Below are 72,089 nucleotides of genomic sequence, written 5' to 3' on the forward strand. Positions count from 1 at the left end.
CCAGTCCTGCAAGCTCCATTCATGGTAAATGCCCTATACAGGTGTCTCATTTTTACAATCTTTTATATTTACTGTACCCTTTCTATGTTCAGATATGTTTAGAGACACAAATAATCACCGTTGTGTTACAATTGCCTACAGTATTCAATACAGTCACATGCTGTACAGCCTCTTGCTCCTTGTAGTCTAGAAGCAAGAGGCTCTACCATGTGGCCAGGTGTGTAGTAGGCTGCGCCATCTTGGTTTGTCTAAGTGCATTCTATGATATTCACATAATGACACAATTGCCTAAGGATGCATTTCTGAGAATGAATCCCCATCGTTAAGCAACACATGACTGTAATAAGTAAACTGGAAGATAGAAATTATCCAAAATGAACAACAGAAATAAAACAGACTAAAATAGAACAACAACAATGAAACAGGAAAAAAATGAACAGGGCCTCCCGAACCTGTAGGACTATAACAACAACAATAAATCTAATATCACATTATCAAAGTCCCAGAAGGGGAGAAGAAAAAGGGTAGGGCTGAAAAACCCTTCACAACTCATTTTTTTATTGCTTCATATCATCAAAGTTTGCTTATATTTGCACCTACATTTGAGAGCTTCTGTTTGTTATTTTTTCTTCCATTTCAAGTCATCCACCTGGGATCACTTTACTTTACTTCGGTCTGAATTATAATCTCTCTTAGTTTGCATATGTGAAAATATATTTACTTTTCCTTCCTTCTGAAAACATACTTTGCCCTCCTCCATCTGCTTAGGATTGATTTTATTTGTTCTGGAGAATTTTGATCATACCTTTCAAAATATTGCCTCTTACCTTGTCTCTTTCCTCCCCATCTTTAGTATAGTTGGAATTCTCAGTCCTTCCTTTTCTCCTTCCCCTCTTTCATATTTGCCATCCCTTAGTATTTTTGTGTTGTATTCTGTTTAACATACTCAGAATTATCTTCCACTTCAATAATTTTCCCTTCACCTTTATTTACTCTATTTCATCCAATTAGTTATTTTAAAAATATGCACTGTGTGCGTGCATGTGTGTGTGTATGTGTTTCTAGAAGTTCTATTTATTTCTTTTTTATGTGACCCTTTTTAAACGTTCACTTGCTTTACACCGTACCCATATTTTCAAACTTGCATTTCTTTAAACATATTAAACAGGTTTATTTTGTATTCTGAATCTGATAATTCTGATATCAGAATTCCCGTGGGCATGTTTATTAGTCAATTCTCACATTGCTATAAAGAACTACCAGAGACTGGGCAGTTTATAAAGAAATGAGCTTTAATTGACTCACAGTTCTGCAGCCTGTACAGGAAGCATGGTTAGGGAGGCCTCAGGAAACTTATAGTCACAGAGGGTGGGTGAAGGGGAAGCAAGAACCTTCCTCACATGGTGACAGGAGAGAGAAAGAGTGAAGGGTGAAGTGCCACACACTTTTAAAGCACCGGATCTCGTGAGAACTCACTATCACAAGAACAGCAAGGAGAAAATGTGGCCCCATGATCCAATCACCTCCCACCAGGTCCCTCTCCCAACAACAGGAATTACAATTCAACAAGAGATTTAGGTGGGGACACAGAGCCAAACCATATCAGCATGAATCTGCTATTATTTCTTCCATCTTCCATTCATGGTTCATTTTCTCAATTGCCACTTGTGATGTTTGATTGCAAGTTTTAATATTTTTGGAACTGCATCTTTTCATTATTATCTGAGCTTTAAATTAACGATGATTCCTTTAAAAAGGACCTGGGCATGCTCCTGTGGCAACACAGGGAGCACCACCCTGCACTACTTGACATTAAATTATCAGCTTGAGGTTACTTTGGGTGATCAAAAGTGTGAAATTGGGCTACAAATCTGCTTGAAGTCTGGCTTGTAATAATGTGTTATCAGGAGAGATATGTTTCCTGCACTCTGCCCTAAGTAAATTATCCTCCCCCAGGGGAGAGTAGCAATAGTGGGAAGAAGTCAGCTGGAGGAGGGTGGGGACAGGCTTACTCTTAGTGAAAGTATATCCTGATGTTGAGCATGCAGCCCGTTAGCTGCAGCCATATGTAGGAGTCTTTCATTGGCTTTCTTTGCAGGGGAGAATCCTGCTCCTTGATTCCTACCCCCTTAACCATTTGCCCTATGAAGCCACAGAAACTGAACTCCTAGCCACCGTCACCAGATTTGCCAATGCCCTCGAGAGAAATGGCTTTAGTGATGCTCTGTTCCACTCCCTTGATTTCCACTTCCACTGAAGTTTGTACTTATCAGTTGTTTTTCTGTTGCTTTTTATTGTTTTTTCTTTATTTACAGACCAAAGAATATATAATTTAAAGATTTAAAAAGTATGTAATTCTGCACCGTTCAAAAAGATGTTCATTCACTGTATCTATTCACCTTGCAGTTGCAAATGTGAGCTCTGGCCTTTCTCTGTCCCTCACATACACCAAGCTCATCCCCCATCCCCCATTCAGGCTCATGGGACACTCCTTGTCCAATTCCTGTATGCCTGATGATACCTGGTCTTACATGTCTCAGCTCACATCCTCCTTTCTCAGAGCAGTCTTTCTGACCTATTAAAAACTAACCATGACATCGGAAAGCCTATTTTCCTGTTTTTTTTCCCCTTATCCATAGCATTTCTCGTTGTCCGAAATTAACTTGTGGAGATATGTTACAGCCTCTTTTTGTGTGTCTTCAGCCACTAGAATCAAAACTCTACAAGAGCAGGGAACTTGTGCCTTTTATTGACTGCTTTTGTGGTGCCAAAGCATATGCCAGCTGTCAATATGTGTTTGCTGAATGAATGAATGAAAGGATGAATAACTGAGACTCTGGGAGGACTTAAGAACTCTTGATGGAAGGAAGCCATACTCTCTCCTATGTCTCATTCCATGTTTGCTTTCATCTGGGGAAATTTAAATGTTCAGCTGGTGAAATATAAGAATCGGTCTCTGTGCATTCTCACAGGCATGCTTGTTCATTTTCTTCTCTACTTCCACTGTGCACATTTCACATTGGTGGAACATTATGAATAACCCACGCTGACAGTTGATGACTTCAGCTCACCTTCTATTGCCCTGCTTCTGGCCCTAATAGCTACACATATAGAACCTTAGGGCCAGAAAGTGCCTTTGGGTCTTCTAGGTTGCAAATTCTTTTGAACACCTATTGATGAGCTGCACCATTTCTCCAGAAAAGAAAATGTGGGTGTGGCATGCGCTGTAATAATAAAATACCTTTCTGGTGAAATTGACCCGATCCAAACTGGCTTCAATACAAAGCAATTGTTGGGGTCAATATCTGAAATGTCTGTGGAAGAGCTGGCTTCAGGGGCAACTTTAACTTCATGGGGTTACAATCCCACTTTACCCCCAGCCACAGCAGTTCTTTTCACAGTGTGGCCCTTGGCCGTATCAGGGCCTTCCCATATAATTCTAGGAGGTAGCTCCAGTCTCCTTCCACTGACACTCAGTTTTAGCCCAGCAGGCAAGAGCAAGTCTCTTCTAGTAATGCTCCTAAATTCCTGTCATTCACTGGGATTGGACTGGCTGAGGCCTGCGTCACTGCGGAACCAACCATTATAACGTGGGATTCTGCCTGGCTCACATCCAGCCATCCCTGCAGTGCGGGGGTGCCCAGAACTCAGGAGAAAGCCACACCCACAACTCACACACATGGTGGGGGAGTAAAAGTTAGGTTGAAGATTTTTCATGTAAATACAATTCAGAGACAAAGATATTCAAAAGCATTTGATACAAGCAAGGGAGCCTGGTGACTAGAAGAAACTGGAGAAACAGAACTGAACTCGTCCCCACGGTCAGAGATTAAAACCTGGCTGGGGGATGGTGGTTATCTCAGGATATAAAACTTAAGGGGGTTGGGAGTTGTTTATTCAACAAAGATGTGTTGAGCAGGTCGCCCATGCCAGTCACAGTGTCAGGATGCTGGGGTGAGTTCTGGACCATCCATTTCAGTGAGGAACAGAGACAATGTGAATCCATATCTAAATGAGATCATTTCAGGCCAATTAAGTGTATTAAAGGCATTAAGAGAGGGTGTTACAGAGAATGGCAGAGGTGATGGGGAGCTTCTTTAACTGGAGTAGTCAAGGAGGGTTTCTTAGAGGAGGTGGCATTTGAGCAGTGCCTGAGTGAGCAGGACGAACCCAGGTAAAGTGTAGAGGGCAGAGAGTTCCAACTAACGGCAGCAGATGAGTCCAGAAGCCTGATCCAGGATACGTTTAGTGTGTCTGAGAACTGAAGGAATACCTGTACTGGCTAGAGTGCAGCAGGCGGGACAGAGGGGGCATGGCCCAATCTTGCATATGGATGGATTACACTGAGGAGTCTGGGTTTTGCTCCCAATGCTACATGGAGCCATTGTAGTATTTTAATTAAGCAGGGGGTTTATGTTTTCAAATGATCTATCGAGAAACAATGTATAGCTTGAACTGGAGAGAAACAAATTGGAATCTGGGCCACAGGTGAGGAGATGGGCAGAGGTGGACACTTGTTTGAAAAAGCTGAAGATGGAGCTGCCAGGACGTGCCATTGGGTGGGATATGAGCAGTGGCGGAGAGAGAGGCTTTTGGCTTAAGCAACTGGTGGATGGTGTGTTTTTACTGAGATGGAGGACTTGTGGGGCGAATCTGGAAGCATGCTAGTCTAGGAGGGAGGAGTCAGTAGAATCCATTACCTTCCAAGAAATTGCCAGGACAGGAGATGACCCACAAGCCAAGCCAGCAGAGACAGCACTGAGACGGGTGGAGTGAGTCTTGTCGGTTAATGCAGCGTCAACATTCCGTATTCGGCTTCAACTTCGCAATACATTCGTTCATTTTAAAGGGACATTTTAACCCTGAGTTACCACTTGATCAGGTTTGGATCTCTCTAGAGAAAAGCTGGGCATCTTTTCTGGACACTTCTCAGCTCTCTCTTGTTGTAAGAACTAAGTAGCCAAACTCTCCCTGACTGGGACTGCAAAGATGTAAATGCCGCAGCCGTGAGACTCACCTCCATCAGGCCGAAGCTTTGGGAGCCTGGAGGCTGGAGCAAGGCCATGCAAGGCGTCCTCTGAACCTGTGATTCTAACATGCTCTGGGAACAGATTCAAGGGACATGTCCAGGCCTCTCTGCAAGGGAATGGCAGGGTGAGCTAATTCAGAGGCACCTCTGCCACCCCCATGGATGGCTCTATTGACAGAGCCAAAGATTTTTTGGACAAAAGTGAAAGAAACTCACTCAAAGTAGTTGAAGAAATAAAAGGGTGTATTTATTGAAAAGATGAAGGAGAATCTTACCAAAGCCAAGGACAGGGTGTGCCCTGGACAAGGGCAGGGTGGGAGCAAGCGAGATGTTCTGCTGACAAGAAGGTCCCACGGTTTCTGGTCAATTTTGCTGGAAGTCCTGCTCCATGTCTCTGTCCCTGTCTCTTCATCTCTCCATCCCTTGCTGTGAGTCTGAGTGCTTATCTCTGTCCTTTTGTGGTTTGAGTGTGTCAGGGGGTGCACACCTACCACCATTTCTCTGGATGCCTCCATAGGTGTTTCTGTTCCTCTGCTTCAGTGTTCATCTCCTGTCTCCTTCTCCTCCTTTCTCTATGCTCTCTTTCCACGTAACTGGTGACGGCTGAGCCAACATGGCAGCCTCTGGCCTAAGAAGTAAAATTATTTCCAGGTTAAGCCCCTTGCAGAGGCTAACTCCAACCTGATTGGACGAGTGAGAGTCAGTCATCCACAGTGGTCCAATCAGCAATTGCTAATGGGAGGGCCGATGCCATCCTCCCATGATTGCAAGGGGCAGGCCTGTGTTTGGAACGGGAAGGAATTCCTCGTAGACGGGATGGTTGTGAGCGGGACAGAAACTCCACCACAAGGGTTCTGGGGGTACTACAGGGACTAAAGGAAGCAGTGTGATCAGTGTGAAAGCAGCAAGGCCATGATTTATTTCTTGGGCGTGTAGTTTTCTCCCGAGGCCTCTGCTTGGTTATTTTACCCAGCATCGGTGCCAAAGGAGATTTCCCCAAAGGGAAAAGTACTGCAGTGCTCGACGCATTACAGTCCTTTCCCGTTTGCAAGCTCTCCCACACATTCCTTCTTCTGTTCCCAAATCACAGGAGACGACGAGAAAGAGAACAGACCACCTGTCCAGATAATTTGCCTTTGGAGTCTGCAGGGCTGGTGAAGGCATCCTGAGATGGGGGAGGCCCCTGGGGACCTCCACAGTCAGGGCTCCCACCTCCTCTCCCACACCGCTCTGCCTCATGCCCTGGGTTGCCTGTCTGACTGTCTCAAGACTGGGGGTTCTCCGGTGAGCAGATGGCTGCTTAGCGTAAGTAGAACAACATATTTTTAAAATAATATTTAACAGAAGGGAAGAAGGAGGCCTTACCGCAGTCAAACCACCCTTCCTAGCTTGAATCCAATGCATCCTCCCATAGTGTAAAGGCCGCCCCCACACTCTCTCGTGACAACCGTGGGGTGTGAGGTGCGGGGTATGTTGCTTAATTCAAAGACAGGAAAGCAGCTTGGGTGCATCTTTAGAAGCGTGAGCACCCCCAGTATCCACTCTCGGTATTTCTCCAGATCCTCCTTCGTCAGGCACCTTTCCCTGCCTGTCCATTTACTTTTATTATTAAATTTTCCATCATTCTACTCTTTGGACCCTTTCCTTTATATGGTCTTTTATTCTCTCTAAGTTTGAGGCTTATTCTTCAGCTACTAAGTTCCTTACACATGATATTATTTATTTCTCACTCTGCGTGTCAGCCCCTCCTCTCCCGCATTCAGAATCTTTCCCCGTTGACTTCTTTGTCACTCCAGGCTCTAGGTAGAGGAAGTGGCTGAATTTCCAAATGAATTGTTTCCATGATAAAAAGGGAGGACCTCTCCACACATTTTGCATTTCTGTTCACATTTTTTTAAAACAAAGAAGAAAGAAAATAAAGACAACTCACCAAATTTCAGCCACTTACTTAATTTGTGTTTTCTTTAAGCAAATCACATTCATATTCTAAAATAAGTGATGTCAAAAAGAGATTATATACCATTACCTTAAGTGGCAAAGCAGTTAGTATCCCTTTGCCATGAGGAGAAAGTAAATGTAAAACTAAATACAGTGGACAAGAGCTATTGATACGATGAAATCCCAGCTCCATGAGGTGACTTGAAGAAGCCTCTGAGCCTGAAGCCCCTAGGCTCCTGGTTAAAAGGAAGAATTATCCAGTGCTAAAAAGTAATGGAAGCCTCACAGACACCAGGCTGGAACTTTCTTCTTGTAATCGCAGTCCTTTCTCTGTGTGATTGATTTGATATTTCACACCTCGTCTGTGTACAGGGAAGGCCTTCTCTGGCTTGTCTTCTCCCTCTGAGACCAGCTGGGAACCGACCCTGAATCATGGATGTTTGTTGCTGGAAAGGTCTTCAGCTGCCCCCTAATCCCTTCATTTCACACTCGGAGTAACTAGGGCTCAGAGAGGTTAAGTGTCTTTTTGGCGGTCTCACAGCTTGTTAGTGTTGGAGGCCGCTTGCAGGTGAGGAGCGGGTTTCTCAACCCTGACTTCCCCATGTGCAAATGACAATGGCTTAGGCTTCAGGAGTGTAGGGACTCTTTGGGGCACCATGTTAGCGTCTCATTTTTCAAAAGGCTAGACTTTCAGTGCTGTCTGTCATTTTCAGCAAAGGTGAGAGCTGCATTTGCATAAAACCAGGTCTCCGATTCTGCATTTTGACCCACAGGGGCAAGACTGAGCCTCCATCTGGAGGTGCAGCTACCACTAGGCTCCAGTTTCAAGGTTTTCTGAGATTTCCTGAGCGCTTCCAACCAGTTTATCATCTCATTTAATGAGGAAGAAGGAACAATTCAAAACTATCACATCCCCATTATTCAAAGTCTCTCTAGCCTGGACTGGTGCAGCTCAGGACCCTAGTAACCTGATGATATTGGATATGAAAACCCCAGCAATTTGTAAACTGTCAAGCTTAATAAAAGGTCTTTGTGCTAATGGGATTGTATTGACTCGAGCATTATCAGAAGAAGAGGTTGATGGAATGCTAGGACGAAACGAAGACATGACACACATTTTGGGTGCATCTCCCAGGCCCTGTAAATTTGGGTATTGAATTGGAAGCGTAGCAGTTCATTGGCCATGACCACAGCTCACCGTGGCCACGCCCAGCTCTGCTCACTGTGCACAGCAAGGAGAAATTTGAGATTTGTTGTCCCGATACAGGCAGGAAGCATGAGCGTGTACGGTGTGTGTTCTTCCCACACCCGTGTCCCTGGACCCTTGCCAGGTCCCCTTTCTCTCCTATTCCCTCCCACGTGAAGCACCAGTGGCCAGCTCTATTTTGCGCCAGATGCAGACCCAATGCTATGAGGACACTCTGCTCAGCGAAAGGTCGCTCAGGGCTCAGGAGGCCACGTGTAGGAGCCAGTAAAAAGGGCGAATGTGCATTTGCCTTCCTCCTTCTCCTTTTCAAACAGCTCCCTAACCACCCAGCAGGCCTGGCTCTGCTTTCACACAGGAAAAGTCCATTCTGGCTTTCCAAGGCCCTCAGGCAGCCACAGCCCTACGTGGCCTCATTCCAGCAGGAAGTGTCAAAGGAATTCTGCCCTGGGACATCTCACTTCTTTCCTGATAATGGGCCAGCACTGTCCTTCCTCCCCTTTGCAGGTCTGAGGGGCAGACACCATGCCGTGGTGACAGCGTGATCCCTTGATGGAAAGGCCACCAGAACCACTGGTAGTGCAGCTGGACACTGCGGAGCCCTGGGACCACACCCGCTGCCTCCCTCCAGACTCCTTAGGTGAATAAATGAAGCTCACTTGGGTGAAGACTTTTGATTAACGAAGCAAGATTCTTGTTGCTCATAGTCCCAAGCATAGCAAGCTGAGATGCTGTGCAGACCTCAGACCAGCGCAACCATCCACGTGGCATGTGCTGTCTTCATGGCTCACATCTCAGCTGTGGCTCACATCTTCATGGCTCACATCTCGTGGCCCCACAACTTGTGCCGTCGTGTTGCACATGAGTGCTGAGTTGAGCAAATAGCATCTTCTGCCTCAGTGGTCCCTGTCCCCCAGTGAGACATGGCTGTGCTTTGTTTCCCACTCACCATTGGTTTTGGACCTAGAAATCAGTTTCTGAAATGCCACATCCTGGTGCAGATGGGTAAAAACATGCACAGGAAAATCAAGCTACTGAAGGTCTGAGTACACCTGGCAACGTGCACAGATTTCGCTGTCCCTCTGGGCCCATCTCCTCCAATAGGACAAGGAGAGCCTCCCACACCTGATGCTGGGGCGTGGCCTTTGGACAGCACCTTCCTGGTCTCTAGGATTGAGAGTCCATGTATCAGTCAGGCAGGAAGATGGGGTCAGAAGGCTGTGGCAACTTGAGAGAGATCTGCCAGGTTTCTGTGAAGATGGCTCTGCTGGCTCCACATTTAGGAAGGACAGGATGGGAAGGGCCTCTGTGAAAAACAGAACTGGACAGACTCACGGTTTCCTAGTGGAGTTTGCAGTGTTGATGAGAACTAAGAACCGGCTCAACAGTTCCCTCTCTTAAAAACTTTCTTTTCTTACTAATATTTCAGAAATGTTGGTACCAAAAAGCCTATAATTTCATCAGAAAATATTAAGAAATGTTAACAACATGTAAGTCAGGAGAGAGAGCTATCTTTCCATATGAAAGCTCTCCGTGAGGGACAGTAAGAACACTGATCTCTTCCAGTTTCTTCTTGTATATGTCACACATTAAGCCTCATGGGGCCCCAGGTGGCAGCAAGACTCCTGACAACAGGGTAAAGATCCTCACCTCTTGTTGGTTGGCCCAGAGTCTTAACAATGTTGGTTAAAAAATGTAGGGTTAGGCCGGGTGCAGTGGCTCATGCCTATAATCCCAGCACTTTGGGAGGCCAAGGCAGGCAGATTACAAGGTCAGGAGATCAAGACCACCCTGTTCAACATGGTGAAACCCCCGTCTCTAATAAAATAAAAAAATTAGCTGGGAGTGGTGGCGCGTGCCTGTAATCCCAGCTACTCGGGAGGCTGAAGCAGGGGAATCACTTGAACCCAGGAGGTGGAGGTTGCAGTGAGCTGGGATTGTGCCACTGCACTCCAGCCTGGCAACAGAGCAAGATTCTGTCTCAAAAAAAAAAAAAATGTAGAGTTTAGAAATTAATTTGTATTATAGAAAGAGTTTTCATTGTGTGTGGATTTGACCAAGGATTAAATTCTGTACCCCTTTTCATATCACAGGTCTATGCCGTGTGCCTGGCTTTTTCCAACCACTCCGAATTGATCATTTCCTAATGACCACATGGCTCAGAAACTCACAGCACATCCTTCTAGGGGCCTCTTTCTCCCAAGTCCTCCCAGGGACTTGGCAGCTTCATCTCTAAGGCCTGCAGAGGCTGTGGCTATGGCTGTCCATTGTTCTCGCTCCTTGGCTTCAGTTCAGAGCCATCAAATCCCTGCAGCTCGCACACTGGAACATTCATATTTTGGATAAGGTAAGTTGAAAAATAATTTACTAAAAGTCAGTGCATCATCTTTGTAACATTTTTCAGCATCTTGACAAAAGTGAGAAGTCATTCTCAATGATAAAGATAGTTTTGCCAGTTAATTTTTCCCCAAGATTCTAAAAATATTATTTATTATTTAGGAAACTGGTTAATAAACACTAATTCTGGTGAAAGAAAATGCATGCTGCTACATAATTCATTAAATCCCAGTGGCTCTCTGCACACCCCGCCATTCAGAAATGTTTACATGCTGAGCAAACGATTTTCAGTGTATAGAAATGAATTGTGGCTGGAGATTGCAGGACTCTGATCACCAAACTTTCCAGCCACCTTTTTTTTTTTTTTTTTTGAGACGGAGTCTTGCTCTGTCGCCCAGGCTGGAGTGCAGCGGCACAATCTCGGCTCATTGCAAGCTCCACCTCCGTGGTTCACACCATTCTCCTGCCTCAGACTCCTGAGTAGCTGGGACTATAGGCGCCCGCCACCACGCCCAGCTAATTTTTTTGTATTTTTAGTAGAGACGGGGTTTCACTGTGTTCGCCAGGATGGTCTCAATTTCCTGACCTCGTGATCCGCCCGCCTCGGCCTCCCAAAGTGCTGGGATTACAGGCGTGAGCTACCGCGCCCGGCCCTTTCCAGCCCCCTCTTACCTTATCATTGGTTTTATATTCAAATGTCACCCTGGGAGTGGCACAGGGAGGGAGGGAGCCCACAGCATGGGAAGCTTCAAGAGATCCTGGCATTTGGAGAAGGTGGGTGAGCCTGGAGTTCACCTGGAGAGATTTTTACTTTCTTCCACTTCTAGAAACACTGCCCATTTTTTTTTTTGGTGGGTTTTGTTGTGTTTTGGTATTTTTTTAAGCAGTCAACAAAACAGCTTCTAGAAAATGGAAAACCCAGAGTGTGATCTACCAGGAGCTCCTGGTTTCAACCAGTTCCTTGCTGTACCTGCTGGGCCTGTGATACGAAGAAACATCATGGCTTCAATGGCAGCCTTGGAAATGAACTTCATTGAAAGGGAATTTACACTGAGGTTTATGATTGCTGCTATGAAAAGAGTGCACATCCTTTCCTTCGAAACACAAGTAAGTAAGAGCCACATGTTACTGTGACAGGGCAGTATTTTAGGGATAAAGAAAAATTAGAACTATTTTAGTCTTCACTAGCATATACACACAAACACACACATATAGTTTCACCATTGATGGAATAATATGCAGCAGATAAAATGAATAAATTAGAGCTAAATACGTCTAAATTCATAAATCTCAAAAACATAACGGTATAGTGGTGAGTGAAAGTAACATGTTTTGGAAGGGTATATGAAACATGATCAAATTACAATTTTTTAAAAACACAGGATAATACTATGTATCATTACTGGTCACATGCATGTGTAGTAGAAATATGAAAACATGAATCAAAGGATATCACCAAATTTGAGAGGTGGAAAGTAGAATGGGCACAGATCTGAGACGTTTTCCATAAAGAATTATTTTCTCTCTGTACCATTCTATTTCTTTAAAAATATCTGAAGGGAAATGAAAAAAAATTAGTATTTGCTAAGTTGTGGTTTCAGGTCCATGGGTCTTTTTGACATTCTCCATACTTTTCTTTATATTAATCTTTCATATAATCAATGGGGCAAATTTTTGTCTAAGAAAAAAGGGATCCAATTGACTTTTATTTAACTCTTTGGAATAAAAATACGAAGCCAGGTCAACCTGTAAGAATGTGAATCAATTCCCATCTCAGATTCCTCATCACAAAGGCCTAAAGATCATGGGAGTGGGGAAAAGGTTGCACAAAAGGACACGATTTGTTCACTTCATACAAGTGTCCTTTGAAAATAGAAGCACAAGTAAAATCTTTTTTAAAAGAATTTTTTTGTTTTAATTTCAACTACTTTTTCAGTGCTGTGAATGTTCCATATGAAATGCTTTTCATGGTAGAAATTTCTTTTTTTATTGTATATATTTATGGTAAACATGACGTTTTGAGATATACATATATGTAAATATATGTGTATATATATCTCACTAGATATATGTTACTATACATTTAATGAAATTATTATCATGGTGAAGCAAATTAACAAAGCCATCATCTCTTATAGTTACTTGTGTGTGTAAGAGACAGGTAAGAGCATCTAAAATCTATTCTCTTACCAAATTTCCAGTAAAACACGATATTATTAACTGCAGTCATCATGCTGGATATTAGAGATCTAGACTTATTCATCATATATGACTGCAACTTTGTACCCATGACCTACATCTTCCCATTTTCCCCCCATCCTAACTCTGGTAACCATCATTTTACTTTCTGTTTCTATGTATTTGACTTTTTTTAGACTCCACTTATAACTGAGTTTCCTGCAATATTTTTTCTTTTTGTGCCTGGCTTATTTCAGTTGGCATAATGTCCTACAGTTTCACCTATGTTGTCGCAAATGGCAGGATCTTCTTTTCTAAGGCTGAATAGTATTCCATTACACACACACACGCACACACACACAGCAATTTATCCATTTACTTAGGTTGTTTTCATATCTTGGCTATTGTCCATGATGCTGCTGTGAGCATGGGAGCACAGATACCTTCATATGGTGCTGATTTCATTGCCTCTGGATGCATATCTCGAGGAGGGATTGCTGGACCGTAAGGTATTTAGCTCTAGTTTTAATTTTTTGAGGAAACTCCATACTGTTTTCCATGATGTCTGCATCAATTTACATTCCCACCAACAGTGGATGGTGGCTCCTTTTCTCCAGACCATCACCAACACTCATCATTTCTTGTCTTTTTGATAATAGGCATTCGAACAGTTGTGAGGTGATATCTTATTGTAGTTTTGATTTGCATGTCTCTGATGTTTTCTGATGTTTCTCTGATGTTGAGCACCTTTTTGTAAGCCTGTAGGCCGCTCGTATGTATTCTTTGGAGAAATGTCTATATAGGTCTGTTGCTCACTTTTAAGGAGGTTTTGGGGTTTTTTGGTATTAAGTTGTAGCAGTTCCTTATACAATTTGGATAGCAACTCCTCATCAGATAGATGGCTCACAAATATTTTCTCACAATCTGTAACCTGCCTTTAATTTTGTTGATTGTTTCCTTTGTTGTGAAGAAGCTTTTAAGTTTGATATAGTCCCATCTGTTTATTTTTGTTTTTTGTTAGTACTGTAAGTGCTAGCAAGGACAGACAAGAAAAAGAAATATAAGGAAACTAAATTGGAAAGGAAGAAGTAAAATTATCTCTATTTGCAGATGACTTCATTCTATATGTAGAAAACCCTAAAGACCACCCACACCCACACACAAGTGTGTATGCACGTGCATATGCATGTGCATGCACACACACACAGATACACACCCACACACCGCTGTTAGAAATAAGAAGTGAATTCAGTAATATTGCAGGATACAAAATCAACATACAAAAATCAATTGCATTTTTTTACATTAATAATGACCTATCTGAAAAGAAAATCGAGAAAGTAATCCCATTTATGATAACATCAGAAAGCATAAAATACTTAGAAATAAATTTAACCAAGGAAGTGAAATATTTGTACACTGAGAACTATAAAACATCGATGAAATAAATTGAAGAAGACACGAATAAATAAACAGATGTCCAGTGTTAATGGACTGGAAGAATTCATATAGTTAAAATGTCCATACTACCCAAAGCAATCTACAGATTTAATGCAATCCTTATCAAAATTTTCTTTACAGGACTAGAAAAAAAAAACTCTAAAATTCATACGGAACCACAGAAGACCCTGAATAGCCAAAGCAAGCTTGAGAAAAAAGATTTAAAAGAAAAGCTGGAGACATCACAGCTCTTAGGTCAAATTATACTACAAAACTATGGTAATCAAAACACTAAGGTACTGGCATAAAAACAAATACGTAGACAAATGGAACAAAACAGATAGCCCAGAAATAAGCCCAACCATACATGGTCAACTAGTTTTCCACAAAGGCACCAAAGAATCATAATGAGGAAAGGATGGCCTCTCCAATAAATGACCTTGAGAAAACTGTATATCCACATGCTAAAAAAAGAAAAAAAAAAAAAAAAAGGAAATTGGACCCTTCTCTTCCAACATGCACAAAAATCAACTCAAGATGGACTAAAGACCTAAATGTAACACCTGAAACCATAAAAGTCCTAAAGGAAAACACACAAGAAAAACTCTATGACATTGGCCTTGGCAGTGATGTTTTGGATATTTCAAGTTAACTCGTCATTCACTGACTCCACATAAAATCCATCCCTCAAATATTCTCAGAACCTATCACCAAGACTGTGATCACTTCTTTGGGATGCTTTAAAGTTAATTAGGAAAAATAAAACTGGGTTTTACCTTTGAAAAACTTTCTAACTGTACTGATGTGCTCAAATAGATGGACACATGAATGAAAAATCCAGAATTTATTCTTTCCATGTGGTCTAGGTCCCTCCATATGTTTCTCTGGATTTTGCCATTCACTGAATGCACACGAACACTGAATTTACTCTCTATTGCTGTGTAACAAGTTATTGTAAAATGTATTGGCTTAAAACAACAAATACCATTTTTGCAGCTTCTGTGGATCAGGAATCATGAAGCAGCTTAGTCGGGTATTTCAGGCTCAGGGCCTCTCATGAGGTTGCACTGTAGATGTGAGCCAAGGCTGCCGTCATCTGAAGACTGGACTAGGGATGGAAGCTCTGCATTTGGGATCATACTCATGGCTGTGGCCCGGAGGCCTCATTTTTTCACCCTTGGGCCTCTCCGTGGGGCTGCTGCCAACAGGGCCTCCCTAGAAGGAATGACCCAAGAAGAAGAAAGAAAGACCAAGCTAGAAACCACCGTGTCTTTCATAACCCAATATCAGGAATGAAGAAGCACCTCTTCTGTGTTCTTTTGGTCTCGCAGACCAACCCTGGTACCATGTGGAAGGAAATTACACAAGAGTGTGACTATCAGGAATTGAGGATCACTGGGGCACCTGGAGGCTGGAGTCTACAGGTACTTTATGGCGAGTCATGGCGATGGTGAGGAAGCAGCTACTTTCATCACAGGTAAAAACTGATACACAAAACACACAAACAGAGAGGAGCCCTATATTTCTGCTTCTCCTTCAGGGTGAATAGCAGCCACCATTCACCCTACCAGAGAGATGTTCTTTATTTTTTTATTGCTGGCTGGATCTTAGGCAAAATAAGCCTCTCCTGTTTCCCCAGTTGAGGACAATTGAGAAAGGCTTATGTTTGCCAAAGAATATCTCATGCTAGCAACAAAACTTTTAAGGAAATAATTACAGAAAGCACACAACACCCTACAGTGAGCAGAACGCAGCTCCTTCCCTCCACCCACCTCCCCACTACAGAGAATGATCCAGCCCAATGCCAAAAGCACTGAAGCCGGGAACCCTGACTGAGATCTCAGCTTCAATGCTCCTTCCTCAGAGACCTTTCTGTCCCTGACCTTTCTGAGGAGTATACCCTCTTTTTATGGGCCCTCAAAACCCCCTCCCTGTGGCATTTGTTTTAGTTAACAATTCTACACTTATGCATGTGAATTTGTGATTAGCATCCATCTCCCCCATCACAGTTATGAGGGCGAGAGCTAGTTTCCTCCCTGTTGTGCAGGGCACATAGCACAACGCCTGGCCCCGTAGTCAGGCTCACTAAATATTTGCTGAAAGTAGAAATGAATAAACAGGACTGTAGCTTCTAGGGGCTTCTGTGGGAGCCAGTATCGCCATTCATACCTGGGGATTATGGGATATTTTCAACAAAAACATGCACTTTGCACAAAGTGAAAGTCAGAGCCTGGAGCCTGTGCAAACGGTGCCTTGAGCAGCTCTACGGCGAGTGTGAGGATGCAGTCAGGGGTCCTTCAGCAGGAGCCGGGGCATCCTGCAGAACACAGGGCCGGGATCTTCAGATGTGCAGCAGGGAGGGGGCTTGGCACAGCCCCATGAGTTTGAGAAGCTTGAGGCATTAAGGTGAGTTTCTTGTGGTGCAGCGCGCCAGCAGTGAAGGGAAGTGGTTCTCTCTCCCCTCATGCACAGACACGCACAATGTCCAGGATCCAGGCAGAGAAGCTTCATCAAAGTTGTCTGTGTTTTGCCGCAGCCGAATAAAAGCTGTAGGCTTTTCTAAGAAGGGTTATAAAAGGGAGCAGCCGTGAAGCCCGTGGACAAGTCATCAATTACAGCAATTACAGTAGCACCATAACCTTCCCAGGCTTGCTGGAGGGAGGTTGCTGTGGCCACAGGAGGTGCACCGCGGATTACAGGACTAAAGGCCTTCTCTGCTTCTTCACAGTGATCCATCTCTGCCCAGCACCCAAGTACTGAGTTAACCTACAACGTGGTTCAGAATTAAAACATAAAATGCCAGGGCCCTCCCCCAGTTAGCAGTATTGGTTGGAAACATGTTTAGCAGTGAGTAACAGAAGTCCCAAGAAATAATGGCTAAAACAAACAAGAGTATGTGTCTTCACATAGTAAGGTATCAAGAGGTGGCTGTCACTTTAAGTTCACTTTCTCATGGATGCCATCAAACACCAGGTTTATTCAACCTTCATGCACTGCCATCACCTTCCCATCCACGGACTCTTCCGACATCTGCTGAACGTCATCACAAGGGGGCTGCCATAGCTCCACCCGTTGTATCAGCATTCAGGGAAGGAGGACAGTGCCAACAATATGTCTGCTCATTTTTTTAAGAGAGGAAAAGACTCTCCTGGAAGTCCACGGCAGCATTATGCTTACTTCTTACTTGCCAGAACTTTGTCATATGGTCAGACTTTAAAGCAGAGAGGTAAGAAAATAAATAATCCATCTTCAAGTCTCTATAGTGGATGGCATCAGAAAAGGGGGCAGGGATGCCTGTTTTATAAGTCATCTCACGTTTTCTGCTGCGTCAGCCAACTTAATAATTAATCTACATTGCCCCCCATTTACATTTTTTGCAAAGCAAAAATGGCAGACTTACACCAGAACCCTAAGGGTACCATGACACCATGCAGGCTTTCATTCATTCCTTCATGCTTCCATTCCCTTATTCATTCATTCATATCACAAATATGTGTTGGTGGCCTCCTGTATTTCAGGCCTTTGCTGTCAGTGGAATACAGCAACACACAAGACAGACACAGTTGCCTTCCCGCTGAGGCTGGACGTCTACAAAGAAACTCTGGACAGCTATTTGCCAAGGCGATGGGCACTACAGATGAGACGCACAAATGATATGACTCATGGGTGACGCTGGGCAAACCTCGGTGGTTGAGTCCTGTTGGGTTTTCTCATAGGAGGTGAGTTGGAAGCGGAGACCTACAAGTAGGTCAGATAGGATGGTGTGAAAAGAGCCCCACCCAGCCTACAGGGACCACATGTAGGGATAAAGAAAGGAGCAGGATAATTTCCAAGGACTAGAATCCCAGCTTGGTTGGAGTTCAGAGCCTGAGAGCAGAATTTTCTCCAGGACAAGGCAGAAGGAACTTGCGGGAAGCTTCCCCTATCACCCCTGCTCCCCACACCTGTAGAGATTAAATGAAGATATCTGTTTCTTAAGCACCTGTACCCCCACCACAGCCTCTGGAATGTGATAGGCATGTATTTGATGAATGAATGAATGAATGAATGAATTTCACTCAGCTGACTCTCTCTAAATTCCAGCTTCCAGTCTGCCTCTTCTGTTGCACAGAAAGCTTTGAGAACCCAGGCTAGGTTTACCAGTTGTTTCTTCTGAGTCTAACACAAAAGACATGCTTATTAATAGCTGTGGAATTGATTTGAATTACATGCAAACTCCCTCAGAAAAAGACCCATGTCTAACTGATCTTTGTACCCTTCATCCTTGTACTTCAAAGACTTGCACATATGCGTCTTCCATGCACATTGGGTTGGGGAGGTGGTGAAAAAGAATGAAGGAAGCCACACTCAACCCGGTTTCCACACTCTCTCCTTCGCTCCTTAGCAGCCACTGGGTGCATAGGAAAGGGCGGTCTTGTTCTCCCCTAAAGCCCCTGAAGCCCATGTTTATTTATAGCCAGATTTCTGACACAGACAGACCCCTCTGAAGAACCATTAAAATGAGTTCTAAGTAATGAACATCATACCATGTAGCAGAGACATCCCCCACTACTTCAAATTTCCTGCCAAAACATGCCAATACACTGGAAGCCAATTTATTCTAAATTACCAAACTATGCACTTGCAGTTAATGAAAAGGCTATTTCTGAAGATGTGTGCGTGCACACTGATATATTCAGAAGCAAATGACACCCGTGCTGGTGGATACACGTTGGTATTTCACACAACCTCATTTAAAACCTGCAAGGGACTCAGCCTAGATTAACTGCAGACTTCGGCAGTCATGAGGGATATGACTAAAAGCCCTTTGAGAGAGGAAATCCTCTTAATAATATTGCTCTGCCCTGCTGGGAAGAGACAGGGTGAGCCGGCACCTGCCCATCTCTCTTGTCTTGCCCTCTCCTCTGCCTCACTCTGACAGTGGAGGGGCTGCAGGTTGTGTCAGGTGGTGGGCTCTGTAAGGTCGACAAGCAACCTGGAAATTTAGGTGGCTGTCTTAGACCTATTTCTCTCTATCTAGGTGGGCCAGACTCAGCCTCTGTTCTTCCTGAGCCTGGGTTTCTCTTCTGAAAGCCCACAGCTAGGTCAGCAGGGCCAGCCTGGGCATCAAGTGGAGACCACAGAAGGAGCCAAGCACACACAGGCCACAGCCAAGCTCAGCCTAGCCCTGGGGCTGGAACCCTGAGTCCTGTTCCGTGGACAGCATCTTCCCAGCCCCCTCCTTCCCCAGACCCAGTTGGCATCGTTGGCATCCAAACTCCACTTCCTGATCCCAGGCCCTCAGTGCCTTCCTCACACACACACACAGACACATACACATACACCCTCTCTCACACACACACCCTCATTCAAACATGCATACACACACACCTATACACACATTCACACACACACACCTGTATGCACGCACATATACACACATTCACACACACAGGTATGCACATACACACACGTACACACATTCACACACACCTATATATACATTCACACTTACATGCACACTCACACCTATATACATCCACACACATCCCTATACATATATTCACACACACTTATACACACATTCACACACTCATGCACACTCACACCTATACACATCCACACACACCCCTATACATACATTCACACACACCTATACACACATTCCCACGCTCACACACTCCTATGCACACATTCACACACTTACACAAACACACCTATACACTCATTTGCACTTACTGTCACACACACCTATACACACATTCACACACGCTTGCACACTATCTCACACACCTATACACACATTCACACACTGTCACACACACACTCACATACACTCCCCTTAACGTAGGCAACACTGTCCACTACCTCCGCTCTTCAGCAGAGGCAAATCCAGGTTTTGTGGGACCTAAAACTCATAATACAACTTTTGGAGCCTTCTTTAAAAAGAAAAACAGGCTTAAAAATAAATGCTAATTTAAAATTGGAAAATAAGTCACAATAAATTATGGTAGCCCTTGGAGTTCAGGTTCTTTCTTCTAAGATTCGTTGGGCCTTGCTATCATGAATATGAGTCCCGATTGCATTCTGGCTTTCCCTCCCCAGCCAGGACGTTCTATGGCTCCCAGCAGCTCCAGCCCTCAGAAGTCACCGGCCCTGAGGCTTCAGCTTTGTTAGCCTCCAGGTAAATCCCACTCTGTGATTCCTTCCCTGAAAGTGGACCTTGGTGGAGCTGAACCTCCCCAGATGACATTGGGCCACGCACTGCAAGGAGAACACCATTCTCTGGAGGACGTATTCCTCACACACGCACACACACACATGCATCAGAGTGCGGTCGGGCCTCCAGATCTGGTTTCCTGCTAACCAGTTTGCAGGAAATACAGGGGATACAGAAACCATGTCACATGACACCATGGGGTTTTACTCTGCAAAATCCAGAATGCAGGAAACTACCGGACAAATGGCCCAGATTCCTCAATAAATAAACATCAGGAGCTGAAGTGGGGAGAAGGGAGGATGCAACAGATGAAAAGAGATGGGAGAAAGAGCAGCCAAATGCACTATGGACGTTTTAGGATCCCAGTGCAAACCAATTAAATATAAATACATAGACATTGACCAGTAGGACGTTTTAGCATTTAATGAATATTTGATTTTGGAACTTATTAACAGTGTTAGGTATGAAATTGTTGTTAGATTGTGTTAAGAAAAAGAGGCTTAATTTTTCAGAGGTGTGGACTGAAAAATTTGGGGTGAAATATAATGATATGAGGGACTTGTTTTTAAATAACCCAGTGGAGGAGGTGGCAGGAGAAAGGGAAGGGAAAGAGGAGCTAAAGATGATTCCAGATCGGCCACATGTTAGTGTTGACACGGGGTGATGGACACAGGAGGCTTTATTGTGTTATTGTGTCTGTTTGAAAACTTCCATAGTAAAAATAAATAACCCCAAAGTGAGTGCTATAGCCTCAGTTTCCCCAAAAGCAGGGGTGGAGACGAAGGCATGCAGAGAGCAGTACTGAGTGATAAGGGATGGAACCAGGGACGTGGGCACAAGGCCACTGCCGTGACCACAGCTCCCTCCTAGGTCCCAGTGAACCTTGTTTGGGACCTAACTAAATGCATTTCACAACATTTTGCTGAGGAGTCTAAGGGGAGAAACACTGATTGTTCAGCTGCCTACCTGCTCAAGGGCGGCTCCCTGAGTGTTGTCTCCCAGCACTTCTAGCTCACACCTGGTGAACACCCAGGTCTGTGCAGGCATGGCACACGGCCATGAAACAAGAGGCACACTAGTGACGAAGGTTCAGAAGCTGCTCCAAACCTGAGAGCAGCTGGTCACTGCAGCAGGGTTGGAATAAGACACACTGCAGAGGAGGTATGCAGATGTGCACAGTAGTGGTGCCAGAGAGAGGCTGGAGACGAGGGCTCCAAACACAGAGTGATGCAGGGAAGTGGAACGGGAATCCGGTTCTGCTACACAGACATGGGTGCGGGGAAGTGGATCGGGATTAGAGCTCTTTGGTTACAAGTAACACAATCAGACTGTGGCTAAACTACATGAAAAAGAAAATTAAAACCGAGAGAATCAGAGGAACAGTGAAAACTCAGGAGTGGTCAGGGACCAGAGCTGTTCTGGTCGTCTAGTGGTGGAAACCTCTGGCCAGACTCCTCAGAGTATCTTCACAGGATAGGCCTGCACTAATCATTCTCCATCCTGGGCCATTCTGTGCTAGACTCACCACTCTAGGGCCCAAAGTATGGGTTGTGGGATGCAGAAATTGGCTGGGAAAGGCAGGCCAAGGGCTCATTTGTCAGAAGAAAAACTGGGTGCTGTAAATAGAGGAAAGGTAGTGGTTTTGTCGGGCAGTGTGCAGCATAAGCCCGGTGCGTTCTAACAGCATTGTTAGCACAGATGAACCCCCACTTGATACAGTTAGAGGAAGGGATACTTTTCAATAATGGACCTTCAGGCTCCCCTGTTTTATTTTTTATTTTTTGAATTTATAAGCTATTAGAGGAAAGTTTAAAAAGCAATATAATAGAAACCCATATCACCAAGATTAAAGGAGAAAATGCCATCATTTTACCATTCTAATGAAACAGGATAGAAAGCTAAACCCCGATTTCTGGTTTCTCTCCCCTAACACTCTCTCTAAAAATAATCACTTCTGAAATCCTTGTTCATCCTTCCTTGGATTATTAGACTAACAACATATGTATGCATCCATTAACAATATCCACATTTCTTGTGTGTTTTTAATATTACTTGCGTACAACAATATTCTTTCTTTTGCAAGATACTTTTTGCATTTAGAATGCATTTGATACATATTATTGATACATGTTGATATTATTTTCACTGCTGCACAGTGTCTTGCTGTAAATAAACCCACTATTTATTTTTCCGTGACATTTCTGAAAGTCAACTTTCTTCTTCCTTTTTTTTTTTTACTTTGCTACTTCAAAAGGTGCTTCCAGGAACATTCTTGTGCAAGACCGTGTGAGAGTATCTCCAAGATAGACAAGTGGAAGTGAAATTCTGGGCCATAGTGGATGAACACTTGCCAAGAGGTGTTGACAAATTAGTCTTAAATGAACCTGTACTGCATTTTAAGGCCTGGGAGCTCTTAGTGGCCCCATCCTTTCCAAAGCTTGTGTGGTTGGCCGAGTAATGTCTTCCAAGATGTCCAATTCCCAATCCCTGGAACTTCTGAATGCTAGCCTGTATGACAAAAGAGACTCTGAAGCTGGGATTAAGTTAAGAATCTTGAGTGGGGAGATTATCCTGGATAATCCAAATGGGTCCTTATAAGAAAGAGGCATGAGATCAGAGAACCAGAAGGTGATGTGAGGATGGAATCTAAGAGAGAGTTGAGGATGCTGTGGCTGCTGGCTTTGAAGGTGCAGGAAGGGCCATGAGCCAAGGAATGTGAGAAATGGAGCTGGAGTTGCCAGAAAAGGCAAGAACAGGGAATCTTCCTGAGAGGCTGCAGAAGGAGCCAGCTGTGCAACACCTTGACTTTAGCCCAGCGAGACTGTTTTCCAACTTCTGAGCTCCAAAACTGTAAGAGAACAAATTCGGTTTGTTTTAAGCTACTAAATTTACAGCAATTTGTTACTGCAACAATAGGAATCTAATACAGCTTGGTATTGTCCTTATTATTTTTCTGCCAGCCTGGTAGAAAATGATATGCTAATGTTTTGGTTTGCATTTTCATCCTTACCAGACCAAGCATTTTTGTATCATATGTTCATTGCATATTTAGGTTTTCTACTCTAGAGAGTTCTTGTTAAAATAGTTTTGCCAGATTTTTCTCCCCTTATTATTTCAAAAATTATTATTTTTTTCTGAATATTCTGGATATCAAACTTTATCCCTGATACATATTCCAGATACTCTCTCCCAATTTGTGAAACTGAGTTTAATCATTCAAATATTTTAAATTTTGTTGTATTCAAATTTATCACTTTTTTCTTGAGAAATTCTTTACTATCCCAATAAGTTAAAGATATTATTCTATATTTTCTTTTTAAACATTTGCCTTCCACTGTAGGACTTTAATCCATCTGGAATATATTTTTGTATATGGTGTTATGTAGGGATCTAAATATATCTTTTTCCATATGTCTAGCCAATTGTCTCTGCACCGGTTATTACAGTCCATCCTTTCCCATTGACTTGAGATACTGCTTCTCTCATGCACAAATCCTCTACAGCTGTTGGGATTTCTACTGAGGTTAATCCTGCTTCTTTCTCACAGTTGTCTTACCCATCTTTGGTCCTTTACTCTGTTATATGACTTTTAGAATCAGCTGTCAAGCTCTGTTAACTTCTGAGATTTTGTTTAGGATTGCATTAAATCTGTGCTTTATCTGGGGAGATTTCCCACCTTCCTGGTATTACTTTGCTTGCTCTTCTTTTCAGTCTCTTTGGCTGGTTTCCTTCTTATCTCCATGTCTTGCCCTCAGTGCCTGAGCAGGTCCCAGGGCTCCTTAGTTGGAACAACAATCTTCTCTCTCTATGCATAATCACCAGAGCAAGGTTCACAGATTCCAGCATGTTTCACATCACATAGATGGCTTGTTAAACACGGATTGTAGGACCCCATCCCTGAAGCTTCTAATTCAGTAGGTTGGAGGTTAGGCCCAAGAATTTGTCTAACAAATCAATGCTGCTATTCCTGGGACCACCCTTTGAGAAGAGCTGTTCACGGAGCCTTTTTTAAAAATACCATCTATATACTGATAAAGTTTTATGCTCAGCCTAAACTTCATCCACCTTCCTCTGAACTCCAAAATTCCATGTACAACTAACAATGTAGTAACTTTAATAATCACCTGAGACTTTATAGATTCCAGACCTAACTCCTCATTCCCTTCCTCCTACACCACACTCCATATACAGTTGATCAGCAAATCCTACTGGCTGTACTTTCAAATGTATCCAGAATTTGTTCTCAGTTCTCACCACCTCCACCATGACTGCCACTTGGATTATAGCAATAACCTCAAACTTGTATTATGGTTTCCACCATGGTGCTCTTTCAATTTATTGACACACAGAAGCTGTGTGAGCCATTTAAAGCCTAAGTTAGATAATCTCACTCCCTTGCTTAAGAATTATCCAAAGATTCCCATCCTACTAGTGATAAAAGTCAAACTTCTTACAGTATCCAGCAGAGCGCTGCCTGACTGCACCTGCCTAATTCTCTTGCCTCAAATTCCACCATTCCCACCACACACACCCACACTCCCCACTCCACCCATACTGAGATACCAGTTTGTCATCTCTCAGCACACCAAGCATGCACCTTCTCTGGGCATTGGTGTCATTTTTTCCCCTGGCTGAAATAACTTACTCCAATATCCTCCTGGCTCATGCCCTCACTTCCTGCTCAAATATCACATTATCAGGATTCATTATCCCTAAATTTTGTATAAAAAACAGAAATCCCCTCCACTCTCTCATTTCTCATCTCCCTCACTTTGCTTTATTTTTTCTCCATATGATTTATTAACATCAGGTATACTATGCATAATGTTATACGCTCCATTAAGTATGAAATTCATTCACAGAATACCACCTGACCTGTGAAAATTGCTGAATTTTATTTGTCAAATTAATTAAAAGATTAAGTCTTTTGTTCATGAACATGGTACACCTCATCATCTAGTTGAAACTTATTTTATGTCCTTACTAACCTTTTATTATTTTCTCTCTAAAGGACTTCTTTGTCTTTCATTAGTTTTATTTTTAGCTACTTCTACAGTTTTTAATGTTGTGAATATCTTTTTAAAATATGCCATGGTCTAATTGTATTCTTTATTGTTAGGAATACAACTAATTTTTCATCATTGTTCTTGTACCTGTCTGCCTTGTTTAACTTTTTTATTAGTTCCCATAGATTTTCTGTCAATTTTTAAAGTTTTCTGTAGACAATCACACCATCTACAATTAATGGTATTCCAGTCCTTTAGTTTTTATTCCTTTTCCTTGTTTTTCTGCATTACTAGGGCATCCAGAGTCATGATGAATAATGTGATAATCAGCCTCCTTCGATTTCAATATGGAAATTAACCCCAAGATCCCAAATCAACCTGACTGCATATTAGAATCATGTTGGGGAACTTAAAATAATGCTGATGGCTGAGCCCCATCCACACAGATACTTAATGAGACGGGGCATTAATGTGGTTTAATATTTCCCTAGGCAATTCTTATTCATAGCTAGAATTAAGAATCTCTTCCCTAGATTATAGAGATTGTACCCCTCCTCCCTTTCTTACACCTAGATGTCACATAGCATAGGTATGCAAACTGCCTTTTCGTTCTCTCTGTTTCTTATTGCACTTGGGGAATTTGTTTCCTTTCTTGCATAATCAATTGTACATTTAAAAGCACATTTGTCATATTTAATATACCATTTCTTGATTTTGTAGGTAACGGGATGTAAAGGTATCTATGCCATCAGATGTTCCAAATCAAAAATCTCTTCACAGACTTCGTTGCATACTGTGTCTCATGACAGGCAAAACTCTGGGCTGCTGTCTTCTTAAGCAATTATCAAAACCAGTTGAGACACTTGCTACTCTCACAGCAGTGTCTCTCAAACTCCCCTGCACACTACAGTAACCCAGAGAAGTTTTAAAAATCCCTATGCCAAGGCATTATGGCCCATACCATTTTAATTAGAATCCCTAATTGTGGGGACTAAGTATAATCATTTTTCAAGCTTTCTAGGTGGTACCAGTGAGTGGACAAGTTTGAGAACCAGAGGTATACAGCATTCTGGCAGCCTCACTCAAACAGAATCTCCAGGGGTGGCACGGGGCATCATCATGTTTTACAAGCATGTCAGGTGAACATCATACATGCAAAGAGTGAGGTGGTCTCTGAGCTTCTCTGGACCACCATCTCCTTGCCAAATTATGAGAACAAGAATCAGCATTGCAGAGATAATGCCCTCTCATTACAGCTTAACCAGGCTAGGTCGTTTCTTGGTCGTTTGATTGAACAACTGGAAAATCATTCTTTTTTTGTGCATTGGTTCATTCATTCGTTCTTTTATTCATCAAACTTTTATTGAGCTCCTACTATGTCATAACCTGCTCCCTTATTTTTTTTCAGAGAATTTTCCTCACCTAAGAATGGTTGAGTTATTAATTTGTTGGCTTCTTTTAATCTGAAGCCTCCATATTCATAGCAGAATATAAAACTGGTTCAATTTCAAGCCAAATTGGGTTTTCAAATAAAGAGAGTAAAAATGTGTCAGGAACCCATTCCCCTGTTTTGTGTGGTGATGCCTTCTGAGTTTTAATCCAACAGATGATGTTTTCTGTGGATCTTGCTACCTGTACATGGAGGCAAGATAAAAGATAAATGGTCCTCATACATAGAGAAACAGCCCTCAGGCAACAGAGAAAAGGGCACTTTGATATGCACCACTTCCTCTTGTACACAACTACTCCAAGCATCTATTTTCACTGACTACTTTCCTGGAGTCTGGCATTTCCAAAGGGGAACACAAGCATTCACTTTGTCCTCGCATATTCGACAAGATGTCTAGAAATTCACGCCTACTGCCCCTTACTGGAGCACCATAGAACTATGGCATTCCACAGCTGGCAGGTGATCATCTCATGCACACTCTCCCACTGTGAAGGGAGAAGGAGCTGAATCTCAGAGAGGAAAGCAGATGTGCCATTTTCACATAATCATCAGTGGCAGAGCTGAGATGTAGCCAGGATGGCCCACTCATCCCTTCCACCCCACTGTCAGTCAAATATTGAGGACAGCGTCAGTGCTACCAGCCAGGCAATTCATGCAATTCCTACCCACTCCTTCCAGTTCAGATAAATGTGGTGAAAAGGCAAATAAAACCTGGCTAAGCCCATCCAAAAAGGACTTAATATGTGAGCTGTAAAGCTGTAAATTGTGTACAAAAAGACTCACTTACTATCATTCATAGTTTTTCAGACATGGTCCAGGGCAGCTTAATTTACAGAGTGCTTAAAGGCCAAAAGTTTTGTTTTAAGATGGGGAACTCATCACACATGTTTACCTTCCTTCATTTCCCAATTTTTAAAGAAAATATATGTTGTTTTCTAAATAGGAAAATATCTACATCAGAGAAGGGTGCAACCCACTTATCTGAAATGTCAAGAAATTTACGAAGGATATAGGGCAAGAAAGAGAGGATGCCCTGGATGAGTCACCAAAAGAGATTGAAACACCTAATGGAGAAATAAGGGATGGGACCACATGCAGCAGCTAGGAGCAGCAGGGGTTCAGAAAGGGCAGGCAGCCCTGAGGCCAGACACCGAGTGTGGGGAAGCACACCCAAAAAGAGGATTTCATAGCTGGCTGGGACCCTGGGAGCACCTTCTCTCCACTCTCCAGCCTATAGACACAGAAGCCACCTTCGAGGATCCAGGGAGCATCCCACCTGCAGGATGCATTTTTCCCCAAGCTCATCACATCCTCCACAGTAGCAATCCTAAGGCGGACCCATAACAAGGGTTTCTGACAATAGAAATATGGTTCCTCAACGTGACTGGCACCCAATGAGGTCCCACCTTGTACCCAGCTCTATCTGGGCATGAGGGAGCAGAGAACCAAAAACCACAGGCTCCACCTGAAGGTGCTCATGGCCCAGCTAAAGAGATGGAGCAGGGCAAGGAATTGCAGTGCAGGAATTGGTATGGGGGACACCTTAGGAAGCTGCCGAGGGGACACCCAGCTGCATGTGAAGGCGTCCGGGAAGCTTTTCACTGGAGGCGTCTTGAAGAAAGATGTGAGGGGTAATTTAGGTGTTAACCAGAGTTAGGGGCAGCTGTCAGAGGAAGCGGAGCCGTAGGCCGAGTGACTTTCCAGGTAGGGCAGTCAATTTTGACATTCCCAGTGCACTCTGAGCACGGGGAAAGGCAAAAGAGCAATCACATAACCCGGGAGAAAACACCCTGAGAAATTGCCCCATAAATTCAGGGATCTACATGTGGCATCGTCCTCATTTTATTCTTTACTTGGCTCACTTTATCACTAGAAAATCCAATGAGGACTTTTATGAAGACACACACATAATTAATGGGGATAACTCATTAATTTACAAGCCAGCTAATCGATAAGCAGGTTAATCTACTTAGGCATCTGAAGAATTACCGTGTAGCTCTCTATTTACACTGCTATTTAGTCTCGTTCCACTTCATCAGCTTTTTGGTGGCTATTAAACTGACAGTGCTGGTCACCACATAGAAAAGCTGATGGATTAATTTCTGCTAACATGATATTCTTCTGGTATATGAATAGCATATTAATGGCCCACAACCAGATGATGGCATTTCCCATCAGGAGAAAAATATATTTCGTGCATTTCAAAATTTCAAATCAATCTTTCTTTTACTCTACCCATCTATTTAATTTTCCGGCTTGATTTTTTTTTTTAATGTTTCAAACAAAAAGTGAAAGCGAAAACTTTGGTTTTGTTAAAAATAGTTATATACTTCAGAGAGTATTTAGGCTTTTGGGTTCAAAAAGAAAAAAAAATAAAGCAACAAAATGGGATTTGGTGTCTAGAGCTCCCTGTATGTTGGAGTGATTTTAGGTCAGACCTAAACTCAAGTGCCAGTGGAAATCAGACCAACAGTGAAATGAATGCACTGGGCCTATTGGTGGCTAACCGGCCGGCACTTAGCTTCTCTCAGGAAGGCCACCTTTACATGGCTTGTAGCTGTTGCTTTGTGAAAATCCGTTGCAGCTTGTAAAGATTTTCAGTTTTTCAAGAGAAGCCAAACATCGGGTTTTGGCAACTCTATCAGACAGTTCTTAGTTGCAGGTAACAGAATCCAGTGGAGCTGATTTAAGCAGAAATGAATTGATTATTGGACCTTGGGTAGCATATAGCATTTCCAGGAAGACCAGGGAATCAAGCCTGGATACCATGCAGCCAAGGCAATGCCATCACAGGAACCCCTCAGCCATACTATGGAGTGTGCCAACACCTGCTGCCCTAGCAAGTCACAGCCCTCAGGACACTAGGGACCACAACCACTGCTGAGCATCCCAGGGCCTTTCCGCTCTTGCTGGCCTCCCCATGCCAGCTCTCTCCTCACTCTCTCCCGCCCTCCAGGACGTGGAGATTGTCTGCTTGCTGGCATCAAGGTCAACTTCAGCTAGCACCGAGGTCACCTGCAGCACCAGCTACAAAAGAGTCTGGCAAATGTAGATTTTACCTTCCAGGCTCTGTCTTGCTGAAGAGCTGGTTTGAAAGAGGTTAAAGTTGACTTGAGTAAGCCAACATCCAGCATTTGTCTCAACAACTGACAAGCAAAATTAAGGCTGTGCAATTGAAACAATATTGCTCTTTGGGCTACAATGACTCAATGGGTCAGCAGTGTCCTGCCTGTTCAGTAATAATTTGCAAGCAGAGATCTTATTTCCCGTATTCCCTTGTGGCACAGCACCTCCCACGCCAAAGCAAACCAAAGCAAAGGAGCCCTTGATGAGGAGGGGCCTTCCCCCAACCTGGTCTCCCACAGGTCCTACATACGTACCCACCCCAGACACACAGAGCTGCTTCCTGCTCTCACACCAGACTGAGCTGTGCCCAGACATTTCCCCTAGCACTAACCAACTCTTTCAAAAATACATTTTTCTCTAAAAAGAACAAGTTTAAACAAAGTTGACTCATTTTAAGAACTGTTTAGAAGATAACCTTGTGTTTATTAATTATGTATTTGCAGAAATTGGAGGCAGAAGGTTACCAACATTGCCTGGTGTCCAGCCAGGAGGTAGAGCGTGGTGGCATCCAGAACCTTCCTCCAACTCCTGCCTGGCGTGGTTTTTATTCATCTTTGTATTCCCAAGAAACTTCTCAGTGTCTCAGGAGTGTTAGGCACTCAGTACGTGTTTGGTAGTTACATGAATGAATGCATAATGACTAAGTGAGTTAATGGATGAAGCTAATTGTCTCTCCCTTTTGCTTTTCCAGAGCTTTCCAAGGTGAAAGTGTTGGACACTCTTTCTTCATCTCAGATTTAATCAACTAAGAATGCTGCAAATTGAACACCAGTCCACAAAACTCAGGAATACATGAAAAGCATTGTGCCTTATTTTTAACTAACTCAAATTCTATGTCAGTCTCCCTTTTATGCTGGATGTTGGCGCTAAATCTCAGTGGGTTCCTCATTCTGCCAGACCTGTGTCCAGTTTGGGGGCTTCACATAGAGCCACCCCATCACAGGAGAGGGAAGGGTCTTGCTCTTGGTTGCCATCACTCCACCCTCTTGTCTTCCGAGCTTTGATGTTCACTTTCCTTTTCACCACTCGGAAGCTTCCTGCCATGATACATTGAGACCTCAATGTTAATGCCAATTGGGGTTTGGGGTTCTCATAAACTCAGAAGTCCAGGAAAATCGCCTGCTGCCTCCCACAACACTCTGAGGGCATTCTGGAATCCTACCACTTACCTGGAGCCTGCTGGCCTCAACTGTTTTGAAGTCTGTGTCTGGGCCATGCAGGTAAATGGGAGGATGTTCTGTGGCCATAAAAATACCCGAAGTCCCACCTAAAGTTGATGCAGGGTCTTCTGCATTTCATTGCAAAATTGTTCTATCATTTCTATAGTTTTCAGCCTACAGTCAGGGGCCAGGACTTTGCACCCTTGGTAAACCTCAATCTCTTCTCCTTCCTGGCTTCTACTCCTTTCTCCCTCAATCCCAAATCAAGGCCCTTGATTGTCTGGAGGTAGGAAAGCCTGGTTCTGGCTCATGATATAGTCTACATCATAGCCTTTGTCATCTCATGGATTCACTCAACAACCGTGTGTGGATGGGGCCACCCAATATGTGCCAGGAGTTGAGGACACGCAGGGTTATGATGATGAAATAGATAAGGGGCCCACACTCACGGACCCTGCAGGACAGTGGAGCTGTGGACCCAGCATGCGAGTAAAGACCCAGTGAGCTCACCAGACAGATCATTTAAATCAGGTGATAGGACAGTGAAGGGCGGGGGCTGCATTAGTTTTGGTGGCAAGAGAAGGATTATCTTCTGAGAGGATCCACAAAGTAAAGAGGGCCGGTATGACTGGGTAGAGTGAGGACCGTGGTTGAGGCAGAAGATGGAGCTCTTTATTGAGCTCTAGGGAGCCCGTCGGATGGGACCTACGGGGCTTGAGGGAGCCCATCGGATGGGACCTACGGGGCTTGAGGGAGCCCATCGGATGGGACCTACGGGGCTTGAGGGAGCCCATCGGATGGGACCTACGGGGCTTGAGGGAGCCCATAGGATGGGACCTACGGGGCTTGGCGGACTTAATTTTAAATGTGGAAGAAGCCATTGCAGAGCCTGAACCTGAGGTGTGGCATGGTTCGAGTTACTTCAAACCAAATTTATTGAAATCTCTTTGCATAAAATGCAATGCGTAGATCTTAAGAGTATAGTTCAATGAGATTTGATAAATGTATGCACCAGTGTAACAACTCCTCCAGTCAAGATAAAGAAACGTCCCTCACTATTTCCTCATGCCCCTTCATAGTCAATATCTGATCCACTCAGCCTAGGCAACCATTGATCTGCTTTTATCACCATAGATATTTGGGTATGAGTCTTTGTATGATCAGCTATTTTTATGTTGCTTGGGTAAATATTTAGGAATAGAACTGCTGAGGCCAAGGATAGAATATTTAACTTGATTGCCGACTGTTTTTCCCAAGTGGTTGTACCACGTTCTGCCTCCACCAGCATGTGTGAGTTTCCAGGGCTTCTTGTCCTTGCCAGATACCAGGTGGTTGCATGCCGTGTCCCAGTGGCTGTTGGGAATCACAGTAGCTGGGCCCAAGATGACTCTGGAGGACTTTACATTTGCGCCCATCTGTGGGTCCTCCTATGCCAGTGTTTCCCAAAGCATGGGCCATGCGCATTATTCTTTCCAAAATGATGTCATATGGTGCATAGGAATGTCATGGAATACAATGGAATCACTCTGGAAGGAACTTTTCCCTTCTCAGGTGTTGTTTGAATATTCCTGATGTGATCGAGGAGATTAACTGCTACTTAACATCTCTGCACCGCTTGCTAAACTCCTTGTTAAAATTATGCTTTTTATTTTGAAGGAGTTCTAGATTCACATGCGTTGTAAGAAATAACAGAGAGATTGCATGTACTCTTCACCCAGTTTCTCCCAATGGTAACATCTTGCGAAACTATGGTGCAAAATCAAAACCAAATCTCTTTTTATAACAAAGAGAGGGTTCCCACCTCAAGCTCAGATCCTTCCCTGTGTAGCTAGAACTTAGTAACAGTGTTTTATTTTATTATATTCAGTTTCAAGGGTTACATTCTATTTATAACAAATGATACTGGTTTTCCCTTTACAATAATGATAAAATTTTATTACTGAGTAAATTGATTTATGTTTAAAAATTGAGTTATTTTAAAGAATATATTATATAAATGATTGTGCTAGCTGTATGAAAATGAAAGTGAATGATACATAATTGAATTTCAGGAAACACTGAAAACACTGAAGCTACACTATCAAATGGAATGCTTTCCAGACCCTACTTTTTCTACATTGAACAACTACTATGAATCTGATACATCATGAATAAACCCATCAATTCACTGCATTTATGCACGCAATCGATATTTATTGAGGGCCTTATGAATGTAACGATTTTTCTGGGCCTTGAGGATGACACAAAGATGAAACAAATCAGACAGATATCCTAAATTCAAATAATGCATAGCCTTGCAGGGAGACATTCATTCACTCCATGAATATTTATGAGCACCTGGCAGGTGGCAGGTGTATTCTAAAAATGAGGAGGAAGCAGCAGAGGCCAGTGGAGTGCAGCTGTTTGGGGGTTCACATGTCACTGGTAAGACAGACAAAGAGCAGGATTCATGGCATTTTCTATGAAGATGACAAAACTTCATGGAAAAGTAAATGCTTGGGGAGGAGACATGGGGAGGCCTTGTTGTACAGGCAGGTCAGGGATGGTCTAGCTGAGGAGGAGGCACCAGAGCTGAGGCTGACATAAGAGAAGGAGCCAAACATGCAAAGAAGCAGTGGGAAAGTGCTCCAGGCACAGCAACAGCAAATGCCAAGGCTGTGAGCTGGGCATGAAACGGGTATAATTATTACACAGTAGCTCTAATTCAGGAAGGAGGAAGGGCCAAGTGTCTGGAAGATGCAGAGTTTGGAATATGGAAGGGAACAGGCAAAGCTGGAAACAGTCTGAGCCCATAAAGGCTGCACATCAGCTCTGTAGCCATCGGTGGAGCTGAAAGAGACAGGACAAAGGCTCATAGGAAAGGCAGGACCTGTCCTGAGCTTGAACAACAGAGACGACCTTGAGAAACCTATTTGCAAAATGCTTCAAGCATAAATGCCATTTCCTACTATAACTTTCCATAGTAGCAGGTTGAATTGAATCCCCCAAAATATTACATTCAAATCCTAACCCCCAGTATCTATGAATGTGCCTTTATTTGGAAACAATCTCTTTGTAGATGTCATCAAGTTAAGATAACATCATACAGGATTAGGGTGGGCCCTAAATCCAATGATGTCCTTTTAAAAAGCTGGACACAGAAACACAGAGAGGAGAATGCCAGTCTAAAGTGGAGGCAGAGCTTGGAGGGATATGCCTACAATAAAACAAGAAACACCAAGGATTTCTGGAGCCAAGAAAGAGGAATGGAACAGATTCTCCCTCAAAGCCCTCGGAAGGAACCAACCCTGCCAACTCTTGACTTCCAACTTCTGGCCTCAAGAACTGAAATAACACATTTCTGTGGTTTTAGTCCCCCAAGCTGTGGCAACTATCTTCAGCAGCCCCAGGACGCTAACATAGCTCTGCTTCCCTTTGCAGAGCTGGGCAGGGATTCTGCCACCTGAGGGTTTGGCATCCAATTCTTCTGTGAGATATTTACTCTTAGTGCCTTAGGCGCCAATTATTGTCTTTGATTAATTTCAGGGCCTCAAATTGTGAACCCCTCAGTTTTTCTAACAATGCCCCTCCTAACCCCAGTCAAGGCCAGCAGTGTTGAAGGGTTCATTGGGAGGGGACCTGCACTGGCTGTTTGGACTATCAGCTCCACCAGTGCCTACTGTGGCCTGTGCTTTCTTAGCACATTTTTAAAGAAATAAGCTATTGAACTTGTTGAAATAATAAAACAACCCAGGAATCACCTGATCCAAATAAACAAACACCAATTAACTGCCACTGTGGTGGGCAGATTCTAGGATGGTCCAAATGCTACAGCCTTCTGAAATTCACATCCTGGAGTGATCTCTTCACAAGTGTGGGATGGACCTAGTGACTGGCTCCTAATGAGCAGAATATGGTAGAAGGGATAAGACGCTGCTTCTGAGATTGGGTCATAAAAAGGCTGTGGCTTTTGCCTTGGGCACTCTCTCCTGGCCACATCCTAAGGCAGTCTCACAGACAGGCTCACTTGGTCAGGAATGGTGGCCTCCCTACAGACACATGAATGAGCTTGCAAACAGACCCCAGTCAGCCTTGAGGTAACTGCAGGCCCAGTAACACCTGGGTGCAGCCTGGTGAGAGACCCCAAGCTGGAACCACCTAGCTCAGCCATACCCAGATTCCCAGCCCATAGAAACTACAAGATAATAAATGTTTGTTGTTTTCAGCCACTAGGTTGTTGGAATAATCAGCTATTCAGCAATAGATACCCAGCGTCCTCACTGTGGGGCTGCAGAGTGCTTTGAATACCAAAATGTTTATTAAAGAGGAAAATTATCTTGGATGAGCATAGATCAGATAAGGTCAGATTAGGGTGCTGTACTTCATTCATTCATTCAGTTAGGTACACTTCATTCATTCATTCAGTTAGCCAGTCAGCCACACTCATTCCTTTATTCATGCTGCTATGTGCCAAGTATTGTCCTGGGCACTGGAGATAATGAAAATAAAAACAGCCCCTGTCCATAATGACATCATAGTCTAATGAAGATGACAGGGCATATTTAAATAATTGCTTTTGTGAGATAAATGCTAACATATGTTCAGTCACTTTTTCAACCAACAGACATTTTCTGAGTGCTTGCCATTGTGCCAACCTTGTGCTAAATGCTGGGCTTCATACCATGGGCAAGACTGGCCTGGGTCCTTTTCTCGTGGAGGCCATGGTCTGCGTAGGAGGCACTTCACCCTCCAAGTACACACAGGGAAAGAATAACTGCTCTGTCTGGTCTTAAGGGAGGGCTTCCAAAACGAAGTTCTTGAAGGAAGCCTTGAAAAAAGAGTAGGAAGTACTCTTGTTCCAGTAGTTCTGGCAGAAGAATGGGAAGGAAATTCCAAGGAACAGAATGTGTGTTACTTGGAAGCATGTGACAATGTGGTGTGTCTGTGTCTGCAGTCCAGCAAGGAGTTCGACCTCGCTGAATACTTTGCCTCTGATACCACAAAGAAGGGTGCTTCTGGATGTTTACTGCAGCAAGACTTGCAACCCTGGACACTAAGCTACCACCTGAATGTTCGTGGGTGCCTGTTGTCTACTCAGGATCCACACCATGGGCACCACTGTCCCCAAGGAGGGAAGGTAGAGCCCTCCCAGGGTTCTCAGCCTCAGTATTACTGACTCACTCTGTTGATAGCCTGTCCTGTGCAGTGTAGGATGTTTAGCAACATCCCTGGCCTCTGCCCACTAGATGCCAGTAGCTCCCCCTCCCACATTGTGACAACCAACATTTTCCCTGGGTATCACCAAATGTCCCCTGGGTGGGGGCAAAATTGCTCCCAGGTGATAATCACTGCTCTTTAGAACCAACATATTATTAAAAGACCAGAGAAAGACATGATCTTAATTCCTAATTCTATGTAAAAAAAAAAGAAAAGTGAATGTATGTGCATGCCCATAGCTATAGGAATTGATGGCTAAGGTCTATGGAGCACACTCTTATGCTCCCCAAGGTTAAAGAATTTCCATGAGGAGACAGTGGTGTGACAGAGACACTCAAAGGAGGGTTTAGCCTCTTTCACTCAGTGTACTCTGCAATGATTAAATTGATTATAATAAGAATGTTTCCATGTTATCAGTTGTTTAAAGAAGTTCAAATATGCCCTACTCTTATGGCCAAAGGTATTTGTAAACATGTCAAAAATGGCTATGGAAGGTCTTGGCAGCAAAGACAGGAAAAGTTAGAAAGTATATGTGAGTTCCCTGAGACGGAAGGGAGAAAAACAACGCCAAACTGAAGATAAGTGTATCAGTTATTGCCTACATGCCAGGAATACCATATGAGAGTTTAAGAAGTTAAAATAGGCCGGGCGTGGTGGCTCACACCTGTAATCCCAGCACTTTGGGAGGCCAAGGCGGGCGGATCACGAGGTCAGGAGATTGAGACCATCCTGGCTAACATGGTGAAACCCCGTCTCTACTAAAAATACAAAAAATTAGCCAGGCATGGTAGGAGGCACCTGTAGTCCCAGCTACTCGGGAGGCTGAGGTCGGAGAATGGCATGCACCTGGGAGGCGGAGCTTGCAGTGAGCCGAGATCATGCCACTGCACTCCAGCCTGGGCAACAGAGCAAGACTCCATCCCAAAAAAAAAAAAAAAAAAAAAAAAAAAAAAAAAAAAGAAGATGTTAAAATAGTAGTAAATGCATAAATCAGAAAAGCAGGATAAGAAATTACCTTGGGAAAGATATGTTGTTATTTTCCAAATGTGTTTAAGAGATTGTTCACTGCAAAGCAGAAATGCAGTGAAAAAAAAGAGAAATAAGCTAATTTTAAGTCATCCACGATAAATTACAAAGGGAAAGATCAAGGTTCAGACCTAGGACAGGTTTCAAGGCCAGCATCTGTCTCTAACTCACTTGCCTCTGGTGCGGCCATCCTGTCTGTCTGGACTTTCTCTCTAAATGAAGAGCTTGTCACTCTGTCTCTAAGGAACCTTCCTAGAGCCCTGATATTGAATGAGTCTGAGTCCATGGCAACCAATCCTCCATCTAAACCTGGAGTCTCAGTGCAATTTAGAAAAGGCCTGTTCCTGTCCTTGGAGGAGTTTGTCCAAACCAAGATTAGACAATTGGAGTTAGAGCAAAGGGCTCAAAGTACAAACAGGAACAACAGGACATTTACATGCAGTCCCAGAAAAGCTAAGAATCAAAGTTGCCCAGGAGGCCAAAGCCTTTCCTACCCACCTTGCTCTTCTCTCCCATGGACAGCACCTTTACGAGCTGTGACCCAGAGTTTGCAGCTGAAACCAATTTTGAAACCCCAAACTAAGCCTCGTCTTCTTGCTCTTGTATTCATGCTTTCTTCTTCTTGGAACTTACTTCCCTTGTTGAACTTCTAGAGAAGTGATGGTATGGCAGCTTGAGTTTGGTGTCAGAGCGTGCACACGTGTGTGGCGGAAGTGTGCAGGTGCCTGTGAGCAATTAGCTTCAGTTCCACAGTTGGGAACGCCAGTGGGTGGCACAGGTGTGGAGCTGCTTTCCATTCCTGCCTGGCCATCCTGGGTGTGCCTGGACTGTGCAAGCTCTGATGACCTGACTCTTACCCTGGAGTAAGACAGGTCTGCTCCTAGCTGGACCCATGGGAGGGGCCCAACAGCCACCTTGTGAGACAGCTACAGCTCTGGACACAGGCTCAGTCCCAGCAGCTGCTCTTTACCCACACACAGACACACAAACACACAGAACACACACACGGAAACAACATACAAACATGTAGAATACACATAGGCATAGCATACAAACATACATATACACAGACACAACATACAAACCTACAGAGCATGCTCAGAAACAAGACACAGAGACCCAAATACAAACACAGACACGCAAACACACAGAACACACACACAACATACAAACAAGTAGAACACATAGGCACAGCATACAAACATACAGATACACAGACACAACATAGAAACACACAGAGCATGCACAGAAACAACACACAGAGACCCAAATACAAACACAGACACACAAACACACAGAACACACACACAAACAGCATACAAACATGTAGAAGGTGCAAAGACACAATATACACACAGAACATGCACAGAAACAACACACAGAGATACAAATACAAACACAGACACACAAACACACAGAACACACAGAAACAACATGCAAACACGTAGAATACACATAGGCACAGCATACAAACATACAGATACACACACAACATACAAACACACAGAGCATGCACAGAAACAATACACAGAAACACAACACACAATACACATAGCGTGCACAGATGATGCAACACACACACACACGGATACAACATAGAAACACACCTGTGCCCTGTGCTTGCTGCCTCACTGCCTGGAACGCGCTTCCCCGGGTCTTTGGATGCTGGTCTCCTCTTATCAGTTAGATTTCAGCTTCAATGCTTCCCCTCAAAACCCAATGTTTCCCTAACTGCAGGCCCCCTAACACCCCCACCATACTCCAGCGCAGTCTCTGTTCCAGTCTCTTACCCACTGCACCCCTCTCGGACACAACAGTAGCCGTCACAGCTGCTCCTTCCTTCACAGCTGTTTCCTGGCAGCCCAGGACACAGGCCCTTCCCATCAGACTTGAGGTTCTTGTTCACACCCATATATGTAGTAGGTGGTCCATAAGTATTTGTTGAATGGATGAATAAATAAAATGGGAAAAATTTTTAGTGTATCAATTCTGCTCAGTATTGTACTGGAAAATACCTACCGAACAATTTGGAGGATTCTTTAGAAGATGTTAGAAAACCATTCCGCTATAAAAGCAAAAGGCCAACTGCACTGAAGTCCGAATCTTAACTTTAAACCTGTCATTCTTGCTGGTGCCTCTTTCTTCAACCAGAACACTCTACTTGACACTCATCTACTTAATTGAAAAGCATTCAGGCCCCTGCGTTATTAGCATTTGTTGCTAGTATAATCTCCTTCTACACCAACACGAAATTTGTATCAAATCCTGACAGCAGGTGAGGTGAGAAAAGTTTCTTATTGAACGGCTTGACCACAAGCCTGTAGAGAATTGTAGAATCTTGAAAGCAATAAATCAAAACAGCAATCAGGTTCTGCACACTCTAACGACAGCAGTAACAACAATGATAAAACAGCCCGGTGTACTGAGTACTCACTGTGGACAGGCACGGTGCAAAGCCATTTGTGTTATGAATTCACTTAATCTCGTTCCTAAGTCCATGAATAACTGCACTCCACAGATGAGGAAGTCCAAGCGCTGAACTTTTAAGCGATGTCCCGGATGCCGCAGTCAGGAAGACGTACACCTGACATCCAACCCAGCAGCCCAGCCCCAGAGCCTCTCCAGATGTCATGCCGTGAAATGCTTCAGTGACTTCTGGACTGGTACAAAGGAAGGTACACTGAATATTCGGAGAGAGCAATCGTTGCATAAAAAGCTGGGCAGCTATTTTTATTGCCAAAACACCTGGATGAAAAGGGGAAAAAAGAGACATGGGGACTGCCATCTGGACACACTACTGATGTTTATCATGACCTCCATATTCTGTGCAGATGTGTCTGGCTAATGGATGTCGTGGAGACACAGCTCTCAAAAAGAAAGACAGGGGAGCCTCTACCTCCTCATCTGGATCCACAAAACAGCCCCAGTGTGATGAGTGCACCAATGCTGGCCACCCTATGAGCACTGTCAGGAGCAGCTGTGGGGCTACCCTGAGATGTCACTTACAACATTTAAGGTGGCTCTTAGCTTTCTAAGTTGAAAATGAATTAAACTTTCTCAGTTTTCTAGACATTTTATTACAAGAAGAGTTTTGGAAAAATCATGTGTGGGGGTTGAAATTTGGTTTGAAAGAAATTAAAAGTGTATGTATAGGAGTTTAACGAGAAATCAATTATTCTAACCAAGAAACTTTGAGTCCTGACATGTCTCAGCATCGCCAATTGTTATGTGATATTTTTACAGACATGGAATCTAAAGGCTGGAAGGAGTTTGAACATCAAGCTATTCATCTACAAAGATCAAACTGATTTCTTCTGACTTTTCACTAAGGTGTCGCTGAAATAAGATTTATCAGGCTATCAGTTTTGTTATTTCTGAAAGGCATTGCAAAACATCCTTCGAGGATCTGAATTAATTTTGCAATAATGAGATCATATCAGACTATATATCTGATATTTTAGATAACACTGGCCAGTGCTTTTGGTTATGTTGTCATTTTTGGCTAGATAGTAACATGTATTAGCAAGGCCAAAATGTGAATACATTTCACAAAAACACACATTCTTAGCCCTGCTCCTCTAACTTGGAATAATTTTCATCTCAGTGAGATATTGGCTAGGACTTTGATTCCAAAACAAGTAAAATTGAAGCCTATTTCTCTTTTCCCCTCTGTTCTTTATTTTTTTTCTTTGCTGGAAAATCTGTTTACATCTTTTTTTTCTTTTTTGAAACACTTTTCCCAAGAGATCTCAATTACTACTAAGAAATTTTAACTCAGTTTCAGAGCTGAAGAAACTGTCAACACAAAAAAAGATTTTAATGATCACCTGGTTGCATTTAACATTCACAAAAAAAAAGTCCCTTGTTTGGGAAACTCACAATAATTGAAAATATACAGTTTTTAAATTATGCATGTGCTTCTGACACTGGTGCTGTAAGGATAAAAAGCATCCACTGAAGCACATTTTTTTACTACACCGAACTGGAAACATCGTAATTCTAGGCAATCACAGAACAGTTGTGTAGTTCACACGCAGAAGCAGCTGTGCTCATGCTCAGCCCTTGGAGCTGTTCCCCCACCACGGGGAGGAGCTCAGGAACATTGAGTGCGACCTCAAGATGAAGGACGGGACTTTGGCTGCATTCTGTGGAGAGCCACGCTGGGGGAGGTCACATCCTCCTCCTTATCCACCAAACATCCTTCCAGCAAGACCAGGAAAAGTCAGGAGACCACTCAAAAAAGGATGAAAAACCATCTCAAACAATGTCAGCAAGACAGGACCACTGTGAAATTTTCAAAAACGACTTGTGATCCCAACTCCTGGCTGAAACCCCCGCCCTGGTCACGGCTCTGCGCTCATCCTCCATGAGTCTGTGGCTGTCATCTATAAAGTGGGCACAGCAGTCAATTCGCCGGCCTGTAATGATGCCTGAGGTTAGGTACACTGAGATATTTGTAAAGCATCCCCAAATAGTCATATTCAAGTTATTATAACTATTAATAATAATAAATAATTGTTATTGCTTTTATTCACATTCATTGACGTTTCCCGTGCCAGGCATTGTGCTAAGCATTTTATCTGGAATCTCTCATTCATTCCCCTGGGGCCCTAAGAGGCCTCTGATTTCAGTCCTACAGACTTAAAAACGGGGAGTTAAGGGCAGCTGGGTGGGCAGGGATGATCTGCCAGCTCACCTTCCCAACCAGCTGCTGGGTGCTGTGAGCAGGCAACCTTCAGTCATCACCCTCTTCCAGGGCTGCCTCACAAGCAGAGAGCTTCCTCACTCACACACCTTCTGGGGCAGCCCAACTAAAGAGGAATGGATGCAGAGGCATAAAGGCATTGCCTTCTCAGCCCCATGCCCTGTAATAGGCTGCTTCAGCTCCAGAGCTCCCGTGCGGTCAGCTGGGACTGCTGGTCAGGCCACCGCAGTATGATGACGAAGACCCTCCTCAACCTCCTCCTCCTCTTCCCTCTTCCACCTCCTCCTCCTCCCTCCTCCTTCCTCCTCCCCTTCTTCTTTTCTCCCTTCCTCATTCCCCCTCCTTTTCTCCCTTCCTCCTCTCCCTTCCTCCTCCCCTTCCTTTCCCCCTCCTCCTCCTCCTTTCTCCCCTTCCTACTCCTTTCTTCTTTCCTTCCACCACCCTCTTCCCTCCTCCTCTACCCCTTCCTCTTCCCCCTCCTCCTCTTCATCCCCCTCTCCCTCCTCCTCTGTCCTCTTCTCCCCCACCTCCCTCTTCTTACCTCCACCCCCTCTTTAGGTATAGATCCCAAGGGATCTATATATATTATATATATATGTTATATATATTTTGATATTATGTCATTATTACAAAATTAATTCAGATCCTTGGAGGATGTTTTGAAATGCCTTCCAGAAATAACAAAACTGACAGACTGATAAATCTTATTTCAGTGGCAGGCACCTTAGTGAAAAGTCAGAAGAAATCAGTTGGATCTTTGTGGTTGAATAGTTCAACCCTAATAGTCATCCTGCTCCATGCCAAACCCCTCTCTGTATCCTCTCCTCCGGAATGCAGCTGGTCACAGTGTTTAGGAAACTTGACAAAGCTCACAGAGCGAGTGAGTGATGGCCCCGAGATCCACACCCACATCTCCCTGACCTTCATATTTTTTCTTCCTCCCTTCTCCGCCTTTCCCTCCCTAAAACTTTTGGAAAAATCATAGCTCATCTTCACATCTGTCATACTTGTGACAACTGTTCAGGCTTTCTCCAAGTCTAAAATTATAGAATTCTTTGAAAGAAAGTATTCACGCAATCAAACTTCACCAAATTAGGAGACCGTCAGTGTTAATTAGCAAAAATTCCAGATTATAAAATGCCTCTAGATGTATGTTCTTTTTTTTTTTTTTTTTGAGCAAATATGTCAAGCTTGTATAGCAACTAAAGGAAAGAACTAAAAATAGAAGTCTTTTTTGTTCTGCAATCTGATGACCACAGTAACCTTAAAAACAATTTGTTCTTCTACAGAACTCAACATATATTTTCTACAGTCACCCCTTATTCACAATTCATCTGCTGAACAATCTTTAACAAGGAAAAAGGAACCTCCCTCCTGACCCACGTCTGAATGTTCACAAATTATCATGTTGCCAGAATCAGAATTAAGTGATTCTCCTTCATTTGCCATTTTTCCCTTATTTTCAGGTTCTTCTTTCCTCCACATTAAAAAAAACCCACTTTTTGTGATATGTCGATATGTCTACCCATCACCTCGTCTTTTCAAAGCCCTGGAGATCCCCAGTCACTCTGGGAAAAGAAGAAGCCCCTTATTAATCTGAGCTATTTTAGTGACAACAAGCCTGAATGTTTTAAGATAGACACCATCAGATCCAACATAATGCTGTCAGTTTTTCACGTTCAAACACTTCATCTTCAGAATATCATCTGCATGCCTTAGGGAAAAGCCCATATACTCCTGGAGGTATAAACCCTACCCTCTGGGAGGTGCTTTACCCAGGAAGAAGCCTGAATTCTCCAGTCAGCTTTCTGACCTCCTCAGCCTTCTCTCACAGCACAGCCTTGCACACAGTTCCAGCTTCGGCCACGCTCTGCTAATTGATCTCTTTTCTGTATTTGTTTTTTGATGAGATGAGTAGAAATGGCAATTCACTGTAACAGTAGTAAGTTTTTTAAATCAATAAGGAATCCCGCTGTGTGCTAATTTGGAATAAATAACAAAGCAAATGGGACATGATCTCGGCTCCCAGAGAACCTGCAGTGAGGCAGAGGAAAACGGACCAAGGCCTGCCCTTGCTGGGACTTGTCTGAGCATCTTCTGAGTGTCTCAGCAGTAGCATTCACTGGTTCTGTGCAGTGGGTGCCCTTTGATGCCCACTGTATGGGGTAAGGAGTGAATTACACCTGCATTGCAAATGACTCCAATACAAAACCCATAGTAGATAACTCTGTGAATTATTAGTGAGTGAACAAATGAGGGAATGAATACGGGAAACAGTTTTTCACAATGGCAAGAGCATAAGTTTGAAATGGACCAGCCCACACCTGACTAGGTTGCTGTGAACTTGAGCGGCATGATTCATTCTGAGCCTCAGTTTCCCTTCATTCATGCAGCAGGAACTTTGTCCCTCAGAGTTGTTATAGGAAACCTATATGATGATGTACAAATGTTTATTGAGTGCTGGCTGTGATCCAGGGTCTGAAGTAGGAACTGGGAGCACAGAAGTCCCTGTCTTCATAGGGTTTAATTTTCCCATTCAGTGGAACAAAGCAGATAATAAATGAGCCAAGTTCAGTGGGACATAGTAGATGCTCAAGAAATGAGCCACATTGGAGGCCAACTCAGGAGTTATGGTGGAAAGCTTTTTGTGACTTAGGGCATGAAGTTCAAGTTCAAATTGAACTTCAAAACTGGGCAGCATGAATATCAGTGGCAAGAGCTTGCTGGGTGGAAGGAGCATGGTGAAAGGCAGAAGGTAGCTGGAACATTTAGGGTGCTGTCCAGATGTAAGGGGTGATGGAAAATAAAGTCAGGGAGTTGTCACTGGTCAGCTGTGGAGGCCTGATCCCCTGGGGCGTAATTTCATCCACTACTGGAGGCACTGAGGAGCCTAAAGGGGTTCACCGAGTAGGGACATTACAGAAGCCACTTTAAGGAGATGACGCAAGAACCCGCCCTCAGCCTGGCTTGAAGGTAGGGCAGACTGCAGACCACATTCTACATAAGAACGCCTTTGAATTAGATCTCTTTGTGTTGCAAGTGACGGAAAACACAGCTTACCCCGGCTTATGGAAAGACATCAAGTATTGGCTGATGCTATCGACAGCATCCAGGTGTTCCAACGATGCCAGTCGGAATCCATCTTTCCTCATCTTTCAGCCTCGTTTCCCTCAGCATGACTTCACTTTCAGATATCGTCACAGGACAGATGGCAGCAGCTCCACGATGTCATCCCCAGAGCTCAGCAAGCCCCAGGAGAGAGTGGCTTAAACCATGGCTCCAACTGGAACCTCCAGTGAGGCCCGTGTGGCCCAACTCAGCTAAGCCCATGGCCAAGAGGACACCGTGGTCCAGTGGGTAAGAGCTTGAGTCAGGCATCCTCCTTCTGAGCTGGGTGTGGAGGAAACTTCATCTGCTTCATAGACTGAGAATATGGAATGGTGCAACAGAGTACAGAAGGGGCATTACTACAGCAGGAAAGGGCATTACTGGTGTGTCCGGAGTTTATTCCATCTGGTGGGTTCGTGGTCTCACTGACTTCAAGAATGGAGCCGCAGACCTTCGCAGTGACTTACAGCTCTTAAAGACAGGATGGACCCAGAGAGTGAGCGATAGCAAGGTTTATTGTGAAGAGCGACAGAACAAAGCTTCCACAGCGTGGAAGGGGACGGACTGGGTGGCTGCTGCTGGCTGGGGTGGCCAGCTTTTATTCCTTTATTTGTCCCCTCCCATGTCCTGTTTCTGTCCTATCAGAATGCCCTTTTCTCAATCCTCCCCATGATTGGTTAGTTTTAGAATCCTGCTGATCGGTCCATTTTACCGAGCACTGATTTGTCCATTTTACAAACCTCTTGCTAGCTACAGAGCACTGATTGGTGCGTTTTTACAAAGTGCTGATTGGTGCATTTTAAAATCTCCTTGTAAGACAGAAAAGTTCTCCAAGTCCCCACTCAACCCAGGAAGTCCAGCTGGCTTCACCTCTCACTGGGAGTCTGGAAACAGTGCTGTTAGGATGTTACTCACTGAGAGTACAGAAGGGGCATTACTGAAGTAGGAAAGGGCATTACTGGGAGTCTGGAAACAGTACTGCTGGTGTTACTCACAGAGTACAGAAGGGGCATTACTGAAGCAGGAAAGGGTGTCACTGGGAGTCTAAAAACAGTGCTGTTAGGATGTTACTGAGAGTATAGAAGGGGTGTTACTGAAGCAGGAAAGGGTGTTATTGGGAGTCTGGAAACAGTGGTGTTAGGATGTTACTCACTGAGAGTACAGAATGGGGCATTACTGAAGCAGGAAACGGCGTTACTGGGAGTCTGGAAACAGTGCTGTTAGGATGTTACTCACTGAGAGTGTGTAAGGTGTTATTGAGAGCATGAAATCATGAAATGGTGACTGCAGAAGGGGTTTCACTGCAAGTCTAGAGACGGCATTCCTGAGAGTATGTAAAGGTGCTTCTGAGAGTAAAGAAGGGGTGTTGCTGAAGGTCTGAAAGTGTTACTGAGAGTACAGGAGGGACATTGTTGAAAGCATGGAGGGTGCTACTGAGCATACCCCTTCTGCAGTCGCCTTTCCATGATTTCATACTCTCAATAATACCTTACTCACTCTCAGTGAGTGACATCCTAGCACCACTGTTTCCAGACTCCCAGTAAAGCCCTTTCCTGCTGCAGCAATGCCCCCTCTGTACTCTCAGAGAGTAACATCCTAGCAGCACTGTTTCTAGACTCCCAGTAATGCCCTTTCCTGCTTCAGTAGCGCCCCTTCTGTACTCTCTGTTGCACCATTCCGTATTCTCAGTCTGTGGATCAGATGAAGTTTCCTCCACACCCAGCTCAGAAGGTGGACACCTGACTCAGTCCCTGCAGATACTAAATGTATGTTTTTGGGGAAAGTGACAGTAGTACTTAATTCTATCAGACAGATCCTCCTTCCATACATTCTCCCATTGATGATCTTCCCAACAGCCTACCGCCATCTGCATTTTAGAGGAAACTGACCTGTCCGACATCATGTCTCCTTTAGCAGGTGGAGCTGGGACTCAAACCTAGGTCTTTGCAGTGCAGGCCACACCCTTTCCCTGCCTCTAGGGGATAACAAATACAAGAAATTCTCCCCATGAAAGAACAAATTCATCCATTCCTGCATCTCCTCTATAACATATATGGAATAAGTGGATATATTAGCCTCCTATTGGCACTATAACAAACCACAAACTTAGTGGCTTCCAGCAACATGCATTTATTGTCTTACAGTTCTGGAGGTCAAAAGTTCAAGATGGGTCTCATTGAGCTCAAAATCAAGGTGTCATCAGGGTTGCATGTCTTCTGGAGGCTCCAGGGAAGAACTCTCCTTTTCTTTCCTTTTTCCGTTCCTTTCCTTCCTTCCCTTTCCTTTTTCTTTTCCTTTATTCCTTTCCCTTTTCCTTTTCTTCATTCTCCTCTCCCCTCCTCCTCCCCTCCCCTTCCTTCTCCTCTCCTCCCCTCCTGCCCTCCCCTTCCTTCTCATCTCCTCTCCTCCCCTCTCCTCTCCTCTCCTCTCCTCTCCTCTCCTCTCCTCTCCTCTCCTTTTCTATCCCCTTTTCCCAGATTCTGAAGGCTGCCTGCATTTGTCAGCCTGTGGCTCCTTCCATCTCAAAGCCAGGGATGGCCGGGGAAGCTTTGCCCACACTGCGTCACTCTGACACGACCCTCCTGCCTCCCTCTGTTAAGGATCCTTATGATTGCATCATGTTGCCTCCACCTGGACAGTCTAGGAGACTCCCCATCTTCAGATCCTTACCTTACTCACATCTACAAAGTCCCTTTTGCCGTGCAAGGAGAAATATTCAGAGGTTTTGAGAATAGAACATCTTTAGGGGACGGTTTTTCTGCCTGCCACAGAGGGCAACTGGTCTACTGTGCACGTCAGGGAAATGAGCCTCCCCTTACTGTGTTAGAGTAAAACTCAGTCCCATCCCGGTTTGGAATTCTCATGTGGACAATGATGAGGATGCATCAGAAAAAGCCCGTGTTGGGAAGGAACCCACACCTTCCCTGCCACTGCTCAACAAATGTCAAGGATTACGGATTGAATCACGCTCATGGGCTCATGTCCAGCAACACGCAACCTCCCCTGTGTGATGCCACTGTTGTACTGTGGCCAGGCCCTCACTCTTTGGCCAGAGCAGGTGGGAAGCCAGCCTGCATGAGGGACCCAGCTTCCTCCAGCCTTCAGCATCTGATGCAACTTGAGCACATTGTAGGTCCCTCCTGACTCCTTGGAACTCCATTTCTTTATCAGTCCCGATGATAAAGAGCATTGCTAAAGGGTAAGAACATTCTGGTTTAATTTTTCATGAGGGCAAACATAAAAAATTCAAGCTAATACAACCCAAAGTGAGCATTCAGGGCACCAACAAACCCTGACACCTGCCTCTCAAACAAACTCCACTGCTTCCTGAGTCCACCCCAAAATTGCTTCAGCCCTAATTGGAGCCAAGACTGCGCTGGGCAGCCAACCCAGGGCCGCCGGGGGCAAGGCATGCACATCCCCCGCACAGGGGCTCACGGGTCCAGGCGTTTGTTTATCAGAAGGTCACTCCTAATGTTTTTAATTTTAATTTTTTATGTTTTTCTTCATTAAAAATTTAAAAACTTTGTATTAGGGGTTGCATTAAAGAAATTCAGAAGAGTAAGGAACAGCCCCATCCTGCCTGGAGAGCTCAGCGCTGTCTGTGGCGTTTGTCTCTGGCTGAGGGTCTGGCTGGCTGGGGAGGTACAGTTCTATTTCACCCTGCTCAATGCTGCCACGATGCTGGGTCAGCCCCTGCTATGGACAGGGAAGGGTGGGCTGCTCTGTGTGTTTCCTTCATCACCCATCTTGCAGAATGAATTTTTTCTGATATTTCTTCTCAGAGAGCCCCTGTCCTTCTCTGCTGCCACAAGACCTAAGAGGCTGGGGCCAGCACAATCACACTCTGTAGACCAAAGGCTCACAGGACCCTCAGCTGGGAGGCAAGGGGCTTGTGTCAGTCTCAAGGCCAGTCAAGATGTTGGTTCTACATGAACAGGCTAAACTGATGACAAACCAGTAGGATTTGGGAAGGACGGTCTTTGAGATGCATTCATGGAGAAAAGGGCACAGCATACTAGTGTCTCAAAATCAGAACTCCCTGGGAAGGCAACCTAAGGCAGGCCTTAGAACAGCGGGGTCGGGCCACATCCGGCGACAGCCCCACAACAACATTCGCACTGCTTATCCTTCGGCGAAGGGATCTGTAGACTTTTGTCAGTGCATTCTCTCATTCATTGAGCAAATAGCCACAGACCATTGCTTCAGGTCATGCCCTGTGCTTGGCTTTCGGGGCACAATAATAAGGTCACAGCCCCATTCCATCAAGACTCCCAGCCCCTCACATGGATGATTCAGAACACGATGGACAGAAGGGTTTCCATGATGCAGCAGCGTCTCACTCAGGGGAGAGGTGGCTTCCCAGGGGAGATGATGTGGAGGCAGAAACCTGAGGATGGATGCAGGACAAACAGTGGACAGAAGACTGCTCCAGGCAGAGGAACAAACCTTTCAAAGGCCTAAAAAGGAGAGTCACCATGGGTTGTTCTGGGAACTGTGTGTGTTTAGGAGATGGGAAGAGGCCAGAGAAGTTCCTGGAAATCGGGGCCAGAGCCAGGTGACTGTGGCTGTGTAGACTCCTTAAAGAATCTGGCATGCTAAGAGGAAGGGGGACCCTCTAGAAGTTATTTCTTCCACATGTAATAGAAATACATCCATTTCAATTGTGACTTCACTACATTCTGACAAATATATACACCTGTGCAACCACCACAATTAAAACATAGAGTTTGCACTGCCCCCCAAATCTCCTTGGTGCCCATTTCATCCGACCCACCCCTTCCCCAGTTCCAGCAACCACATACCTGCTTCTGTCTCCATGGAACAGAGGTGTCACTTCTAGAATTTCAAAGGAATGGAACGCAGTGTGCACTCTTTTGTGACAGGCTGCTCCCTTTGATATTGTAATTCAGATTCAATCATGTCATTGTGTGCATGCATTTTTTTCATTGCCGAGCAGTATTCCATGGTGTGGATGTGCCACAGCTATTTAACCATTCATCCGTTTGTAGACATATGGGTTATTTCTATTTTGAGGCCTACAATGAATAAGGCTGGTAGAATATTTGCGTGCGAGTCTTTGCATGAACATATGTCTTTTATTTCTGTAGGCTATGAGTGGAATGGCTAAGTCATATGGTAGATGTATGTTTAACTTTGTAAGAAACTAACACACTGCCCAGAGGCATTTAAGCAGAGGCATGAAATGATATTTCAGAAGGTTTCTGGCTGCAGTGTGAAGACAGAATTGGTAAGGAGGGAATATGGAATTGAATGCTGCAGTCAGTTAGGAGATTATAGCTTGCCCTCAAGAAAAAAATGACATGGATCTGACAAAGGGAAGGACAATGAGGTGTAGAAGTAGGTCAGTGGGGAGTAAGAGGAGCTAGGGTTGGCAGGATCGGGTGGCCGGGTGGAGGTGGGTGGGGGGATGGGGCAAAGATGCTTCAGACAGTGATGATCTTGGAGGGGGTTGGGTCATCCACCAGTTTAGAGAAAGCAGGAGTGTGTTTAGGAAGGTGAAGAGTTTGGCTTTGGACACAGTGAGTGAAATAGGCAAAATAAATCCAAAGTAGCTGGGCGTCCTTACAGGAAGCTTCCAGGGGAGCTCCGGAGGGATATGTTTCTAAGGTATCAACATTTATTAATCGTTGAAGCTACTGAGGAAATGCACGCCCAGTTTATCCTTTGTAGAATATCTGCTCGAGAGCTCCAGGAGAGACAAGAATGAGATTTGGCAAATTTGCCATGAATTTGATTCTCTAGGGACATGAAAGGAACATGATTAGAATTTGAGAATGACCCTCAGAAATAAGTTAATTGGTGTACAATTATCAATTAGAAGAGAGAGGCTACTTGCATACGTTGATGTGTGATGGAATTAAACACCATACTAACCCAAATGTTACTCCAACTGCCCTCATTGCCACCTCCTGACAGTGGCGAGGGGTGGCAACAATGAACAGCTGGCTATGAAGAGAAATGTGCCCTGCAACCCATAAATGTAAAACACACAAGGGTTTTCTTCATTCTGCATGGTCAGTTTCTTAGTAACAACAGTTTGCTTTTTGTGTGGTGTTGTAGCTAAGCTCAGAGAATGACCTTCTCATTCTGTGTTACTTACCCAAGTTCCTGAGGGAGGGAATATTTGCAGGAGTGTTGGGAGGGAATATTTGCAGGAGTGTTGAAAATTATCCCCCACTAAACAATAGGATCTCACAGCTCACTCAAGCCCTGGAGCACATTGAGTGCCCTGGATGGGAATAATCCTCTGTTCAGAGAAAGAGGTGGGCATGATTTATTTATTCCAAGACGTGAGAAAGCATATGGCTGAGACGAAAGAGAGGCAAGACCCATACACACTTCAAAGAGGGAAACTTCCCGGGCCAAGGATAGAAAACAGTGAGACAACAACAACAAAAACCATATGTGTGTCCACAGAGAGGGCTCAGCTAGGGGGCTGGAAAATTGCACAGCGACAGAAAGCATAAAAAAGTGAGTTAGAGCTGCATGCACTAAAATATCACTTGTTAACACATTAGAAAATATTTTAGATATAAGAAAAGGGTATGAAGAATAACATGGTGAATACCCATGAACCACACCCAGCACACAAATTAAACTTTGTACAATGCATTTGAAGAGATTCTCTGTTGATGTATTTGTAATAGTGTTAAGGAGAAGCTAAGCGGGTACTGAGTAGATGTTAAATTTAGAATTCACCCTCAGCTCCCCTTGCTTCCCCTGGGTTTTTCTTGATGGTGATGATCTCAAGGACCTTGCCTACTCCCTCTCCTCCTCAGGGGCAAGCAACCTAGGCATTCACACAGGGCCCAAGCTCAGAAGGGCCCACACTTGGTTTAATGCTTTACTGTCAACACCTTGAAACTGCTAACAACTTTTAGGCAACGGATCTCACATTTCATTTTGCATAAATTATGAAGCTAGGCCCCTCCAGGTGTCTATCTAAGTGTCTTTCTCCAGCACAGCACAGTTGTTCCTAGGAGATTCCAAGGCTGTTGCCTATACTGGATTGAGCTGTGCCCCAAAGTTCATATGTTCGGGCTCTAACCTGCAAAACCTCACACTGTGACCTATTTAGAAATAGGCTCATGGCAGACGGAATTAATAAAGATGAGTTTGTATAGAGTGAAATGGGTCCCTAATTCAGTATGACTGGTGTCCTTAGAAAATGGGAAATTTGGACACTGGTACATACATAGAGAGAATACCCACTGAAGGTGAAGACAGAGATCAGGGTAGCATTTCTACAAGTGAAGGAAGGCCAAGGTTTGCCAGCAAACTGCAAGATGCTAGGATAGGAGCCTGGAATCACAGACCCACCCCTAGCAGCTTCAGAGGGAGCGCGATCCCGTTGACACCTTCATCTCAGATTTCTGGCCTCCAGAACTATGAGACGATCCTTTTCTGCTGTTTAAGCCCTGCCAGTTAGTGGTATTTTGCTGCAGCAGTCCCAGGAAACTCATAACCTGCATTTCGTTCCTGACCAATCCCAGCTCTTCCTCTCAAGCTCTCAGGGCTCTGTTTGCCACCAGAGGTGATAGCTGAGGAAGTCGGGGACAGTGGTGAAGTCCTGAGACCTATCAAGCCATCTTAGAGTTTTGTTGGGTTTACAGCACCATGCCCGTGAGACAGTGGGTGTCCCTCCCATGCACATAAGACCATGGGCCTTTGAAAGAACGACTTACCATGCAGGACATTGCTGTGAATTCAGACCTGGACCTGTCTCAACCCCTGAGTCTTGCCTGTCTGTGACCTTCTGTCAGATTTAGCCCTTTTCCATAACTCTCCCTTCACCACTGCCCAGGCTTTCAGCTCCTGCTCTGCCCTGCTGACTCGGCTTCTGTTCCCAGCTCACTGCATGGATTTTTGCATTCTGCTTTCAGGTTTCCTGTCCAAATTGACCCTTAGCCACTCCTGTTTCTGGCTGATTTGCTCATCTCCTCTCTGGTAGCTTCCAGGGAACTTGTCCACTGCAGGATCTGAGATAACACCGGCTGTCGGGTGTTCCAGGTCATCGGGTGCTAAGGTTGCACAGTGTGTTCACTGGGACCTCTGGGGACAGTTTCTCACTGTGACTGTCTTCCTCAAACAGTGGCTCCAGTGGCAAGAATTTCAGACACAGTGTTAGCGAGCAGAGAGAGCATCACAGCAAGGTTGTCTCTGGCAACTTTGCACCTATGTGGGCCTGTGCACCGAGTGTGGCCTGGATCAGAGCAAGATGGGTGTTTACCAAGGACAACTCGAGGGGGAATCATAACTATAGCCAACAAGGGGGCAGAAATGCAGTGGGACCAGGAACCAGAAAAGGAAGTGGAACAGACCAGCCTGGAATCAGATAGGAAGAGAGAAACTGGGTCAGTCCCTGAGAAGGTTCCAGAAGCTGGATTTTACAAGGTGACAGCTCCAGGATGTGGAAATCAAGGGATTTCCCATAGGATCGCTACCACACAGGCCAAAGAGGAGGCGTTTGAGGGCCAGGCGGACCGTGGGGTGCTTTCCTCCCACTTCGATCACTGTGCACAGCCAGACTTCCAACTGCTATCAGAGCAGGGACACTCAAACTGTTCCTTTTGGTGTTGGGGTTTCTTCCCTTCTTGTAGAAAGCTCTCCTAATCAAGAGCACTACTGGCCTGACACTGGCTTCCACCAAATTCATTTTGATGTCAGTCATAAAAGTTAGGTGGGAGGGCAGACCTCCAGGGGCACTTGGAGAGATACAGGAAAACCCCATTGCCTACTCGTAATAAAATATTATGGTTTGAATCATTTGGAGGCTTCTGGAATCATAATTTTAGATTATGTTTCCTTCTTTTTTTTTTTTTTTTTTTTTTTTTTTTTTTTTGAGACGGAGTCTCGCTCTGTCGCCCAGGCTGGAGTGCAGTGGCGGGATCTCGGCTTACTGCAAGCTCCGCCTCCCGGGTTCACGCCATTCTCCTGCCTCAGCCTCCCAAGTAGCTGGGACTACAGGCGCCCGCCACTACGCCCGGCTAATTTTTTGTATTTTTAGTAGAGACGGGGTTTCACCGTTTTAGCCAGGATGGTCTCGATCTCCTGACCTCGTGATCCGCCCGCCTTGGCCTTCCAAAGTGCTGGGATTACAGGCGTGAGCCACCGCGCCCGGCCTTTCCTTCTACTTATTGCAATTAAGCCTAGGATTAAATTGAAAACCTAGTCATCTTAAAGAAATATTCAAAGTTAATGCGGCTATGTATTCATTATCTTAATTCCTATCTATTCTCTCCACTGATACCAGCTTTGACATTAGGTAACCCCTATCTGAGGAAGAGACATGCCTCTGTGGCCCCTCAATCCCTTTAATGTATATTCCTAACAGTTCTGGATGACAGGAGAACTCTGAGGACCAAATGCTAAGCCAAAGGCATAGTTACTTGTAATCAAAGTGAATGTAACCAGGTACCACAACAAATATACCAAAGGAGCTCATTTCAAGATATATTTGTTTACCCATCCATTAGAATGACTGAAATAAATGAAAAACAAACTATCAATTGTTGGTGAAGATGTGGAGCAACAAGAACTCTCATTTGCTGCTGATGGGGATGCAAAATGGTACAGCCACATTGAAAGACTTGTCGACAATTTCTTACAAAGCTAAATGTAGTCTTATGAGGTCCAGCAATCATGCTCTTAGGTATTTATGTAGCTGATTTGAAACTCATGTCCACATAAAAATCTGTGGGTAAATGCCTCTAGCAACTTTCTTCATATCACCATCTGGTAGCAACCAGAATGTCCATCTGTAGGTGATTGAAAAACAAACTGTGGTGCGTTCATTAAGTAGAATACTACTGTTTAATAAAGAATGATATAGCCAGCCACACAAAGACATGGATGAACCTTGAATGCATTTTGCTAAGTGCAAAAAGCAAGTGTCAAAGGCTGCATACTATATGCTTCCAATTATATGACATTCTGGAAAAGGCAAAACTACAAAGATGATAAACAGATCTGTGGTTGCCAGGGTTTGAGAGGAGGTGGGTTAAATAGGTGAACCTGGGAAATTTTTTTTCTTTCTTTTTTTTTTTTTTTTTTGTTGTTGTTGCAGGCTGGAGTGCAGTGGCATGATCTCAGCTCACTGCAACCTCCGCCTCCTTGGTTCAAGTGATTCTTGTGCCTCAGCCTCCTGAGTAGCTGAGACTACAGGTGCCCACCACCACACCCGGCTAATTTTTGTATTTTTAGTAGAGATGGGGTTTCACCATGTTGGTCAGGATGGTCTCAATCTCCTGACCTCATGATCTGCCTGCCTCAGCTTCCCAAAGTGCTAGGACTACTGGTGTGAGCCACCACACCCAGACAAACCTAGGAAATTATTCATAGCAGTTAATCTAGTCTGAATGATAGTATAATGGCACTATGCATTTGTCAAAACCCACATTACCATAAGGTTCACTGTAGTACACCTTAATGTAAACAAATTTTAAAAAATAATTTAGGAGGTTGGAGGGAGTAAGGATAGAAGACTGAATGTGACATAAGAATATAACTGCATTGCAGATGTATGACACAACCTCACTGAAGGTGCTGGGGGAAAAGGTGCCAACTAAATAACTCTGAAATTGAGTATCATGTGCAGACTGCAGGCAAAGGGAACTGCACATAGCACTGTACTCTAGTTGTTAACATTCTTTCTCTCAGGGTTGTGGGTTAACAGTTCTGACACTCCTCTATGTGCATACTGGAGTTGAATAAGTAAATGGATAGTGGATGGTAGGAGCCAGATTTCTCACTGCTGGAGTGAAAATTTACAGAAAAGCAAGGGGAGGACGCTGGAATAATCCATGTGGTAATGAATTAGAGTTGCAGACATGAGTATGAATTCATGTTCGGATAATGTAAAGGAAGATGATTATATATAAAAATATTTCTATATATGTATATACAAGATTAACATAAACACATATATTTCCTAACACTGTCAGGTGAGAGGGCCTGGAAGCAGTAACATCTTAGCAGTGATGAGCACATCTAGGCTCTTGATTTCTAATCCAAAAAAGGAATAAATACATAAATAGAGGAGAATACACAAATCGCCTGTGCGGTGATTTGACAGCCGTCATTTCTGGGTATCTAAGAACACTCATTGAAGAACTCAGAGAAACTCTGCTTCGAGGTATGTTTTCGGCATAGAATGCTTTTCTTAGGCCGCATGGACTGCTAGCGCTGCATCCAGTGGAAATTTCTTCAAAACTTCCATTTTCACTGTGTTGGAGCAATGATGAAACAGATGAAACCAGGGTCCTGACAGTCCACAGCTTCTTGCTAAGGGTTTCCAAGTTCTGTCCCTAGTTGTCATCTTCATAATTTTACCTCAAGCTTTCTAGGTTTTATTTCTAAGTTGTTTATGCCTTAAGGATCCTCTTCAAATATTAGAATTTCTGACTGAAATTTTCCAGGACACACAGTCTATCTTTTGTGTACCTCCTCTCTATTTCATTCTAGCACTACTGCCCTTAAGCCCTCCTGAATTCCCATAAAAAATGTGTCTTGTATCTAATATCGTGCAGACAGTCTGCTATGTCAGAGACACAATGTCAACCGGAAGTGTGCTGCCCTCAAGGATCTCATGATCTGCTTGGGAAAATACACTAGACACACAATTAATCAGCATGTAATAAGATAGGCAAAACCAATAAGTATTTTGCAAAGTGCCACAGGAACATGGAAAATGGAAAGAGGAGCCTTGAGGAGTGAATATTTGTTGACTTTGTGCTGGCCTCTGACAGCTGCCTTGGGGAAATGTCTTCTGCCAGCTTCATGGGATTCATCTGAGGCTCTACACTTCCTCCCACTGGGATCATCGCACACTCCACCCCAGCAGATCTGAGCATCCTCATCCCTTGGGCACTGTAACTGGTTCAGGGATAGAGACGTGATAAATGGGTCCATCAGAGCCTGTTGGGGGATTCATATGGTTATCATGAAGGAAAACCATCTCTCTGCTTCCAGGACCATCAGTGCTAAGCAACATGGAAGCCTGGAGCAGCAGGGCCCATCTTTGCTTCCATTTGCAGACAATCTACCAGAGAATCAAACCAACAGAAAAGGCAGCAGGAATGAGGAGAGGGACAGACCAATGCCTGGAACAGTGTTTGAGCTCCTGGATTCAGCCATGCCTGGAGGGAGCCCTACTTCTTAGCCTCCCATTTACATGAGTCAATAAATGACCTTCTTTGCTTAAGCAACTCCAACTAAGCCAAAGCCTGGGCCAGTCCCTCCCATGTGTGTAATGGAATTCCGGCTGGCTGTTGCTCTCCCAGCCCATCTTATTCCATGAAGCTGCTCAATAATTGTAGAATTAATTAACCTAAAGAAACACTCGGATTATTTTTACTAAAAAAATCAGAAAACTTTTAAGGCTACTGAATGACCTATGACATTCTTAGCCTGATAAGCCTCCTAGGATCTAAGCAAACCTACTCCTTTTGTATATTGTATGATTCCACAGAAGAGGAAATACTCCTAATTTTCCCAATCATGCTGCATTCTTTCTTACCCAGGAGCCGCTGCTCTTTCTGTCACTGCATTCAAATCCACCCTTCCATCTGTTCCTGCATCCCCTGCACCAGCCTTACGTCCCAGGTGCAAGAGCCCTCTTCATTCTGGAAGCTTCGTTCACATTTCTTACAGCACAGTCCTACCACCCCTTGCACGGTGTTTGTTTAGACAGATGTTCTCTTCTTCTTCACTGGAGTGTGATCTTCCTGAGAACAGGGTTTCAGTGCAATCCTGAGTCACCTTTGTATGCCTGAAAAAATCTGGAATACTTCCTTGTGTACCATAGTACTTCCATAAAAGACTGACAGATGGAGGAGTGAACAAATGAACAAAAGAGGGATTATTTTGGGTGCACATCAATGATACTAATTGTCTGGATAAGGGGGAGAACGGGAAACGGCCCCTGTTTCCTCTCCTTTTGTGGCCATCACAAACCAGAATAACTATCAAGAGCGTGAAGACATTCTTCACTTCTGGTTTTTTTTGAACAGTTGTTAAAACTTCAGTGGCCATTTCCAGCCCAGGCTGCCAGGGGAAAAGGCAACATAATCTTTTCTGCGTAGTAGAAGACACAGTTGGCTGACCCTGTAGTTTACACTAAGCCCAAATGCTTATGTGATCTTGGCAATTATTTTCTGTTTGGGATCTCACATTGCTTAGTGATATTGGAGCTTGATGTGGGTAGGGATGCATGGTTGGGTGACTTTGAGTCTAGTATAAGACCTAGTTCTTTGTCATGAAAGTTTCCATGAGGTTCCATGTAATATTTTTAAAATCTGCCATTAGCGCTTGCTGTCTTATTCTTATGTTTGTTGTTGTTTTACTGCCAGGCCTTCGGCCAACCACAGCATGCCTCAGTTTTCTCCTATATATAAAATGGGCATGGTGATAGTGACCGCCACATCGGGTTGCTTGAAGATTAAATGAGTTAATACATATAAAGATTTAGAACAGAGGTTAACACCTAGTAAGTGCACACCAACCACTTACTAATTTTCAAATCATTATCATTAACGTGGGCATGATGGTGGAGGACCCAGATCCTGGAGGACCCAGATCCTACAGCTGTTTGTGGAATAAGAGTATGCTTGCTGGAAAAAGGCATGGGGTATCTGTTGTTGGGGAGGGCTGAGGCAGTGGTGAAGGAGGCAGCCCTGAGGTTTGGAAGGCAGATGGACACAGGGCTCCCACTTCATATGTGTGCCAGTTTGGAGCAAGGTCAGCTTTCTGGCATCCCAGCATCTTGGCACCCTACACCCTGGATCAAGACCAGGCAAAGCTGGGGCAGGACAGGCGACAGGGTGAAAGGGCCATGGGGGAGCCTCACAGCTTCCAAACCTTCCTTCCAAACCCCTCTTCGCTCATGAAGGGCTGACGTCACTTCCACTCGTCCTGACCCCTGCCTTGGGGAGCAGTAGCCAGTGAGCCTCCTGTGCTTTGGGAGTCCCCAAGCCCAATTCTAAGCTGTGTGTTTTGGCTATCACTGGCTCCAACCCTAAACAGAGAAGCCGCTTTAAGAGGCACAGCAGTGAGGGCTCTTGGAGAACAGAACCAGTTGGAGGCAGCTGAAAGGGGGAATTTTTATGAGGACATAGTGAGAATCATGAAAGCCAGCTGCCTGGAGATAGCAGAAGCAGGCCTCTGGGCAGCACACGAGCCAGCACCAGGAGGCCCTTCTCATCCCTGCTCCTCTCCACACAGTAGCTTCTTCCTTCCCGTGGATGTGAGTTCCTGATAGAATGTGTTTATTTATTGATTCATTCCATTAACTTTTATTTTAGGTTCAGGGGTACATGTACAGGTTTGTTATATAGGTAAATTGCATGTCACGGAGGTTTAGTGTACAGATTATTTTGTCACCCAAGTAACAAGCATAGTACCCAGTAGGTAGGTTTTGATCCTCACCCTCCTCCCAAACTCCATTCTCCAGTAGGCCCCGGTGCCTGTGGTTCCCCTCTTTGCATCCATATGCACTTGAGGTTTAGCTCCCACTTCCAAGTGAGAACATATGGTATCTGGTTTTCTGTTCCTGCACTGGTTTGCTTAGGATAAGGGCCTGCAGCCCCATCCATGCTGCTACAAAGGGCTTGCATTTAGTTCTTTCCAGGTTCAAAAGGCAGCTCATTGCCTCCTGCTCTGCATAACAAATACCCAAAGGAGGAGAATGCCATTCACCCAGTTGACTTTAGGTGTCTTCACTGATCCGATCCCTTCTGGCCTCTGAGGGTTTATCCTTGTGGGTCAGGAAGGAAGAGGGGCCATTTAAAAAAAAATGGTTCCCAAAAATGTTGATTTCCCATCAACCAAGGGCACAGGAGGAAACCAGGATTTCCTATAGGACCTTTAAGGTCTCCTTGTCCTTAAGCTTCTTCTGTGTTTCCAGTCAACACGGCTAGGACTTCACTTCTCAGCAGGATCCTGGATTCCCCAGGCAATGACAAATTCACCCGTATCCAGAGCCAGGTCAAACTGCTGAAGACAAACCATTCCCAGGAAAAGGCACACATTCCTGGCCAATTTATATGACACCTGGAGGAGAAACAGCCGTGGAGAAGGTAAAACTCCAGGCTGCACCTCTTCTTTCTGCTGTGGTTGATTGGAAAGGACAGCACTGTCTGATGGGATTTACTGTTTTGTCTCTTCGGACCTGAAAGTTTGTTTTGTACTTGCAAATCTGGACCCACTGTCACCTTGTAACACCCTCCCCCTGAAACCTTGAATGACAAGAAGATTAATGAAAACTGGCACCTGCTCACTCCCTTTTTGCACTGTCACCCACCCTGAGGGAGACGCAGATCTGATGATTTCGAAAAGGTTCTTGGGGATTTGGCCACAGTCTCCTTTCAGATTCGGCAGTCCTGGAGTGTGAGAGCTGTCAGAGTCGAGCCTGGAGTTTTAGAATTACTTAGCTCTAAGGGGCCGAAGCCTACAAACTGGTACGGTGCTTCTCCAACATTAGGAAATATGGTGTCCTTTTTTTTTGTGGGTGGGAGGAGGGGTATTAAAGAGGCAGTGATTTAAATAATTGAAATTTGGAGCTCAGTGTGACTCTGAGATGAGACGTCATTTACTTTAAAAAATCAGAAGTGTGTCTGTTCTCCCTGCAGAGAGCTGCCTGGATTCCTTTCCTGAACCGCCTGCTTGGCCACACCTCCTGACATCCTGTGCTGAGCTGAGTGAAAACTCCACGCTGGGAGAAAAAATGCATGAGGAAAGAGGTTGGTCTAAGGACGGGTTTCTACTTGTTTTGTAGTTTTCTGGGGGTAAAACAAATTACATTGCCACAGAAACTTCATTTTCTATATATTTTTCAAGAAGTTTTTCAGCAGATTTAGAAACTGTACAAAGATAAGAGCAGACACAGTAGCACAATTTAAACAGAGTTCAATAGAATCTGATTTATACTCATGATCCCAGAGACCAGAGCATGTATTAATAAACCATCTCTGGGGGAAACCCATGTTAACATTCCAAAACTTATCCCAGGTTGAATCTTCTGCTATATATCGTCGGACATTAAAATTCCCTGAAGAACTTCAGACTGCAATTTTGCTTTGCAGAAAGTCGGATAATATCACGTCCTCTGGCTCATTTCTCAGCGAGTAAAGATGCAGACACCAGGAGACGTCTCTGGGCTAAAAAACAGTGAGGCATTCTGCTGGTATCCATGTCGGTGCTGGCTCCAGACATGGCAGGGTTTATCTTGCCTCTGGTGGCCTATGTCTGCAACCAGGATGGTCACCTGTTAAAATGCATGCAGTGTGCTCGGGTACGTCACTTCCAACAGCCTTCTTTCGTGAACGGCTATGATGCACAGGTAATTGGCAATATGTAAGTGCTCAACACTGTCATTCTCAGGTAATGCATCTATTTTTTTAATAGCTCACTAAGACATGACATAAAGAACAATGTTCAGTTCCCACAAGCATGCAATTGGTCCCAACATGTGCATGAATGGGTGCATTGCCACATGATATGATGGAATTTTTTAATCTTGCTTGCTGTGCTTAAAGGAGCTGAGAAATGCTTCACAGCAAAGGCAAGAATGTGTTTGAAGAGGAGGAAGCATGCTTTATTTCCTGTCTAAAAAGTTCCTTCTCCATCTACTTCATCAAAGAGATGATTATTTTAATCCAGCTGATCAACAGCACAGGAAGAAACTGCCCCTGCTTCTTCACAGAGCATAAGTGTCACTTTGAGGAGGTCACTAGACCTTTGTAGGCCTCAGGCTTGACACTGGCCATGTGGAGATCGTAATCATCGAAGAACGTCAAGGAGGAAGGCTGTCCAGAGCTAGTCCTGACATTCCTTAAAGGTCATCTTCCCAGCCCCGCCTCGCCTCAGAATGAGCGTGATCTCAAAATAAAAGGCACTCATTTAATTTGAATACATTTTTATCAAGACAGTCTTATAATATTGTTCAAAACATTTCACATTGTGTTCTTTTAAATTAACTTTTTGTTTTAGGTTAATTTTAGGTTTATAGAATTATTATAAAGATAATACAAACAATTCCCATAAACCACACACCCTCTTATCTCTATCCACATCTTACATTAGTATGGCATGTTAGTCAATAAACCTACCAGTAAACTAAAGTTGATGAATTATTATTAATTCATGTATAGACTGTATTCAAATTTCCTTCATGTTTCCCTAATGTTTACTTTCTGTTCCAGGATCCCACCCAGGATTCCACGCTACATTTGGTTGTGTCTGCAGCTCCTCCAGGCAGCGAAAGTTTCTCGTACTCTCCTTGTTTTTGATGACCTTGACAGTTTTGAGATGTATTGGCCAGATATTTGATGGAGTGCCCCTCAAGGGGGATTTGTCTTATGTTTTTGTCATGGTTGGGCTAAGGTTGTCAGTTCTGGGGAGGAAGAGGACAGAGCGGAAGTGCCATTCTTGTCACCTTCCGTCCAGGGTATGTGGTACCAGTGTGACTTAAGCTGCTGACGTTGACCTTGGTCACCAGGCTCAAGGTGGTGTCAGGGCTCTCCCCTGCACTTTCGCGTTCTCTCCATTTCCACACTGCACTCTGTGTCCATGCTTCGAGGTGGGAGTTAGCGCCACCTCCCAGAGAGTCGGCTATCTAACAAAATTATCCAGAATTCTTCTGCAAAGGAGATTTGTGTCTTCTCCCCCATTTATTTGTGTATCCAACATTTATTTATATCACTAATGGACTACAGATATTTATTTTATATTTTGGGTTGTAATCCAATACCACTTTATTTATTTTGTTGTTCCAATTATTTCAGCTTCAGCTGTTGGGGCATCTTCAGTGGCTCCTGTGTCTTTTTGCCATAACGCCGTCATTGAAACTGGAGGTTTTGTTGTTGTTTTGGAACATTCTTACTTCCAAGACCTACAGGATGCTCCAGGCTCATCTTGTCCATTTCTTGCCCCAGTCCCAGAATCAGCCATTTTTCTAAGAACCCCAGGAGGAGAGTAGTAGAAATATTTGGAGAATATTAGAATTCCAGTTGTGCTTTATTTCTGGAGAAAACTTCCAGCCTCTGGACCACATAGTATTTTGGTTGATTCTCACTAAAAGTTTAGGTGGTAGGCATTCTCATTAACCCCAGGTTACAGATGAAATGTGTAGAAGGGTCTGGTTAGGATGTGGTGGAGGCAGAAATGAGACCCAGATGGATACAGCTCCTCACTGCCCCCTGACGATTCCAGTGTCCTCTCTGTTGCATTCCCCTTCGTTCCTTCTGGTGCAGCGGCTGCGGAAGCAGACATAGCATGGTACTAGAAAGGATGGGAGAACAACTGCAGTGCTGGTGTGGCCGTGGGTGCTGAGCTCCCTGGGGTTGCAGATTGTGATACAGGTCGGTGACCGTTCCCTGGCCCTGGTTGACCAGGTTACTGTGACCTTAACATCCTCTGACACATCTTCTAACCTTTCACGTCAGATGTGCTCTTGGAGGACAGGCCGCCACCCTAAGAGCTTTCACCATCACAGACTGCCCGCCTGTCTGCCCATCGCCCTGCAGGCCTGGCCAGCTGCTGGCACAATGGCTGCCGCGGAAGCCCTCACTTGGATCTGAACGTTTCTCCCCCATGTTCAGTTAAATTAACTCAACTAGTAACAAGGGGTTGGCACTTTGTATTCCAGGGAGGGTGGATTAGAGTCATTTCCATTAGCCCTAATTGAGGCCCTAAAGGGAAATTTAATTTATACCCCAAAACACTGCTACATTCTGAAGTCAGCGGCGTGATTTGAGAGAAACGTGAGATGTGGCGGTTTAAAAATAGGTCCATTTTTCCTGAGGGAAGAAGCTGGTTTTAGCCTTTCAATTTGAAAATATTCTAACACCATTGTATGGGGGAAATTGTTTCAACTTAAAAAAATACTAGTTCCAAAAGAACCCCTGAAGCCCCAGCATTTATACTTAGGCTCCAATTTGCCTAGGCCCTTCACTTGGATCCGAGGCACTGTGTCCACCATCTGGGCAGAGCCCTTTGCCTGGGTGTCCAGGCACAGCCCCTTGTCTGGGTGTCCGGGCAGAGCCCCTTGTCTGGGTGTCCGGGCAGAGCCCCTTGTCTGGGTGTCTGGGCAGAGCCCCTTGCGTGGGGGCCTGGGCAGAGCCCCTTGCCTGGGTGTCTGGGCAGAGTTGCTTGCCTGGGTGTCTGGGCAGAGCCCCTTTTGTGGGGGCCTGGGCAGAGCCCCTTGTCTGGGTGTCTGGGCAGAGCCCCTTGTCTGGGTGCCTGGGCAGAGCCCCTTGTCTGGTTGTCCTGGCAGAGCTCCTTGCCTGGGTGTCTGGGCAGAGCTCTTCGCCTGGATGGCTGGGCCGTTCCTCCTTACTGACTGCTTTGTACAAGGTGCCTTGTCATCAACTTCCATCCAAAGGGGAATGGGGATGTTCCCCTGAATCATGCACAGTCACCTACAGGCAGAGAGAGAAGGTGCCTAATGACATGTTGTTAGGGAAAATAGCTAACATGTGCCTTGGAATAACTAATTTCTTGTGAAATGGAGCTATTTCTTTCTTCACTGCCTCTACTGAGATAAAATAAAGGGGCCCCGGCATTGCCGAGGGAAAAGCAGAACGATCTGTGCAAACATTTCATTTGTATAAACAGCTTCCCTTATGACATGGGTACTATTTGGGATTATTTTTAAGACAATAAAAGGTAGTTCATAGCTGTTTTTCTGTTGTTTGCTCATTTTGACACAAAAATTTAGAGTGAGGAAAGGGAAATAGAAAGATAAATAAGATCTGAGCAAAAACAAAGAAGAAAGAGATAAAATACACCAGACAAAACCACTATGTATTCTTGACTTAAACAAATAAGGCAATTGCATAAACTTTGAGGTGGAAGAGTCAACCAGAATGATAAAACCTCAAAAATTGGGCCAGACACGGTGGCTCAGGCCTGTAATCCCAGCACTTTGGGAGGCTGAGGCGAGAGGATGACCTGAGGTCAGAAGTTCAAGACCAGCCTGGCCAACATGACGAAACCCCATCTCTACTAAGAATACAAAAGTTAGCTGGGCGTGGTGGCACACACCTGTAGTCCCAGTTACTCGAGAAGCTGTGCCAGGAGAATCACTTGAACCCGGGCGGCGGAGGTTGCAGTGAGCCGAGATCGTGCCACTGTACTCCAGCCTAGGTAACAGAGCAAGACCCTGTCTCAAAAAAAAAAAAAAAAAAATTAAAAAACCCTCAAAAATTGGAAGATCAACACAAAAAAGGGTAAACCACCAAAGTCTGGTGAGAATTTCTATGTCTTGGTCACTCCAAATGCCAATGGATGAAGAAGGTGGAATTGATGATTGATCAACAGGAAAGGCTCAAGTGGGCAGAGGCCCTTAAAATTCTTCTAAGCACTCCATTTTTTTATGCTTGGTTCTTATTGCCTAGGTTTTCCAGTGAGATAGTTCACAGGCCCCTAATCTACACACCCCAATAGCTGAGACTCTTCCAGCAAAGCCAAGGGTGCAGGTTTCCTAAGGGAGACTTGAGCCCAGAACCCAGTGCAATGGGAATAAGCTTCTGCCCAGCTGAGAGGAAATGCCCTCCCTCAACTTTCACTGTTTCATTGGGCCCCTGGGCCCCACTGTACAGGTTGTCTACCCTGCAGAATAAGTTTCTCCAATGTTGGTGACTTAAAACAGCCATTTTTTCTCTCTTAGTTTCTGTGGGTCATAGGTTCAAGTGTGGCTCGTCCGGGCCCTCTGTTCAGGGTCCTATCAGGCAGAAATCAAGACATGGGCGGGGCTGTCTCATCCAAAGCTTAGGGTCCAATTCTAAGGACAGGTAGTTGTCGGCAGAATCATTTCCTTGCAGCTGTGAAAGCCATGGTGGTTTGTATCTTCAAGTACAGCAGGAGGAAAAGTCTCTGATGTTGTGAAGCTCTTTGATTTTGTCCATCTCTGACCTTTAGAGTTTCTTTTTCTAAAAGACTCCTTTGATTAGATCAGGCACTTCCAGGATAAGCTGAACTCAAAGTCACGTGATTAGGGATCTTAATTTCATCATTTGAAAAATTCCACCTTTGCCATGTGACATAGCCTAATCACAGGAGTGACATCTCATCATAGTAATAGGTCCCATGCTCGCTCAGATGGAGGGGGTCACACAGGGCATGTTCACCAGGGGTACGAACCTTGGGGGCCATCTTAGAATTCTGCCATGACAGCTACCAAATCTAAATCAGCTTCTAAGGCTGCTGCTAAGAGCATAAGTATTTATTTCTCCAAAGAAAGCACAGTGCAGCTATTACCTAAGGACAAGGAGCACAGTAATTCATGCGTGGAGCATTAGAAATGGGGCCTCTACCGGTGGGGGGGGTCTGTTTTCTCCATCTAAAAGTCCCCTGTTGGAATGGGCTGCAAGTACACTTGGGAAGGGAGGACAGCTCTCCAGCAACAAGAGGAGAATTCATTAAGTCACATTCTCTCCAGGTGCCTTGGCTCCTAGAATTCCCTTTGTATTTTTTTTCCTTTTAAACACAGAATGTATGTTAGAATCCCTTAACAGTTTTCAGATGTCCTGGTGAGAGTTTAAAAGGAGGCTTTACTGGGATTCTATTTTCCTTCTTTGTGCTATTAAGCAAAGAAAGCCATTTAAGGGTATCCTGGCAGTTTCGTGTAGCTATCAGACAGTGAAATGAAGAGATCACTTACAACCTGACGTTGATGAGAACTTGGAAGGAGTCTTTGGTGCCCAGACGTGTCTCCTTACTAACAGGAGAAGATAGCATTTACATTAAAACCTGTGGCAACCAATAACTGAATGTAAGAATATCCTCAATTAAAGTGTTTTTCCCCCTACATCCCACAAGTGGGGGAATTCTGGTAACTGGGCATTGCAGATGCAGTCTCAACAAGTGTCTCCAAATTCATGGCAGGAGGTTGTTCTCCCAACAGAGTCTCATATAACCCATCACATCAACATAATAGAAACCCGAAAGTGGGGACTATGCCTGCTGCTTCCCTATACCCCTCAGAAAACAGCCCAGAAGAGGAAGAGATGCACTATTGTGTTTTTCTGTGTGTTTTTATTAAGTAGCGCAGGGCATCCATCTTTATCTTAGAGAAAGTAGGACATTTATCTATGCACAAAGAAAATGAAAAATCACTTGCAATCCTACAGTGTAGAAATAACCAAACACTTAGGATCTCTTCCTTCAAAATCTTTTCTTACATGTATATGTGGAGAAAGCAAGAGAGAGAACATTTTAAAATTAAGGAGATGATAACATGTTCGTTGTTTTCTAATCAGTTTTTTTTTATTAGACAAGGTTCTTTTCAAAATAAAGGCCATGTCTTACATGTTGCTGTGTTTCCAGAGCAAAGCACGGCACTGGCATGTAGTGAGTCCTGAGTGATATCTGTAGAGCAAACCTGTCCCTGTAAACAAACATGGAACCACAGTCTCACGTCAGCAATTGCACATTGGATGATATTATAATTCGGTAGTTCCCAAAGGGTGATATTTTACCACTAAGAATCTTAGGTGGCACATGGATAAAAATGCCTTTATAATTTGCACTTGAAAAATTATGTAAGCAGCCTATCAGCCCCATGATTGCACATTTTTTTAAATTCAGCCTAAGCACTATTTAAGTTAAAAAAAATTTGAGTGAATAATAATTCAGGAGGTTCTCAGATTTGACAAAAATGATAAAGATGGTACCTCAAGTGATCAAAGTATAGAATACTGAGACATGACTTATTCAGCAATTTCCCTCTTAACACACTTATTGACAATGTCCTTATTTTTTCCTGTTATAAAAATGCTGTAACATATTTCTACCTGTATTTTTATATACTTAATTGATGATTCCCAAACAGAAAACTCCCTAGAAATGAAAATGTTACATCAAGTGGTTTGAATGCTTTAGGGCTGTTGACAAATAATGTCAAGTATTGTCCACTACACTGCCTTCAGCCACGCATGAGAGAAAGCAAGCAGCTTAGCATTTTTGGAAGCTTTCCACGAGAGTGGAAAGGCATGAGGATTTTGCACAAGGGGAAATGTGCAGCTCACTGGAATCATGCCTGCACCTGCTCAGGGCTCCTCTCCCATTGGTCCTCATGTTCCCCTAGGTCTTGGTTCCTCTGATTCACTCACTCTTCTGCGACTTTCTCTCTCTCTCTTTCTCTCTCTCTCTCTCTAATCTCTCCTCCTGGCCTTTCTACCCCCAAGATAGAGCTGTGTGTACATTTTCAGTTTAGATAATAATGCAATGTGTGATATTTTGATATTTATCATTCAAAATTAAAGAAAGCTGATATTTATATTACTAATGAGGCATTTCCACGGATTTGCCTTTCAGTTTGGAGAATCCCTTTAGGACCTAGGTGGCTGCCTGTGGCTGGAACCAGAGGTCTCTCCAGAAGACTCCAGGGCTTTCCCTAGGCAACTGGCATTTAGGCCTCCAACTGCTTTGCTTTCAGTGGAGACAGCACCGCCCCCACTCTTTGCCTGGGCCTCTGTTGACCCACTCTTTGCCTGGCCCTGCCCACCTCGACTGCAGGCTTCTGGCCATGGGTCAGAACTACCAGCTCTGCCAAGGAATTCTCCTAGAGGATGGAGCCACCCAGTCACCTGAAGTCATTTCCTAGAGCCCTGAATGAGGACACCTGTCTCCAACATTGAGTCTGGGGACCGTTCCTGGAATTAGGATTGAAACAAAACTGGAAGTGATGGGAAGACGGCATCCATGTCAGATATTTGCCAATCATACCCACAAACCATATATTTAATTAACTCTAATTGATAAAGTTCCCCTTATCACTTATAAAATTTGCTTCAGAAGCACAATGCATATATTTAGTGTGAATGCAAAACCATTACCATTCACAGTAAGAAGGTTACCATATAATTTAAAACAGTGAAGACAAAGAAATGTTCCTTGAAAAGTCTTGCTTTATACTAGCGCCTGCCGAGGACCTGAGCCTGCAGCCCTTCTCTCTTTCTTTAGGAAGATTAGTAGGCAAGAGGGTTGCTGAAGACAGGATAACAACAGGGGTGAGGCTTTCTCCTCAACTCTTCAGGAGACTTGAAAAAGAAGCAAAGAGATGACCCCTCTCCTTCAACGAGATGGTGCTAGCCAGTCCCCAGTCCCAACATCAACAAAAACACCACTCCATACTTCGTGAAACTCTGAAATTATGATGGCTTTTTGGCTTCAATGAAAAACGAACACACAAACAAATAGCAAACCAAAACAGTGCAAGATGGTTCAGCATTCGAAAATGGATCAGTGTAATACATCACATTAACAGAATGAAGGGAAAAAGGCAACCTGATCACTGCAATGGGTACAGAGAAGGATTTGACAAACTTCAATGCTATTTCATGATGCAAGCACTCAGTAAACTAGGAATAGGAGGAAACTACCTCAACATAATAAAGCCTTATGTGGAAAGCCCACAGCGAATATCGTGCTCAATGGTGAAAGACTGGAAGCTTTTCCTCTTAGACCAGGAACTCCTACCGCTTGACTGAAGCTGTGGGAGTGGCATACTTGCCTTGTTCCTGGTCTTAGAGGAAAAGCTTCCAGTCTTTCACCATTGAGTATGATGTTTGCTAGAACCTGCAAGCTCTAGCCAAGGTAATGATCCAATAAAAATAAATGAAAGACATCCAAACTGGAAAGGGAGAAGTAATTATCTCTGTTCACAGATGATATAATCTTATATGTAGAAAACTCTAAATATTCCACACAAAAATACCTGTTAGCACTAACAAATGAATTTAATAAAGTATTATAATACAAAGTCAACACACAAAAATCAGTTGCAATTCTATACACTCACAACGAACAATCTGAAAGGAAATTACAAAAACAATTCTATTTACAATAGCAGCCAAAATAATAAAATGCTTTATTTTATTATTAAAGTGTAAGGAATTAAACAAAGAGGTGAAAGACTTGTACAATAAAATCTATACAACATTGCTGAAAGGATTTTTTAAATTGTGATAAAATATATAAAATACGATCTTGGCTCACTGCAACCTCTGCCTCCTGGGTTCAAACAATTCTCCTGCCTCAGTCTCCCAATTAGCCGGCATTATAGTCATGCTCCACCACACCCAGCTAGCTTTTTTTTTGTATTTTTAGTAGAGACAGTGTTTCACCATGTTGGCCAGGCTGGTCTCAAACTCCTGACCTCAGGTGATACACCTGCCTTGGCCTCCCAAACTGCTGGGATTACAGGCGTGAAACACTGCACCCAGCCTAAAATACATATAATATGAAATTTACCAGCTTAGTCATTTTTAATTGTGTAGGTCACGAGTGTTAAGTATGTTCATCTTGTTGCCCAGCTAATTTCCAGAATTATTTTGTCTTCCAAAAACTGAAACTCTGCATCCATTTCCCCTCACACCAGCCCCTCATGACCACCATTCTACTTTCTTTCTCTATGAAATTAGCCACTCTAGATACCTCGTGTAGGTTGTGTCACACAGTATTTATCTTTTCATGACTGGCTTATTGCACTTGGTGTAATGTCCTCAAGGTTCATCCCTGTTGTAGCACGTGTCAATTTCCTTCCTTTTCAAGGCAGAGTAATACTCCATTGTGTGGAATGTCACATGTATGGGTTTTGTCCACCTTTTGATGATTGTGAATAATATTGCTCTGCACATGGGATGCAATTATCTTTTCATGTCCCTGCTTCCAATTCCTTTGAATGTAGATCCAAAAGTAGAATTGCCAGATAATGTGGTAATTCTATTTTTAATTTTCTGAGGAATTTTCCAGGCTGTTTTTCATAGTGGCTGCACCATTTCACACCCAGGGTTCTGGTTTTTTTAACTGAACTGGACTGAGAGTGTGAACCTGAGTGTGAACTGAACTGGACTGAGAAGTGACATGAGGGAATTTCTATTATTTGAGAGCATCAGAAGAAAGTATTGGTCTTTTGTCCTAGGTCTACCCATCAGGTTTAAAGGGACCGTGAAATAAAAGAAACCACTGCTTCTGCTCACACGCTACGGACTCCCACTCCTTCACTGAACCAGCTATGCAAGCAAGCTAGCAAGCCCAGCTCCAGGCCAGCACTCGGCCCACACTCCCACCTTCCCTCACACACAAGCAGCCTCCATGCTCTGTGAACACACCTGGTCCTTCCTTGCCTTCTGGTCTCTGCTCCCACCACCACCTTCATTTGAGGACATAGAACTCCCCATTCAGGGAATAGCCCTGCCCAGACTCCGAGTGGCCTGTGCGGTCTCTCATCTCAGAGCTTAATCTCTGGGGACTGGGCTTTGCTATTTTAATCCCAGCTCCTGAGTCTGACCTGCATTTAAACCTCGGTTTTCTCATCTGTAGAATAAAAATACATATGGTATTAATGCCTTATAGGTGCCATTCACATTGCTGTGAACAATAAGCAGGGTAATGAATATCAAATGCTAGTGAATGCTAAGTGTTTAATACATTATCCTCTCCTCTCCCTTCCCTTTTCCTGCTCCTCCTCCTCCTTCTTTTTCTTTAATCTCCCCTTGCTCCTCCTCCTTCTTCTTTTTCCTCCTCCTCCTCTTTCTTCTTCTTCTTCTCCCACCCCTTCCCCTTCTCCTTTTATTATACAAACATATGTGGGGCACATTCCAGACTGGTAGTTGATAACAGTTTGGCTCTGTGTCTTCACCCAAGTCTCATGTTGAATTGTAATTCCTGGTGTTGGAGGTGGGGCCTGGTGGGAGGTGATTGGATCATGGGGATGATTTCTTATGCTTCAGCACAATCCTCCTGGTGCTGTCTCATGATAGAGTTCTCATGAGATCTGGTTGTTTAAAAGTGTGTAGCACTTTCTTCCTAGCTCTGTCTCTCTCTCCTGCCGCCAAGTGAAGACATGCTTGCTTCCCCTTTGCCTTCTTCCATGTTTGTAAGTTTCCTGAGGTCTCCCCAGTCATGCTTCCTGTACAACCTGCTGAACTGTGAGTCAGTTAAACCTGTTTTCTTCATAAATT

The 72,089-nt window shown here is 44.1% G+C and overlaps 2 long non-coding RNA genes across 10 annotated transcripts, besides 2 other annotated features; both read left to right on the forward strand.

The window, feature by feature from the left end:
* The first annotated feature begins 5,789 nt into the window (after window positions 1-5,789).
* On the forward strand, window positions 5,790-30,988 carry LOC105372699 (uncharacterized). 9 transcript variants are annotated; one of them, XR_007067694.1, is made up of 9 exons: window positions 5,840-6,334; window positions 8,679-8,811; window positions 10,265-10,518; window positions 11,396-11,615; window positions 14,268-17,352; window positions 17,645-17,845; window positions 22,580-23,175; window positions 30,351-30,509; window positions 30,599-30,988. It is a non-coding gene; the product is annotated as an uncharacterized LOC105372699 (long non-coding RNA). The 9 variants fall into 9 exon arrangements; XR_936945.4 differs by lacking the exons at window positions 11,396-11,615; window positions 14,268-17,352; XR_007067695.1 differs by lacking the exons at window positions 22,580-23,175; window positions 30,351-30,509; window positions 30,599-30,988 and adding an exon at window positions 20,211-20,291.
* Window positions 30,505-30,674: an enhancer, noted in NCBI's record as "experimental_60829 CRE fragment used in MPRA reporter constructs". NCBI's record gives its function as "activates a minimal promoter by MPRAs in K562 erythroleukemia cells, with activity observed for both the introgressed and non-introgressed 20:59350288 variant alleles {active_cell/tissue: K562}" and the evidence as "EXISTENCE:reporter gene assay evidence [ECO:0000049][PMID:34662402]".
* Window positions 30,989-59,855: 28,867 nt separating the features above from the next.
* On the forward strand, window positions 59,856-64,731 carry LOC105372700 (uncharacterized). Its single transcript, XR_936954.3, has 4 exons — window positions 59,856-60,581; window positions 60,753-60,863; window positions 61,206-61,462; window positions 62,325-64,731. It is a non-coding gene; the product is annotated as an uncharacterized LOC105372700 (long non-coding RNA).
* Window positions 61,424-62,623: an enhancer, noted in NCBI's record as "CDK7 strongly-dependent group 2 enhancer chr20:59381122-59382321 (GRCh37/hg19 assembly coordinates)". NCBI's record gives its function as "activates an origin of replication core promoter dependent on BRD2, BRD4, P300/CBP, MED14 and CDK7 cofactors, with strong dependence on CDK7, by STARR-seq in HCT116 cells {active_cell/tissue: HCT116}" and the evidence as "EXISTENCE:reporter gene assay evidence [ECO:0000049][PMID:35650434]".
* Window positions 64,732-72,089: the final 7,358 nt, after the last annotated feature.

The sequence above is a fragment of the Homo sapiens genome, chromosome 20 (assembly GCF_000001405.40).
Source record: "Homo sapiens chromosome 20, GRCh38.p14 Primary Assembly".
In the NCBI taxonomy this organism is placed as follows: domain Eukaryota; kingdom Metazoa; phylum Chordata; class Mammalia; order Primates; family Hominidae; genus Homo; species Homo sapiens.